Raw genomic sequence first — 72,089 nt, forward strand, 5'->3', positions numbered from 1 at the left:
CCAGCAGATTCTGAGTTGAAGCAAGTCATCCTGAAAGAAGCCCATGACACCGTTTACTCCATTCATCCCGGAGGGACCAAGATGTATCAAGATTTGAAGGAACAATTTTGGTGGCATGGAATGAAGAGAGAAATTGGAAGCTACATCACCAAGTGTGATATCTGTCAAAGAGTCAAGGCGGAACATCAGCGACCCGCAGGATTGCTGCAGCCACTTCAGATTCCGGAATGGAAGTGGGATTCTGTAGGAATGGACTTTATCACTGGATTGCCCAAATCAAGCAGAGGAAATGATTCTATTTGGCTAGTGGTCGATAGATTAACCAAGGTAGCCCATTTCATCCCCGTCAAGACCACATACCAAGGCCCAAAGCTAGCTGAGTTATACATCTCCAGAATAGTCGCCCTGCACGGAACCCCGAAGTCAATTGTGTCAGATAGAGGATCCCAATTCACCTCAAGATTCTGGCAGAAACTACATGAAGGACTAGGAAACTGGCTGAATTTCAGCACCGCTTATCACCCGCAGACCGATGGACAGACTGAAAGAGTCAACCAGATACTCGAAGACATGTTGAGAGCCTATGTACTGGAATATGGATCTAAGTGGGAAGACTGTCTGCCTTACGCAGAATTCTCGTACCACAACAGTTATCAAGCCAGCTTACAAATGGCCCCCTTTGAAGCACTGTATGGAAGGAAGTGCCGTACCCCTCTGAATTGGTCGGAAGTCGGAGAGAGCCAAGTCTTTGGACCAGATGTTCTCTGCGAAGCTGAACAAAAGGTGCACAAGATCCGCGAATACCTCAAGACTGCGCAGTCAAGACAAAAGAGTTACGCCGACAAGAGACGCCGAGAGATGACCTTCGAGATCGGAGATTTTGTCTATATTAAAGTATCCCCCTTAAAGAAATGCAGAGATTCCAGCTCAAAGGAAAGCTTGCACCCCGATATGTCGGACCCTTAAAAGTTATGAGTCGCCGAGGAGAAGTATCTTATCAACTGGAACTACCGGAAGAAATGTCGGTTGTGCACGACGTGTTTCACATCCCATTACTCCGAAAGTGTTTGGAAGTGCCCGAGAAGACCAAGGTTTTCAAGAACATTGATCACAGATCGGTGGATATCAACAAGGGATTGACGTACCGCGAAGTGGCTATTCGCATCCTGGAAGAAGCTTTCAGAACCACTCTCACCAGGAGTATCAAGTTCCTGAAGATTCAATGGAGCAACCATACCGAAGACGAAGCCACTTGGGAGCGAGAAGACTATATGAAGAAGGAATACCCAGATCTCTTTAGTACCTAATTTTCTTTATGATCTCGGGACGAGATCTTTTGTAAGGGGGAAGGGTTTGTAACATCCCAAATTTCAAATCAATGAAGGAGAAGAATTTCAATTACTCAAAATTTAGAACCAACAAAAACTTTTATTAACACTTGTGCCATGCTTAGTGCTCATACTCAATTCCTTGTGTGACTGCCATGATGAATGTTTAGAACCTTGTACAATGTGCAACAACCTAAAACCCTAACCTTGATCCTTTGAAGATCACAAAGAAAATCAAAAAGGAAGAAAAGAAATAAAATGGAAAAAATCACAAAACCCTCACATATGGTTTATGCCATTTTTGCAAATCTTCAACCTAGACCATTTTGGCTTGCACCACTGGTTGGAGAATGTTACTAAACACTTATTAACGCTTTTGGAATCAAAGAAACTCAAATCAAATCAAATTTGAAATCAAATTGTGCTCACATGCACTAATGGTCAAAACTGCCATTTTTAGCCTGATGCCTACTTTGAGCCTCTGTATTAGGAGATTTTCAAAACCAAACAAATCCAACTCTTTGCACCTCATCCAAGACCACATCAAGGTGAACAGCTTTGGTAAAGCACACCCCTGCAAATTCTTGCTACATCCAAAGTTATACTCAAGCAAAGTTGGAACTTTTTAACAGATTCTAGTTAGTGCCAAATTTGAAAGTTTGCAAACCAATTTAATTTTGAACACCACCACCATAATTGTGTGTCTTTGATCATTTGAATCAAGTCCACCGGAGATCATCCAAAATTTTGAAAATTCATTTCATGCAGCCATATTGTCAAACACCTTGTGAGCAAAATCAAACCAAATCCAAACTTCACTATTTCAAATAGTGTTTGGCAAAATTTTGGTTCCACTTGCTCAACCCTGTCCCCTGGTCCCCTCTAACACCAAATGCCACTGCTGCCCAACCCTAGAAAGGGCTAGACATGGCAATGCCCTGCCATGCCGGCCATGCTCACCATGCAAATGCTATCTCTCCCTCCTTTCCTCTCTAGGCTTGCCCACCATGCCATCCAGCTTCACCTTGCTCCCCAGGACCAGCCTAGACTAGCCATTGTCGGAGAAGAAGGCCACAGAGACCAGCACGCGCCGCGCCCACGACGCCCTATGTCGCCAAGACGTGCATGGCCACGTCGACGCGTGCACGACGGAGCGCGCCACGGGCACGCGTCGCCTCGACGCCTCGCGCCTCCCCAGGACCCCCTCTTCCGCCCTGAGACTCGCCACGGTACCAGGAACACGTTGGACATCAACTTGTCCCCGACCAGCGCCCGCCGTTGCCGGAGATGAAACAAAATTCCGCCACGGACACGCAGCACTCTGCACGCGCCCGACCAAGTTAGGCACCGCCCAGCCGCGTCGTTGCCGCCAGGAGGACCGCCTGGACACGCTGAACAGCGTCGCGCCCTCGCCTAGCTCGCTAGCTCGTTGCAGCCACGTCGCCATGCTCAACCTCGCCGCAGCCCACGGCCTTGCTCCGCCGCTATAAAAAGGGAGCTCCCCTCGCTCAACTCACCACACCAACGCACTCTCCTCTCCTCTCTGACCCTCCTCGTTCACTCGCCCCTCGACATTAGCCACCACCGCCGCCCAATTGCCTCATCGCTGCCCGTGACCACCGCAGAAGCCGCCGTCGATTACATACCATAGTCGTCTTACAAATAGAGATCACATGATCCAATATTACACAAATAGTCGATCTAATGATCAACGAACATATTACATGGCGGAAGCGTAACGGAAGTGGACTATCTAATCCACTGGCCAACGTCTGACGTTAGAAGATTCCCTAGTTGTCGTAGACGTCTTGTTGTCCGTCCTCCTGGTACTGCTGCTCTTCTTCATAGTCTGGCCATTTGAATAGCCAGGGACACAGCCGTGAGTACTTTAAAGTACTCGCAAACTAATACTGGTGTAAGTACTTATCAATTCTAGTAAGGGTGCTAAGCTCTATTTATTTTGCATAAAGCCAATTTTAGTTCACAAGTATTTGATAAAAGACTCTTCATGTGCTAACTAACTCAAGTGGGAACATTAGTGTCATTCCCACAACTCGGTTGTGATTCAATTCAAATCACCATTCACTTCATCAACATTTTCGAGAAATATCTGACACCGGAAACTGTATGGCCTTTCCAATCGTCCGTAACCGTGGACACGGCTATTCGAATAGGTTTACACTCTGCAGAGGTTGCACACTTGGGCCACAACATTTGATTTCATCCGTCGGGGATAACCCCAAATCATCGTAACTCAGTATGCGGATCATCAACCATAACCTTTCACTTACATACCCTAGTATAGGTACCTCTCCCCATGAGCTTGGCCTCCCAGTGAAGACCAACTGTCAACCTGGGAACTGCACAGGGCTTGGGCCGTACATTCACCTCATTTCACATCATTTCTCATACAACGGAGGCAGCCTCGGCATAACCCCTATGATGCTTGTTCAGTGGAAACCCATACTAAGATGTATAAACTTCCAGTTAAGCCCTACCCATAATCAGGTATTGTGGGGGTACTCAAAAATTGGAAAGGTATCGCATCCAAACCCATATCAGTTTTAGTAAAAATTCACCATGTCATTCAGGTCATATTCACCTTCAAAGATCTTTCAATAGAATGACTCATCATTCCAAAGTTTTCAAAATCATTTCAAATCACATGTTCCCATCTAGAGTAGTCAATTTTAGTTGTTAGCACTAGCACTAGTAATGAGGGGTGCTATCTTGCTTGGCCATCTTTGAGGCTAACTTTGCTACTCTAGTAACATTCTAAACTTAGACCAAAGTTAACTATAAAAGTAACTTCTTTAATAAACCAAGTAAAAACTTGTAAGGTAAAAACTTGGGATGGGATCATGGTAAGTAAGGTAAGAGTATTGGTGCCTTGCTCAAATAGAGCTTTGCACTTGCAAGAATATTAGCTTGCCTTGAGTGGGGTATTGATCAAAGTTCTCTTCCTCCTCTTATTGGTAGAAGCCTTCCTCCTCTTGGTATTCTCCGGTACTAGCGTCTAAAAACGAATACGAGATACAATCACCCAACAAGGTTCAAGAGCTATACTAAGAACACCATGGCTTCACACAAACTATTCTATTATCATGGCACACATAACATATTAGTTGCATTTGGTTTTCTTTCTTGAATAAAAATAATTTCCTCTCATTACATATGTAAATGATAGTTTCTATTTAGTTCTTTGAGGAAATAATTTCCTCTCATTGAATCTTCTTAAGATTTAATTTCCTCCAACAATCATGTATGAATCTATGTTGACCAAAGTCAACCATTCATCATCATGGTTTGGGAAAATAATTTAAATGAGGTAAGGTACCTCATACAATTTAACACTACCACTTATGATTTAATATCTCCAAGTAATTTCATGTGAAAGTATTTAGACCAGGGTCACAACTTCATATGAAATACTTGGGACAAGATTTAAATGAGAGCAAGTCTCTCATACAATTTACTTAATAGTTTTGGACAATATCATTTGACTAGAATAGCCATATAGTCCTTTATTTACTTTAGGCCATGATCACTCAAAGTAACCCTGCCATATTTTTGCATAAACAATTAGAGTAAGTGAAATGTGAGATATGAGAGTTGAAATCAACTCAAAAGCATTTTCGGTTGATTTTTGATAATTGTTTGAATTATGAAAATCTTATGACTTGTTATTTTTGTCACATTAATTATACAAAATATTTTGGTGTGAAACCAGTGTGGTTGGATAGAGCCTTTCATAAGCTTTCCAACAATATAAAATTTGTTGAATTTGGTGCAGTAGATTTGAAACCATTTGAATTTGAATTGGACACCAGTTTGCATTTTAAAAGATTTGATTTAAACCAATTTTGAATTAACAGGCCACGCGGGAAAAGCTAAACGGGCCGGCCCAGCTTCGCTCTGCGCTCAGCGGGCCGTCTGACTGGTGGGACCCAGGTGTCAGTGGGATTTAAACACCGAATCGGTACGGGATGATGTGGGCCGTTGGATTAAAAGGCGATCGAGCGGCTCTGGGTCGTCATCGTCTCCGACGAGACCCTACCCTGGTCGCGGCGGTGGTGGGGGTCGACGGCTAACCTGGGCTCCGGCGAGGCTCGGCGAGGGTGCGCGGCGGCGTTGTCGAGGACGAGGAAGCGAGCGGTGGTCGCGGGGGAAGCTGGGGGGGCGCCAATCGTCGTCGTCGCGGAGGTACTGGCGCGGCGGTCTCCGACCAAATTGTTGTGGCGGAGGTTGTAATCGGCGAAGGGAGGTGGTCAGGGAGGCACAGGAGGAAGAGGGGAAGGCAATGGCGTGCTCAGATGAGGAAGGGGAGGCTCCTTTTTTATAGGAGCGCGAGGTGGCCGTGGGGTGCTGGCGAGGTCGACCGCGGCGCGGCGATTCCGGTGAGCAAGGGGGACAGGCGAGAGCAGCGCTAGGTAGGCGAGGTCGAGGCGATGCTAGGGAGCATGCTGGCGAGGTAGGGGACGGTCGGGTGAGCGCTTGCGCGTGCAATGCCGTGCGGCACGGCGGCGGAGAAGCGGTGAGGTTGTCGACTGATGACCCACAAGTATAGGGGGTGTATCGTAGTATCTTCGATAAGTAAGAATGTCGATCCCAACGAGGAGCAGAAGGTGTTGACAAGCAGTTTCGATGAAGGATTCACTGTAAATGCTCACAGACAAGTATTCGGGGGTTTTGATGTAACGGATGAATAAAGTACGAGTAAGTAAAATGCGAGAGAAATAATTGCAGCGAGTGGCCCAATCCTTTTTAGCACAAAGGACAAGCCGGTTTGTTTACTTATAATGACCAAACGTTCTCGAGGACACACGGGATTTTAGTCTAGTGCTTTCGCTACATACGAGCTGATTAATCTTCATTGTTTTGATAAGTGTTGTGTGGGTGAACCTATGCTAATGTACCGCCCTTCCTAGGACTAATACATACTTGTGATTATACCCCTTGCAAGCATCCGCAACTACAAGAAAGTAATTAAGATAAATCTAACCACAGCCTTAAACTGTGAGATCCTGCGATCCCTCCTGCATCGATATACCAACGGGGGTTTAGGTTTCTGTCACTCCGGCAACCCCGCAATTGGCAAACGAGTACAAGATGCATTCCCCTAGGCCCATAAATGGTGAAGTGTCGTGTAGTCGACGTTCACACGACACCACTAGAAGAATAACACCACAACTTAAATATCATAACATTGAATATTACTCAACCATAGTTCACTACTAACAATTAGACTTCACCCATGTCCTCAAGAACTAAACGAACTACTCACGAGACATCATATGGAACATGATCGGAGGTGATATGATGATGAATAACAATCTGAACATAGACCTTGGTTCAATGGTTTCACTCAATAGCATAAACAACAAGTAGAAATCGGTATCGGGAGAGTTTCCCCTATCAAACAATCAAGATCAAACCCAAATTGCTACAGCGGTGACGATGTCCAGCGGTGGAGATGGCGGTGATGATGGTGGAGATGATGATGATGGTGATGGAGATGATGTCCAGCTCGATGGCGGTGACGATGGCGTCGATTCCCCCTCCGGGAGGGAATTTCCCCGGCGGATTCCTGCCCGCCGGAGAGCTCTTTTCTCTCTGGTGTTCTCCGCCCCGCAGAGGCGGGCTGTAACCCTTCGTGAGGATTCCTCTGTGGCTTAGGTCTTCGGGACGAAGGGTTTCGCGAAGAAAAGGAGGCGAAAGAGGCCGAGGGGGCTCCACACCACATGGTGGCGCGGCCGGGCCATGGGCCGCGCCACCCTATGGTGTGGGCCCATCCCGGGTCCAGCTGGCTCCCCCTTCGTCTTCCTCCGTCATCCGGAAAAATAGGATTTTCCGTAAAACTTCCTTCCACAGTTGATCTTCCGAAATATTGCATCCCGACGGTGCTTTTTCCAGCGAGAATCCCGGCTCCGGTGCTCGATCTCCAAATAATCATGAAACATGCAAAATAGATGAAATAACATAAGTATTGTGTCCCAATATGAAATATATCAATGAATAACAGCAAATTATGATATAAAATAGTGATGCAAATTGGACGTATCAACTCCCCCCAAGCTTAGACTTCGCTTGTCCCCAAGCGAAACCGAACTCGGTAAACAGGACCACATGTTTATGGAGTGAAGAGTCGATAAATAAAATACGGACAAGAAGCATCATATTCATTCACACAAGACATTATAGTAAACAACTTCCTCATATAACTCAACTTGAAACAAGTATAAGGTAATCACAAATAAAGGTGCATAAGGAATCATAATTGGTGATGGCAAACTTTGTTCTTGGTCAGAGAACATTTAACAGATTATATTCATCTATTGAGCAGCGCTCTCATATTAAGGCTTATGGTAAACTTGCATACTCAATCATATTAATCATTGATGACTTTCAAAGCTATATTCATTCAAGGTAAAACTTGTACTAAACAAGAAAGAGTAAAGACATGATGAAGCAAATCACAATATAATAGTTTAATCACAACAACTCAAATGCTTGCTTGAGATGGAGGGAAATAGGTTTACTCGACTCAACATAAAGTAAAAGACAGGCCCTTCGCAGAGGGAAGCGAGAGATTAAATCATGTGCTAGAGCTTTTTCAGTTTTGAAATCATATGAAGAGAATAAAAGTAAAGTTTTGAGAGGTGTTTGTTGTTGTCAACGACCGGTAGCGGGTACTCTAACCCCCTTGCCAAACAGACCTCCAAAGAGCGGCTCCCATGAAGGACGTTATCTCTACCAGCAAGGTAGATCATCCCTCTTCTCTTTTGTTTACACATGTAATTTAGTTTATTTTAAGGATGACACTCCCCCCAACCTTTGCTTACACAAGCCATGGCTAACCGAATCCTCGGGTGCCTTCCAACAATCTCATACCATGGAGGAGTGTCTATTGCAAAATTAAGTTGCTTACTGATGAATCAGGGCAAAACATGTGAAGAGAATTATTAATGAAAGTTGATTAATTGGGGCTGGGAACCCCGTTGCCAGCTCTTATTGCAAAATTATAGGATAAGTGGATGAAGCCACTAGTCCTTTAGTGGAGGCTGCCTAACAAGACTGAAAGATAAAACACCACATACTTCCTCATGAGCTATAAAACATTGACACAAATAAGAGGTAATAAGTTTTGAATTGTTTAAAGGTAGCACATGAAGTATTTACTTGGAATGGCGAGACAATACCATGTGGTAGGTAGGTATGGTGGACACAAATGGCATAGGTTTGGGTTCAGGTTTGGATGCACGAGAAGTATTCCCTCTCAGTACAGGTCTTTGGCTAGCAAGGTTAATTAGCAAGCATAAGAGTTGAGGGAAACAAACAAATATACATGTGATAGAAACAATCATGCATCTTACTTGTAAGCACAAACAGTTTTAACTTTTAGAATACTAAGCTAAGAACTGATAAGAAAGATAATAACATCTTCTACATTTGTTTCCTCTATTCTTCTTAAACTCAAAGTGTTGTTGCTATTGACCATTGCTAAGTTTGCCAAAACCAAATAGATTAACTCAATGCTCCCAAAGTGGTACCAATACTAAAATCAAGATCAATCATATAGTAGAAATTGCAAACTAAAATAAGGTGTGCAATATGTAAATGATAAGACTTCTCATTAATATTCCATAACGATAACTCACACCAAGGGATACATAGACAAACTAAAGGAGAGATACTTCCACACTGCAACCCATCTCATACGATAACTTCCCTACTCATGATATGACACTACTTGATAGTAAAAAGTAAAAGGTAATGATAATGTGATACCGCGGCACTCCCCCAAGCTTGGAACAAACCAAGGGGATGCCAATACCGATGATGGATTACTCCTTTGGTGATGGTGGTGATGAATTCCCGTCTTCAGACTTCCAAGATAGAGGCTCTCCATCAACAAATGACATCTTGGTCTCGGGAATCCTGAAACTAGCAGCACGGCTTATATGTTTAAACCTGTTTTCATACTCACAGTTCTGATTATGAATGTCATAGAGTTGAGCTTGGAGTTTGTTGGTGGTGTCGTGAAGTGAGAGGATGTCGCCCCATAGCTTTGCAGTTTCCTTCTCGTGTTCGGCAATGAGTTCAGACACAATCTTGTGAAAGATATCCACTTCACGCTCGGCCATCTTCTTGTAATTGAAGACCTCTTGTTCTAGCTTCTCCATCCTGTCTTCCAAGCTTCCTTCTCCTTTGGGACCCTGAACATCTTTGATCTGCAGTTTTCCCTCGACGAGCATCAACTCCTTTGGGTGCATCCTCAGCTCCTCCATGTACAAGTTGCCAACATCCTTGCGGAGCTGTCCTTCGGAGTTCCGATGAAGACATGATGGCTCTAGATCTAAAACAAATCTGGCGAAACGCTCGAAACAAAACACGTCGAGAAACGATATACGGACCTCCGGGGTCGGGGATTTTATAATAAAATTTTCGAACAAACGGAAAGTACCGGATCGAACCGAGTCGGAAAGGGCGACGAGGCGGCGGACCATAGGTCGGCGCGGGCCGGGCCGCGCCGGCCGTGGTGGCACGCCTCGTGCGTCCTTTCCACTCCGTTTCGAACTCGTAATTTTTCATATTTTCCAAAAACAACAAAAATAATGTTCGGAAAGTAAATCGCGAACTTTTCATTACCGATCGTTACCTATTCAAAGTCGAGTTCGGCGGATGTCAATTTGTCCTTTGATGAAAGCCTCCGGTGTTTCCACTTGAATAATATCAACATCAACATTATAAGAATCACCCGAGATATAATGCTTGAGTCTTTGTCCATTCACCACTTGCGTAGCATTGCCTTGGAGAGAGCTAATTTTAATTGCTCTCGAACGATACACCTCCTCAACAACATATGGTCCTTCCCATTTCGAGAGTAATTTCCCGCAAAGAATCCGAGACGAGACCGATACAATAGGACTTTATCCCCAATATTAAACTCTCTTTTGATGATCCTTCTATCATGCCATTTTTTAACTTTTTCTTTAAAGAGTTTAGCATTTTCATAAGCTTCACTTCTCCATTCATCTAGAGAACTTAATTGTAGCAACCTCTTATCACCGGCAAGTTTAGGATCTTTATTTAATTCTCTAACGACTCGATAAGCTTTGTGTTCTAGTTCTAAAGGTAAATGACAAGCTTTTCCGTAAACCATTTTATAAGGTGACATTCCCATGGGGTTTTTATAAGCAGTTCTATAAGCCCATAGTGCGTCTTTCAATTTACTAGCCCAATTCTTTCTAGATTTATTAACGGTTTTATGCAAGATAGATTTAATTTCTCTATTTGATAGTTCTACTTGACCACTACTTTGAGGGTGATAAGCGGAAGCAATTCTATGATTAATACCATACTTAGCAAGAGTTTTTCTAAAACCTCCATGAATAAAATGAGAACCTCCATCGGTCATAATATATCTAGGTACTCCAAATCTAGGAAAAATAACATCTAAAAGCATTTTTAAAGAGGTCTCACCATCAGCACTTTTTGTAGGTATGGCTTCCACCCATTTAGTAACATAATCAACAGCAACAAGTATATGAGTGTTACCTTTTGAAGAGGGAAAAGGTCCCATGAAGTCAAATCCCCAACAATCAAACGGTTCAATAACAAGAGTATAATTCATAGGCATTTCATTGCGTCCGGAGATATTACCAACCCTTTGACATTCATCACAAGATAAAATAAACTTCCTTGCATCTTTGAAGAGAGTTGGCCAATAAAAACCTGATTGTAGAACCTTTTGCGCGGTTCTATCTCCGGCGTGATGTCCTCCATAAGCACTCGCCATGACATTTACTCAATATCTCTTGTTGTTCATATTCGGGAACACACCTTCGCATAATACCATCCACTCCTTCTTTATATAAGTGTGGGTCATCCCAGAAATAATGCCTCAAGTCATAAAAGAATTTCCTCCTCTGCTGAGGTGAAAAGGTTGGAGGCAAGTACTTGGAAACAATAAAGTTAGCATAATCAGCATACCAAGGACTGTCTCGCGAGCTCACCTTTATTACAGCCAATTGTTCATTTGGAAAACTATCATTAACGAGAACGGGATCATAAGCAATATTTTCCAATCTAGACAAATTATCGAGCAACAGGATTATCGGCACCTTTCCTATCTACAATATGTAAATCAAATTCTTGCAAAAGAAGTACCCATCTAATAAGCCTCGGCTTAGCATCTTTCTTTGTCATAAGGTATCTAATTGCAGCATGATCAGTATGAATTGTAACTTTTGAATCAACAATATAAGATCTAAATTTATCACAAGCAAAGACTACGACTAACAATTCTTTTTCGGTAGTAGCATAATTTCTTTGAGCAGCATCAAGAGTCTTGCTAGCATAATGAATAACATTTAATTTTTTATCTACTCGCTGTCCAAGAACAGCGCCTATAGACAAAATCACTAGCATCACACATAATTTCAAAAGGTAAATTCCAATCGGGAGGTTCAACTATAGGAGCAGTTGTTAAGGCTTTCTTTAGAGTTTCAAAAGCTTCCTTACAATCATCATCAAAAACAAAAGGTACATCTTTTTGAAGAAGATTAGTAAGAGGCTTTGAAATCTTGGAGAAATCTTTAATAAATCTCCTATAAAACCCAAGCATGACCAAGAACACTACGAATACCTTTAACATCCCTTGGATAGGGCATCTTCTCAATAGCTTCAACTTTAGCTCTATCAACTTCAATACCTCTCTCGGAAATTTTATGTCCCAATACAATTCCTTCATTAACCATAAAGTGGCATTTCTCCCAATTAAGAACAAGGTTAGTTTCTTCACATCTCCGCAAAACTTTATCAAGGTTTCGCAAGCAACTATCAAAAGAATTCCCATAGACAGAAAAATCATCCATGAATACTTCCACAATACTCTCACAAAAGCCATGAAAAATAGCAGACATGCATCTTTGAAAAGTAGCGGGAGCATTACATAAACCAAAAGGCATACGCCTATAAGCATAAGTTCCATAGGGACAAGTAAAAGTGGTTTTCTCTTGATCTTTAGCTTTAACGACAATTTGTGAAAACCCAGAATAACCATCAAGAAAGCAAAAATGAGTATTTTTAGATAACCTTTCTAGCATTTGATCAATAAATGGTAAAGGGTAATGATCTTTCTTAGTAACTTTATTAACTTTTCGATAATCAATGCACATTCTATACCCTACAACTACTCTTTGAGGTATGAGCTCATCATTATCATTAGGCACAACGAGTCATTCCTCCTTTCTTAGGAACACAATGCACAGGACTAACCCATCTACTATCAGCAATAGGATATATAATACCAGCTTCAAGAAGTCGTAATACCTCATTTCTTACCACATCCTTCATCTTAGGAATTAGACGACGTCGAGGTTCAACAACGAGGCTTCGCATCATCTTCCATATTAATGGCGTGTTGGCAAATAGAGGGAGAAATCCCCTTCAAGTCATCAAGAGTATAGCCAATAGCACCTCGGTGTTTCTTCAATATTTGCAATAATCTTTCTTCTTCAAACTCTGTAAGCTTAGAACTAATAATAACAGGATATATTTTCTTATCATCAATATGAGCATATTTAAGATTATCAAGCAAAGGCTTTAAATCAAAAACAGGATCTTCCTTTGGTGGCGGTGTTGTACCCAAGTCTTCCACTAGGTAAATCATGCTTGAGAATGGGTTGGCGAAGGAAAATCTCCTCAAGCTCATCTCTTTCTTTCCTAAAAACTTCACTCTCGCTATCCTCTAAATGTTGCTGCAAAGGATTATTAGGAACAAGAACAATAGATGCACATTGCTCCATTTTAAAATCATTACTAGGCAAATCAGCTTTATAAGGAGTTTTAGTAAATTTGGAGAAGTTAAACTCATAAGATTCACCAGCAAATTTAGTCAAAATTTTCTCTTTCTTGCAATCTATAATAGCTCCACAAGTATTTAGAAAAGGTCTACCAAAAATGATAGGACAATAATCACTAGCAGCAGAACCAAGTACCAAAAAGTCGAGCAGGATATTTAATCTTACCACATAGAACTTCCACATCTCGAACAATACCAATTGGAGAAATAGTTTCTCTATTAGCCAGCTGAATAACCACATCAATATCTTCAAGTTCACAAGAATCAATTTCGTGCATAATCTCCGTGTAAAGCTCATAAGGTATAGCACTAACACTTGCACCAATATCACATAAACCATAATAGCAATGATCACCAATTCTAACGAGATAGCATAGGAACACTAGCTTGTTTGGGTTTATTAGGATGTGAAACAATATTAGAAGCATCTTCACAGAAAATAATATGACCATCCTCCACATTTTCAGTCACAAGATCTTTAACTATGGCAACGACGAGGTTCAACTTTTATTTGTTCTTCAGGTTCTCTAGGTTTCTTTTCACTTTTATGAACCGCACTATTTATAACAGAGTACTCCCTCATTTTAGCAGGAAAAGGAGTTTTTTCAATATAAGCTTCAGGAATAACACGATCAGCAGTTTCAACTACAACACATTTATTAATAGATGAATCAATTTTATCTTTGTACGGTTCATGATACTTATCAAAATTCTTCTTAGGCAATTCATAATGAGAGGCAAAAGCTTTATAAAGGTTTGCAGCAACTTGAGAATCAAGACCATATGTAGCACTCATATTACGAAATGTATCGAGTATCCATAAAAGCTTCAATGCATTTATAATCATAAATTATACCCGATTCTCTATCTTTGTCGTTCTCCCAACCTTCGGTATTTTCTTGGATCCGATCAAGAAGGTCCCTTTTAAACTCTTCTTTGTTGCGCGTAAATGATCCAGAACAAGAAGTATCCGAGCAAGGTCTTGTCTTGAAAAGAAAGTCTTGCATAGAAATTATCAATAATAACATTACCAGGAAGCTCATGAATGGGGCATTTGAGCATTAAAGACTTCAATCTCCCCCAAGCTTGGGCAATACTCTCTCCATCATGAGGCCAGAAATTATATATGCGGTTCCGATCTTTGTGAATTTCACTTGGAGGATAAAATTTGGAATAAAATAAAGGCACAATGTCCTCCCAATCAAGAGAATCACCATTCTTCAGACAATTTATACCAATGCGCCGCTTTACCGGACAGCGATATAGAGAATAGCTTCTTCCTAACTTCATTCATAGCAATACCTGCACATTTGAATAACCCGCATAATTCATGCAAAAACAGGTAAATGATCACCGGGATGGACAGTTCCATCCCCTTCATAGCGGTTATCCATAACATGTTCAATAATTTTCGTAGGTATTTTATATGGTATTACTTCCTCACCTGGCGCCTCATCCACTACCGTTGCGGTAGTAGTAGATTTCCCAAATAGAAATTGAAGAGAAGATCTCTCCATAATGACTTATAGCAGCGAGGCAGAAATAAAATCAGCACAAACGAGTAAAGGTTTTCCTTACCAATTCCGCTTACCAATAGCGCTTCACTCCCGAGCAACGGCGCCGGAAAATAGTCTTGATGACCCACAAGTATAGGGGGTGTATCGTAGTATCTTCGATAAGTAAGAATGTCGATCCCAACGAGGAGCAGAAGGTGTTGACAAGCAGTTTCGATGAAGGATTCACCTGTAAATGCTCACGAGACAAGTATTCGGGGGTTTTGATGTAACGGATGAATAAAGTACGAGTAAGTAAAATGCGAGAGAAATAATTGCAGCGAGTGGCCCAATCCTTTTTAGCACAAAGGACAAGCCGGTTTGTTTACTTATAATGACCAAACGTTCTCGAGGACACACGGGATTTTAGTCTAGTGCTTTCGCTACATACAGTTGATTAATCTTCATTGTTTTGATAAGTGTTGTGTGGGTGAACCTATGCTAATGTACCGCCCTTCCTAGGACTAATACATACTTGTGATTATACCCCTTGCAAGCATCCGCAACTACAAGAAAGTAATTAAGATAAATCTAACCACAGCCTTAAACTGCGAGATCCTCGCGATCCCTCCTCGCATCGATATACCAACGGGGGTTTAGGTTTCGTCACTCCGGCAACCCCGCAATTGGCAAACGAGTACAAGATGCATTCCCCTAGGCCCATAAATGGTGAAGTGTCGTGTAGTCGACGTTCACACGACACCACTAGAAGAATAACACCACAACTTAAATATCATAACATTGAATATTACTCAACCATAGTTCACTACTAACAATTAGACTTCACCCATGTCCTCAAGAACTAAACGAACTACTCACGAGACATCATATGGAACATGATCAGAGGTGATATGATGATGAATAACAATCTGAACATAGACCTTGGTTCAATGGTTTCACTCAATAGCATAAACAACAAGTAGAAATCAGTATCGGGAGAGTTTCCCCTATCAAACAATCAAGATCAAACCCAAATTGCTACAGCGGTGACGATGTCCAGCGGTGGAGATGGCGGTGATGATGGTGGAGATGATGATGATGGTGATGGAGATGATGTCCAGCTCGATGGCGGTGACGATGGCGTCGATTTCCCCCTCCGGGAGGGAATTTCCCCGGCGGATTCCTGCCCGCCGGAGAGCTCTTTTCTCTCCGGTGTTCTCCGCCCCGCGAGGCGGGCTGTAACCCTTCGTGAGGATTCCTCTGTGGCTTAGGTCTTCGGGACGAAGGGTTTCGCGAAGAAAAGGAGGCGAAAGAGGCCGAGGGGGCTCCACACCACATGGTGGCGCGGCCGGAGCCATGGGCCGCGCCACCCTATGGTGTGGGCCCACCCCGGGTCCAGCTGGCTCCCCCTTCTGGCTTCCTCCGTCATCTGGAAAAATAGGATTTTTTGGTAAAACTTCCTTCCACAGTTGATCTTCCGAAATATTGCATCCAGACGGTGCTTTTTCCAGCAGAATCCTGGCTCCGGTGCTCGATCTCCAAATAATCATGAAACATGCAAAATAGATGAAATAACATAAGTATTGTGTCCCAATATGAAATATATCAATGAATAACAGCAAATTATGATATAAAATAGTGATGCAAATTGGACGTATCATCGACGGCGACAGCCTGCGCGAGGGCACGGGTGCGTGTCCAGCGGGTTTGCGGTGCGGCGGTGAAGCTCAACAGGTAGAGAGGGGGGCCAGGGGTGGCGTCGTTCGTCGGGGCGACGGGTGCACTGCGCGCGTCCGTGGGCGCGCTCACGACGTCCTCGGCATGGCCCTGGGCGCCATGGGCGCGACGCGTGCCGTCGCTGTGGCCTTCTCCTCCGGCAACGGCGGCTACCAGTGGACGCAGGGGACCAAGGGGGAGCAGAGGGACAAGGTCTCCAGGGCTAGAGAGGGGAGGAGCTAGGGTTGGCAAGGGCTAGATGCTCCATGGCCGGCATGGCATGGCTATGCCATGTTTGGCCTCCATCTAAGGTTGCTATGCTCGGGTTGGCTGTAGAGGGGACCAGGGAACCAGGTGGAGGCAAGTGGTGGGCAAGAAATAGGCCAACACTATTTAGAATAGTGTTTTTGAGATTGATGCCTATTTGCAATTTCAAGTTTTTGTCCAAATTTGATCTATGCAATGAAATTTTAAAATTGGGAGAGGAATGGATTGGACTTTATTCTGATGATCCACAACAAACAATGGTGGTGGTGGAATTTAAAAAATAAAAGAAATGCAAAAGTTGCAAAGTGGGAGAATGTTGAAATTGTTAAAAAGTCTCAACTTTGATTGAGCATAGTTTTTGATCCAAGATGAATTTGATATGGTGGTCTTTACCAAAGTTGTTCACCTTCATGTGTACTTGGATGAGGTGCAAAGAATTGGAATTGTTTGGTTTGAAAAACTTCAAATCCAGGGTCTCAAAGTAGTGACCAGACAGAATTTGGCAGATTTGACCATCATTGCATGTGATCAAAATTTGAGTTCAAATTTGATTTGATTTGAGTTCTTTGATTCCAAAAGTTGTAATAAGTGCTTAGTAACATAATACAACTAATGGTGAAAGCCAAATTGGTCTAGGTCAAAGATTTGTAAAAATGGCATAAACCATATGTGAGGGTTTTGTGAATTTCTAACTTTGATTCTTTTTTTTCTTTGCTTCACTTAGGCATGTGTAAGGTTTATTTAGTGTTAGATGGAGTTGGGTAAAGGGTTCAAACCATTTGAGGAAAGTGTGGGTGCATAGGCCAAGAATTGATATTATGGCTAAGTGCCACATATGCCTCTATGCATATGTTTATTTTATTTTTGTTTCTCACTTGGATTTGTGGGTAAGTACTAGGTTAAGTTAGTTGAGGTATTTCAAATCATCTCCACAAAGTAGAAAAGCCTAGGTCAAAGTTTTACTAAAAATAGTCCTAGGCACATAGGCCCTTTTTCTCATTTAGTATCATCTCTTTTTAATTTGTTTTTAAAGGATGGTGATAAGAGGGGTGAGGTTTAGGGTTTAGTGGGGGTTTACAAAGGTTCACCATCATTTAGAGAAGTAAGGATGGTAGGGGTCAAGATTTACATATTAGGGTTATATGCCCACATATGTATTTTTATTTTATGTTAGTTTCTTCATATTTGATCCACTTTGGTTTTTGAGGGGGTTAGGGTTTTAGGGTTTTGGAAATATGTTCAAGGTAACAAACAAACAATCATGGAGATACACAAGCATTAGGTATGAGCACTATGCCTAGTACCCTATGTAAGAAAAGTTTTTGTTTGTTCTCATTTTTGGAAAAAGGAAATTCATTTTCTCTTTGTTTTAAAATTTGGGATGTTACAAACCCTTCCCCCTTAAACAAATCTCGTCCCGAGATTTTAAGAAAAGTTAGGTTCCTAAGAGAGATTGAGCAATTGGATTAACAGGAAAACATACTTGGCATGGCATGAGGTGCTTCCTGGGCTTCGGTGGCATTCATGTGGTTGAGACGGCCATTGTTGTTGTTCTGGTTCCTTCTTGCAGCAAAGCGGCGCTGGTTCTGAGCAGGTGCAGCGGTATTGGCGGCAATCTTGGCTAACCTTTTGGGGCACTCATTGGAGTAGTGTCCCACCATTCCACATTCGTAACAAGTTATGATCGCCTTGTCCTTGGTGGTGACGGGGATGGCATTGCTTCCAGTCCTCGGACCAGTGTTGTTGTTGGTGTTGTTCCCATTGTTGTTGTTGCTGTTGGGGTTGTTGTTGTTGTTATGACTGTTGTTGTTGTTGCCTCCGGGCTTCGGGGGTCCTCCATTATTGTTAGAGTAGTTTGGGCGGTAGTTCTGGGCAGGTGGCCTATTGTTTCTTGGGGTGAATCCTCCAGTTGAGTTGTTGCGGTACTTCTGGGCATTGTTGGACCCATTCTGGTTCATCATCCGGCGTTTGCGGTTCTCATTGGCTTGGTGAAGCTTCCCTTCCATCTGGATGGCGGAGTCCACCAGGGCTTCTAGGTCAGCAAAGGGAATGTTGACCAGTACCGTTTGCATCTCGTCATGCAGTCCGTTCAGAAATCTCTCCTTCCGCTTCTCGTTGGTGTCGGTTTCGTCCGGGGCGTACCTTGACAGAGTGAGGAATCTGTCGCGGTATTCTACCACGGACATCCTTCCTTGTTTGGCTTCGCGGAACTCGTCTCTCATCTTCTTGATCAGTCCTTGGGGCACATGGTATTTGCTAAACTTGGTCTTGAAGTCCTCCTAGGTCATCATCTGTCCCGCATTCATTGTGCGGGCGCTGGTCCACCAGGCTCTGGCGGGTCCTGACAGGTAGTGGGTGGCGAACAGTACTTTCTCTGTGGCTTCAACTCCCGCCACTTCCAGGTTGTTCTCCATTGTATGGAGCCAGTCATCTGCGTCCAGTGGTTCTTCGGTCTTGCTGAAAATGGGTGGGTTGGTGTTCTGAAAGTTCTTCAACTTTGATCCAGGGTGGTCGTGGTTTCCATGGCCTTGGTTGTTCTGAGCGATATGTTGCAGTGCGGCAATGTTGGCTTGGCGTTCAGCTCTCTCGGCTTCTCGTTCTGCCATCATCATCTCCAACATCTGCATCATGGCGTCTTGGTTGGTGCTGCGGGTTGGTGGGGCCATCTGAACATTGAGGTAGATGCTAAGATAAGAGGGAAATTTCTATGGTTTGTTTGGTTTAAAGTTCAAGAAGTTTCAAAAGTTCAAAACTTGAAAACTTGAGTAGTGTTGCGGGGGTAAAAACCAACAACACTTTTTCATTCATACCAAACATCACACATTACAAATCTAACACACCGTTGGTTTGAAGAACCATTCATTCGCTCTACGATACAAGGGGATCCTGATACAACTCACACCTACTCAAGTGCTTTAGTGATACTACTCTTTAGGGTGGGTTCCTCATCTTCAGGGGTAATGTGCTTGGCGAAAGGCGAAGGCGTTGTCCAACTCCTTGCGGGTTTTGTACAGCATGAAGTCCAGGTGTGCTACATAGTGGTTCATCTCCGTGTGCGGGGGCATGGTCATCGGTCTTCCCATGGGGTCATGTCTTGGGTAGTAGATGAAGCGAGTGTTCTTGATCTTGTTCTCATTTTGTCCACACAGACGGGCAATGGCTTCTTGCATAGCTCTGACTATCCCTTCCTTCCAAGTGTTTCCCGTTACCGAAAACCAAAAGGTTTCCCATATTGGGGCTCCAGGCTTTCTTCGCAGGTCTGCGGTAACTTCCCACCGAGGTGGTCCTCCTAAGTGATTATTGAGGGGTATTCCGAAGAACTCGGGATATGGGCGTCCTAGATATTCCACTAGTTGCAAATCCTTCTCGAACATTAGGTTTCCTCCGTGGCCAAGCTGATAGGACTTGCAGGTGTACTCCATCTGTGAACAATTAGGATGAGTAAGTTAAAGAAGTAGTCAAGTGTGTAAAGTTTTATGTAGTTCTACAAGGAAAAAGTAGAGCATGAATTTCTCATTTTGAAAAAGATCTCAAGGATAAGAGTGAGAATAAGTTTCTCACAAATATTCACTTCTTTGCAGACGTCCATTCTAACTAGGGTCTCCTAAGGTAAAACAATGGCTCTGATACCAACTTGTCAACACCCGGATTTTTAAGTCCAGATGCCTATTATGCCATTCATCGCAATCCCAGGAATATTGTTGTTGCGAGACATAACAGTCGAATATCATAAGTCATCATTCATTACATACCATAGTCGTCTTACAAATAGAGATCACATGATCCAATATTACACAAATAGTCGATCTAATGATCACGAACATATTACATGGCAGAAGCGTAACGGAAGTGGACTATCTAATCCACAGGCCAACGTCTGACGTCAGAAGATTCCCTAGTTGTCGTAGACGTCTTGTTGTCCGTCCTCCTGGTACTGCTGCTCTTCTTCATAGTCTGGCCATTTGAATAGCTAGGGACACAGCCGTGAGTACTTTAAAGTACTCGCAAACTAATACTTGTGTAAGTACTTATAAATTCTAGTAAGGGTGCTAAGCTCTAGTTTATTTTGCATGAAGCCAATTTTAGTTCACAAGTATTTGATAAAAGACTCTTCATGTGCTAACTAACTCAAGTGGGAACATTCGTGTCATTCCCACAACTCGGTTGTGATTCAATTCAACTCACCATTCACTTCATCAACATTTTCAAGAAATATCTGACACCGGAAACTGTATGGCCTTTCCAATCGTCCGTAACCGTGGACACGGCTATTCGAATAGGTTTACACTCTGCAGAGGTTGCACACTTGGGCCACAACATTTGATTTCATCCGTCGGGGATAACCCCGAATCATCGTAACTCGATACGCGGATCATCAACCATAACCTTTCACTTACATACCCTAGTATAGGTACCTCTCCCCATGAGCTTGGCCTCCCAGTGAAGACCAACTGTCAACCTGGGAACTGCACAGGGCTTGGGCCGTACATTCACCTCATTTCACATCATTTCTCATACAACGGAGGCAGCCTCGGCATAACCCCTATGATGCTTGTTCATAGGAAACCCATACTAAGATGTATAAACTTCCAGTTAAGCCCTACCCATAATCAGGTATTGTGGGGGTACTCAAAAATTGGAAAGGTATCGCATCCAAACCCATATCAGTTTTAGTCAAAATTCACCATGTCATTCACGAGTCATATTCACCTTCAAAGATCTTTCAATAGAATGACTTCATCATTCCAAAGTCTTCAAAATTCATTTCAAACTCACATGTTCCCATCTAGAGTAGTCAATTTTAGTTGTTAGCACTAGCACTAGTAATGAGGGGTGCTAGATTAGCTTGGCCATCTTTGAGGCTAACTTTGCTACTCTAGCTAACATTCTAAACTTAGACCAAAGTTAACTATAAAAGTAACTTCTTTAAATAAACCAAGTAAAAGCTTGTAAGGTAAAAACTTGGGATGGGATCATGGTAAACGTAAGGTAAGAGTGATTGGTGCCTTGCTCAAATGAGAGCTTTGCACTTGCAAGAATATTAGCTTGCCTTGAGTGGGTGTAGTGATCAAAGTTCTCTACCTCCTCTTCGTGGTAGAAGCCTTCCTCCTCTTGGTATTCTTCGGTACTAGCGTCTAAAAACGAATACGAGATAGCAATCACCCAACAAGGTTCAAGAGCTATACTAAGCACACCAATGGCTTCACACAAACTGTTCTATTATCATGGCACACACTAACATATTAGTTTGCATTTGGTTTTCTTTCTTGAAGATAAAAATAATTTCCTCTCATTACATATGTAAATGATAGTTTCTATTTAGTTCTTTGAGGAAATAATTTCCTCTCATTGAATCTTCTTAAGATTTAATCTTCTCCAACACATCATTTATGAATCTATTGTTGACCAAAGTCAACCATTCATCATCATGGTTTGGGAAAATAATTTAAATGTGGTAAAGTACCTCATACAATTTAACACTACCACTTATGATTTAATATCTCCAAGTAATTTCATGTGAAAGTATTTATACCAGGGTCACAACTTCATATGAAAGTACTTGGGACAAGATTTAAATGAGAGCAAGTCTCTCATACCATTTTACTTAATAGTTTTGGACAATATCATTTGACTAGAATAGCCATATAGTCCTTTATTTACTTTAGGCCATGATCACTCAAAGTAACCCTGCCATATTTTTGCATAAACAATTATAGTAAGTGAAATGTGGGCTATGAGAGTTGAAATCAACTCAAAAGCATTTTTGGTTGATTTTTGATAATTGTTTGAAGTTTGAAAAGCTTCGGACTTGTTATTTTTGTCACATTAATTATACAAAATATTTTGGTGTGAAACCAGTGTGGTTGGATAGAGCCTTTCATATGCTTTCCAACAATATAAAATTTGTTGAATTTGGTGCAGTATATTTGAAACCATTTGAATTTGAATTGGACACCAGTTTGCATTTTAAAAGATTTGATTTAAACCAATTTTGAATTAACAGGCCACGCGGGAAAAGCTAAACGGGCCGGCCCAGCTTCGCGTCTCATGCGCTCGCGGGCCGTCCGACGGTGGGACCCACGTGTCGGCGGGATCTTAAACACCGAATCGGTACGGGATGATGTGGGCCGTTGGATTAAAAGGCGATCGAGCGGCTGCGCGGTCGTCGCCTACGTCCGACGAGACCCTACGCCGGTCGCGGCGGTGGTGGGGGTCGGCGGCTAACCCGGGCTCCGGCGAGGCTCGGCGAGGGTGCGCGGCGGAGTTGTCGAGGACGAGGAAGCGAGCGATGGTCGCGGGGGAAGCTGGGGTGGCGCCAATCGTCGTCGTCGCGGAGGTACTGGCGCGGCGGTCTCCGACCAAATTGTGGCGGCGGAGGTTGTAATCGGCGAAGGGAGGTGGTCAGGGAGGCTCATGAGGAAGAGGGGAAGGCAATGGCGTGCTCAGATGAGGAAGGGGAGGCTCCTTTTTATAGGAGCGCGAGGTGGCCGTGGGGTGCTGGCGAGGTCGACCGCGGCGCGGCGATTCCGGTGAGCAAGGGGGACAGGCGAGAGCGGCGCTAGGTAGGCGAGGTCGAGGCGATGCTAGGGAGCATGCTGGCGAGGTAGGGGATGGTCGGGTGAGCGCTTGCGCGTGCAATGCCGTGCGGCACGGCGGCGGAGAAGCGGTGAGGTTGTCGACGGCGACAGCCTGCGCGAGGGCACGGGCGCGTGTCCAGCGGGTTTGCGGTGCGGTGGTGAAGCTCAACGGGTAGAGAGGGGGGCCAGGGGTGGCGTCGTTCGTCGGGGCGACGGGTGCACTACGCGCGTCCGTGGGCGCTCTCACGACGTCCTCGGCATAGCCCTGGGCGCCATGGGCGCGACGCGTGCCGTCGCTGTGGCCTTCTCCTCCGGCAATGGCGGCTACCAGTGGACGCAGGGGACCAAGGGGGAGTAGAGGGACAAGGTCTCCAGGGCTAGAGAGGGGAGGAGCTAGGGTTGGCAAGGGCTAGATGCTCCATGGCCGGCATGGCATGGCTATGCCATGTTTGGCCTCCATCTAGGGTTGCTATGCTCGGGTTGGGTGTAGAGGGGACCAGGGAACCAGGTGGAGGCAAGTGGTGGGCAAGAAATAGGCCAACACTATTTAGAATAGTGTTTTTGAGATTGATGCCTATTTGTAATTTCAAGTTTTTGTCCAATTTGATCTATGCAATGAAATTTGAAAATTGGGAGAGGAATGGACTGGACTTGCTTCTGATGATCCACAACACACAAGGGTGGTGGTGGAATTTAAAAAATAAAAGAAATGCAAAAGTTGCAAAGTGGGAGAATGTTGAAATTGTTAAAAGGTCTCAACTTTGATTGAGCATAGTTTTTGATCCAAGATGAATTTGATATGGTGGTCTTTACAAAATTTGTTCACCTTCATGTGTACTTGGATGAGGTGCAAAGAATTGGAATTGTTTGGTTTGAAAAACTTCAAATCCATGGGCTCGAAGTAGTGACCAGACTCAATTTGGCAGATTTGACCATCATTGCATGTGATCAAAATTTGAGTTCAAATTTGATTTGATTTGAGTTTCTTTGATTCCAAAAGTTGTAATAAGTGTTTAGTAACATAATACAACTAATGGTGAAAGCCAAATTGGTCTAGGTCAAAGATTTGTAAAAATGGCATAAACCATATGTGAGGGTTTTGTGAATTTCTAACTTTTATTCTTTTCTTTTTCTTTGCTTCACTTAGGCATGTGTAAGGTTATTTAGTGTTAGATGGAGTTGGATAAAGGGTTCAAACCATTTGAGGAAAGTGTGGGTGCATAGGTCAAGAATTGATATTATGGCTAAGTGCCACATATGCCTCTATGCATATGTTTATTTTATTTTTGTTTCTCACTTGGATTTGTGGGTAAGTACTAGGTTAAGTTGGTTGAGGTATTTCAAATCATCTCCACAATGTAGAAAAGCCTAGGTAAAAGTTTTACTAAAAATAGTCATAGGCACATAGGCCCTTTTTATCATTTAGTATCATCTCTTTTTAATTTGTTTTTAAAGGATGGTGATAAGAGGGGTGAGGTTTAGGGTTTAGTGGGGTTTACAAAGGTTCACCATCATTTAGAGAAGTAAGGATGGTAGGGGTCGATATTTACATATTAGGGTTATATGCCCACATATGTATTTTTTTTTTATGTTAGTTTCTTCATATTTGATCCACTTTGGTTTTTGAGGGGGTTAGGGTTTTAGGGTTTTGGAAATATGTTCAAGGTAACAAACAAACAATCATGGAGATACACAAGCATTAGGTATGAGCACTATGCCTAGTACCCTATGTAAGAAAAGTTTTTGTTGGTTCTCATTTTTGGAAAAAGGAAATTTATTTTCTCTTTGTTTTAAAATTTGGGATGTTACAACGACCATCGCCGGAGCACCGGTGAGCTCGCCAACCCCCCACCTGCGCCGCGCCAGTGAGCTCATCTCGCCGTTGACGACGATGAATGAGATCTGTTGGATCTAGTTCTAATCGTGCGTCCCAGAGCCGCCCGTACCCTTTCGCGTTTGAAGAGAGGCTGACAGGTGGAGCCATCTCGTCAGATAGCCCACGCGTGCGAGACGCGTGGTGGGCTGGTTTTCTCTGTTTAAACCGATTCGGCCCGTTAACTTTCCCGCGCTGGCCCACGAATTCAAATTCGTTTAAATCGATTTATTTCAAATTGCTTACTGGTGCTTTGTTAAAATTTGAATAGAATCAAATTGGCTAAACCAAATTTGATGAATTTCATATGGTTGGAAAGCTTGTGAAAAGATCTATCCAACCCCACTGGTCTCATCATGAGATTCTTTGTAGAATTAATGTGACAAAAATAACAAGGCAGAGCCTTTTCAAACTTCAAACTTTATTTAAAATTCAACCAAAAATGCTTTTGAGTTGATTCAAACTCTCATAAATCACATTTCACATACTCTACATGTTTACGTAAAAATACCACATGGTTACTTTGTATGATCATGGGCTAGAATAGAAATGGCTCTATGGCTATTTCTAGCTCATTTGATTTCTCAAAATTTGTTTATTAAATCTTATGAGAGGTTTCTCTCATTTAAATCTTCTCTTAAGTAACTCAACATGAGTTAGTGACCATGGTCTACCAACTCTCATATTGAATTACTTGATGATATTAAAGTATGGTTAAGGTAGTGTTAAATTGCATGAGGTACTCTAGCTACCTCATTTAAATCATTTTCCCAAATGATAATTATGAATTATTGACCTTGGTCAACATGGATTCATACATTATTTATTTGAGGAGATTAAATCTTAACAAGATTCAAAGAGAGGAAGTTATTTCCCCAAGAACTAAAGAGAAACCCTAATTCAATGTTGAGAGTGGATTCTAGCTCTTAAGCTTGTTTGGTGATTGTTACCTCGTATCCGTTTTTAGACGCTAGTACCGAGGAGTACTAGGAGGAGGAAGTCTACTTCCAGGAAGAGGAAGAACACTCTAATCAGTACAGCAATCAAGGCAAGCTAATATTTTTGCAAGTGCAAAGCTCTACTAGAGCAAGGCACCATTCCACTTTACTTTATGTTCAATGCTCAAATCCCAAGTTTTTACCTTGCAAGCTTTTACTTTGTTTATCAAAGCTTCCTTTTATAGTTAACTTTGGTCTGAGTATAGAGTAGAGCAAGAGTATCAAACTTAGCCTAAAAGCTCATAATTTAAGTAGCACCCCTCATGACTAGTTGCTAGTGCTAACAAATAAAATTGACTACTCTAGATGGGAACTTGTGAAGTGAAATGACTTTGAAAACCTTGGAATGATGATTCATTCTATTGAAAGATTTTGAAGGTGAATGTGACTTGTGAATGAATGGTGAATTTGATAAAAACTGATGGTTGGGTTTGGATGCGATACCTTTCCAATTACATAGTACCCCCACAATACCTGATTATGGGTAGGGCTTAACTGGTAGTTTATGCATCTTAGTATGGGTTCCCTCTAAACAAGCATCATAGGGGTTATGCCGAGGCTGCCTCCGTTGAAAGTGAAATGATGTGAAATGAGGTGAATGTACGGCCCAAGCCCTGTGCAGCTCCCAGGCCGACGGTTTGTCTTCACCGGGAGGCCAAGCTCATGGGGAGAGGTACCTATACTAGGGTATGTAAGTGAAAGGTTATGGTTGATGATCCGCATACCGAGTTACGATTATTCAGGGCTATCCTCGACGGATGAAATCAAATGTTGTGGCACAAGTGTGCAACCTCTGCAGAGTGTAAACCTATTCGAATAGCCGTGTCCACGGTTACGGACGATTGGAAAGGCCATATTGTACCGTTGTCAGATGTTTTCTTGAAAAGGATTGATGATTTGAATGGTGACTTGACTTGAATCACAACTGAGTTGTGGGAATGACACTAATGTTCTCACTTGAGTTAGTTAGCAGTTGAAGAGTCTTTTACTAAATGCTTGTGAACTAAAATTGGCTTTATGCAAATAAACCTAGAGCTTAGCACCCTATTAATAAAATTGATGGTACTTACACTAGTATTTGTTTGCGAGTACTTTAAAGTACTCACGGCTGTGTCCCTGGCTATTCAAATGGACAGACTATGAAGAGGAGCCGCAGTATCAAGACGACGGGCAGCAGGACGTCTACGACAACTAGGAGTATCTTCTAACGTCAAGCGTTGGCCTGTGGATTAGATAGTCCACTACTACTACGCTTCCGCTATGTAATGTGTTCGTTGATCATTAGATCAACCATTTGTGTAATATTGGATCATGTGATCTATATTTGTAAGACGACTATGGTTTGTAATGCATGATGACTTATGATATCAACTGTTATGTCTCGCAACAACAATCTTCCTGGGATTGCGATGTATGGCATAATAGGCATCTGGACTTAAAAAATCCGGGTGTTGACACACGAGGAGGGCAAGCTGAAGCGGGCAAAGATGCGAGTTGGATTGCATATCCAAGGAAGCATCCCCATATCTCTTCACATGCAGGCTGAGGTGACCAAATGGTTCCTTCATTCTTTGAATTCACGTTATATATTGTTAACTCCGCAAGGGTGTCCCACTTCACTTAATTACATGTTCTCTTTCGCAGGAAGTCAGAACAGGAGTGAAGCCAAACGTCTTTAGCTTGATTCGAAAGATGAAGCAAAGGCGCACACCGCATCCAGAGACGGGGTCCACGTGGGTCAACGAGCAAGCCAAGACCCAGTGTACGGCGTATGTCTCGAAGTTCAAGCAGAAGCACGGCGAGACCTCCCAGCCAGAGGCCGAGGACTTTGACGTTGAGGTGGTGGTGCTTGCGGGAGAAGGCATGAAGCATGGCCGCCTATGGCTTGGTCACGGGTGCGTCGACCCAGCGACTGTTCCATCTCTCCGCCAGATCCGTCGTGGTCGTCAGAGCGGCCAGTCTCAGGTTTCTTTACGTGTATGTTCTTCCTCGGTCCTCTACGTTTCTTTACATGCTTTCCATTGAAATGCTAATGACATCGCGACAACACAACGTAGGTGGAGATGGCAGCAAGGGAACAGGAGGCCCAGGAGCGGCATGCGCATCTGGAGCAGCAGGTTACGGACTACCAGCAGTAGCATGTGCAGATGATGCAGCTGATGCAGCAGCACCAGCAGCATCCAAGCCGCTCTGTCTTCTTCACCAGGGAGTCGTCCTACTCCTCCTTTATCCTTGTTGTGGGTAAGTGGTTAACTCCATATCTCCATCTTATTTTCACTTGTCTTATTGACTAATCATGCCATCATATGCAGGGGCCTCCGCAGATGATGCCGAACATGCCGCTCATCCAGGCACCGCCCACTCAGAGCCCGTTGACACCTTTCACCGTCAACAACACGAACATCATCCGGAACCTAATCCCCGGTGGGTCCTCCTACACTTGTGCCCAACGCGCTTCTAGGTTATAGCTTGTAAACTTAACCATTCCATGTCACCATGTTCAATTCCATGTGACTATGCAAATGCTAGTACTTGTTGAAGTGTAGGCATGGAGCCATGCTTGTTCAATTCCATGTCAATATGCAAATGCTAGTACTTCTTCAATTACATATCAATATGCAAATGCTAATTTCATGTCAATATGTAAATGTAGCCATGCATATAAATGCATATCATGTCATTTCCATGTTCTTGTAGGAGAAGGACAAGGCAATGAAGGTGATGCCATGGGAAGCAATGGAGGAGGACAAGGTTGATGGCATGAGATGCATGCCATGAAATGCATTTCACTTGTTATGTATGGACTATGTAAACTTTAGCCATTATATGGCATGAATTGCTACTTTCATTTGTATGGATGGACTCTATGTATGGACCTTATGTATGGACTATGTGTGTTTGATGTATTTGTGGTGTTGTTGATGTGTTTGGTAATGATATGTTGAATATAAATGTTGTATATGCTCTAGTTTGAAATGCTCTATTTTGAATTGTAGGAAATATTGAAAAATAGCAAAAAATGCTGGGGCCTTTGTCGTGTGTATGCACATGGCAAAGGCGCCACGTGGCGTGGCGCGCAGCTGTGCTCCTGGGAGCCAGTGTGGGCATGCTGTAAAAGCCTTTGCCGTGCGCTTTGGGGCGAGGGCGCACGTCAAAGAGCGTGACACGGCAGAAGCGAGGCTCACGGCAAAGGTGACGCCGCACGACAACGCTACCTGCACGGGAGAGGCGTGGGCGCACAGCAACGCCATGGCGCACGGCAAAGGTGACGCCGCACGGCAAAGCTACCCTGCACGGCAACGTTTTCCTGCCGCACGGTAACGCTTGCATGCTCGGTAGTGATCTGGGCGCACGGCAGAGAGCGAGGCGCACGGCAAAGCCTTTGCCGTGCAACATAGGCGAGCCGCACAGCAAAGAGCTCGTTGCCGTCGAAATCTTTGCCGTGCGAGCTTTACCGTGCGGCGTCACACGGCAAAGACTTTACCGTGCATATGAGGCTCTTTGCCGTGTAATTCGTTGCACGGCAAAGTGTTGTTTCCCCGTAGCAAGGGCCATCATAGAATCTTCAGGCTACAAGCAAGGGCTGTTATGTAAGGTGGAAGATGGAGTACGCTCATCTCCACAGGATTTTCTAACAGTGTGGAGAGTTGTGCTAGATTTTCTAAGTGGAGAGTCGTGGCAAGTGGAGTAGACAAGCTCATTTCCACATGATTTTTCCCTGGAAATACAATGTTTAGTAATGGTGGGGTGGAAAAGCTTCATGCTATTTGGACAATTCTGCTTCTTGTTTTTCAAGCGTGGTGTTTCAGGCCCGAAGTCTTCTTTTCAGGACTGGCCTGTTGGGGCTGCGAGATATTGAGGCTGCATCTTGAATCTTCTTCTTCTACCTCACAGACCATGCCAACACGCCAACCCGCACATGCACAAGGCTGCTAGCTAACAAACTCCAACGTGACTAACTCAACTAACTGATCCACTACTGGCTTGCATCTATACACACGATCTCACCTATATGTGTGCATTGTCGCAGCCTAGTAGATTGGACACGACTACATGATCTAATAATTCAGATATAATACTAATAACAATATTAGTTCCAACAATCACCTCCCTAATCTTGTTATTATTTATTTCCCTCTTCAAGCCCATGGACGTGGCCGGATGTCGTGGGTGCAACACCAAGACAGCCGCCAATGCCATCTTTGTCGCGCTGCCACCATCGCGCTGGCCTCGACGAGAGACGCACCTCCTACGCCTTCACCACGAGCGCGCTGCCGTGCCACGCTCGTAGCCGCATGTTCGCCACCGATGACGCAACTCGCCGGTGACTCGCCTTCTTGTTCGCCACCGGTGCCGCAGCTCGCCGGTGACCGCCTCCATGTTCGCCACTGGTGCCGCAACTCGCCGGTGACTCGCCTCCATGTTCACAACCGTGCTGCAACCTGCCAGTGTCTCTCCTCCATGTTTTCGGCGGTGACGCACCTTGTCAATGACTCGGACATGGATGATGAACTCTTCATGGAAATAGCCTCGGCACCTTGGCCATCACCTCCTTGCCGCTGGTGACGCAACTTACCAGGCAGCATACCTTCCTCCATCGCTCGCGACACAGCTTGACGATGATGAATACTCGGACCTTGATCGCACGAGGCTCTGATACCAAATGTTGGGGCTGCGAGATGTTGGAGCTGCACCTCGCTGCCTCATATTCTTCTTCTACCTCACAGACCAGGCCAACACGCACATGCACAAGGTTGCTAGCTAACAAACTCCAACGTGACTAACTCAACTAACTGACCCACTATTGACTTGCATCTACACACACGATCTCAGCTATATGTGCGCACTGCCAATAGCCTAGTAGATTAGACACGACTCATGATCTAATAATTCAGATTTAATACTAATAACAAGATTAGTTCCAACATAGCTGAGGGGTTGAAATTGGTAAAAGTCAATGAGAAGCAACTACTAGGCGATAGAATGACTAGATAAAAGTTTGTCAAACCTGGTATGAAATTGGTTTTTTCTATAGCAAAAAATTCAGTTTCTGAAAATACGGCCCGAGATTTGTCAAAGCATTGTCAAAACTCTTAAAATTTGAGCTAATTATGCAAATTCTGGTAAATTTTGTTCTATGTTATATTTTTCTGGTGGTAACGGTAAATTAAATTTTCATTGAAATTTTGGAAATCTCGTCCGAGAAAAAAAAAGTCTGATCGGTACCAGCGTTTAGATGGCTTAGATGGCGGCGAGTTGAATAAAACTTCCTAGGCCTCTATCTTATCAACTAGATTTAGATGTGCGCCTTGGCGCACGATCCCGTGAATTTCGCACATATTTACAGTTTGTATAATAAAGATAAAATCTAGGTGGATAGATGATAATATGATTTTTAGGTTTTACAAAAGAAAGTTGGTAGAATAAATTTAGAATAAAACACAAAAATCACTAATGGATTAGCAAACAGATTTAGAGGTCCACCTTCAAGCGCGGTTCCCGACGTTCGCACTTGTGAACATTTTGTAACCCCTAACATCTATAAATAGTTGGCACTATATTAAACAACAATAGAAATAAATGGTAAGAAATCAAAAATGAAGAATGAACAACTACCCGTTTCATTTTTTGCAACACAAGACCATGGCTACAACCTCTTGATAGATATTGATAAATGTGGTGATATACATAGTGAGAAATCAACACTATTTCAGTTGAGCTAAAAAATATATCATATTTAGTTTAATATGTTTTTCCTTCTTTTTTCTTTCAAGGATGATCAAGTTACAGGGCAGACTTTTGTAAACAAGTTTATTCTCTCGAAAGGAACACGTTGCATCCCATTACAAGGACCTGCTGGGTGCTGACTAAATCGCAGTTAGAGCGTGTGTGTTGCATCGTTAGTAACCAAGCAGTTCGCCAAGTTTCCTATACACACCCGAATCGGACATGACCCAGCTCACAAAAGAATAAGGAAAAAATTTGGACAAGCCTCTCGACCTCTCCAGTCTCCTCCCCACCGCTCCCTGAGTAGTTGGCACTTGGCAGCTCTCTCCCCGCCGCTGCCTCTCCCGACCACATCAGGCCACCCTTCCCCTTCGTCCCCATCGCCAGCGCGAGACTTGCACGGCCCTGCTCTTCTCCGCTTGTCCTCATTGAATCTGGTTGCTGAAGTGCCCATGTGGGCGCCCAAGCTCGGCATGCTCGTGGCCGACAGCAGTAGGCGCCAACGTCGACGAACGCGGAGGCGCGAGACTCATCTCCAACAGATCAGCGTCCGCAGCCATCGCACATCGGAGGGCTCCACAGAGCCGGACTCCTCCTCCCCCGAGACATGCAGATAAATCGGAAAGGGCGCCAAGGAAGCCGGCGAGGACACCCTGCTCCGGCATGTTGGCTGTGTCGCACGCCTCGCGAGTGGATCGTCGACGCCCTCCTCACCTTATTGGGTAACGGAACTTATCTTCTGCATGAGTCTTAGAACTGAAATCTGGTTTATATTCAAAGCCCATAACCTGAACAACAAATTTACTGGTTTCTAAATTGTTGTTTAATCTTTTGCTAGTTCCAGAAACATATTGGCTTTCTGATAGTCTCCACTCTTTTATTTGTTTATTAAGTCTGTACTTCCGCATGTCTTCTTTTGTTGCACAAACTTGTAGGATTCGCCTAGCATGGCATGAACACATCATTCTAAAGGGTAGTTAGGAAATGCAGTGCCAGTTGAAACTTTCTCCTAACGTTATTGGGTCTCATCAAATTAGAAGCATGCTAGTGAGATTAATAGGATTTAATAGGAAAACCAGTAGAAGCACCATGTAAGATTATATATGTTCTAGATCAGAAACGATGTTGTACACATAAAAGAAAATTTGTTCGGGCCCTGAATTTCACTGGTAGGTTGGGGTCGCATCCTTGCATACCCGTTTGCCCACACATAATACATTGAAGTCATGTATATATCTCTTATATGTTCATTCTATGTTTGTTGGATGATACATGAGGATCTGATGCCTTTCTTGTCCATAAAACTTTCAAAATTACAGATGAAGTTCTTTCTTCCTAAAAAAACAAGGTGACTATGACATGCTTCATCAGACTAAGGGTCAAATCAGAACAATGGAGCTGGTCAGTGGTGCAATGGCTAGCTGCCAAGGTATAAAGTTTGATGCTGAGGTATGGTATGTCACATTTGTCCACTAAAATTTAAAATAGAATTATACATGATTCTAACCCTAAATCAGTGTACTTTCCTTGAAGGTGTCACACCGAATACAGATACTCAACTTCCTGGGACTTTTTCTGCGGGAGTGTGCAACAAAGGTATTACTGAAATCCTAAATCATAGTACTTTCCTTGAAGGTGTCACACCATGGTCATCGGTTTTAAGAAACATGTCAAATAGCAAGACCTCATTTTTTTTTGAAACTTTATCAGCAGGAGAGGCTCCTACTGCTTCATTTTATTAAAAAATGGCTAAAAGCCTTTTACATCATATATACAACACACCCCTGATCGGGGATACAGGTTTTAAGGCACTGGGATGCCCTAAGGGTTCTGGTAAGAAAGATTTTAACTTAAGGGAGATCTTGGTTAACAGGTCTTTGATTATCCCCTGGTGGCTCTCCTTGGCGCGGCATGTGAGGGTGTTGAGGTCTTGGGACGGGAGAGCTGTCTTTGCCATGATCACATGCTAGGTGCTTCCCCATCGAAGTAAGCCCTGTTCCTCACTTTCCAAATGTTCCAAGCACCAAGGATAAGCACCTCAGATGGTTAATTCAAAAAATATTTGGAAGTACCAGTGAGAATCAATACATTTAAACATAAGGAGAACTCGCCAAATTGTGCAGTTTGGCAAGAAGTCCCTCGCCAAATAAATTTAGCACACATGTATGTATTTTATAGAAAATTGAATAGGTCATAAATGAGCGTAACATCAACCTGATCACATATTCAGCTAAGATTTCATAAATACAATGGTGCTATATTATGTTGTAGAAATATAGGGGTTCTCAAGTATGTTTCTAAACTGGTCTCACTAAAGGCTAGACTTAACTTCTATCATTCTTTTTGTTCTTCTCCACATTAACCCATTAACCGATCTGCACAGTGATGACGGAGTGGCCAAAATAAAAATGAGTGCTAGATAGTAGATAGCATCATGTCATGTTTCTCCGAGCTGCAAAAAAATTAAAAGAAATTTTGTGAGAACGGTCTATCAAAAATCAGAGCACATAATTATATAAGATTCTAGAAAACATTTTGATGAAATCAGAAATAGAAGATTAAATCTTTGTTTCGCTTGGACGAATTAACGAAAAGAAAACCCATAGCATAATTAAAATGAAGCACAATATATTCATGTGGATGACATCCAAAGAAATAATGTGGTGCTTAGTAGGACCAAATAATAGCTATTATCTCTCAAAATAATTAGCTGAATATAATGGCTAAAAAGATAAGAGACCAGAGGTTGGATTATTAAGAAAGCTCAATGGTGGATGCAAGCACCACTCACAACGACAACATAACATTTAAGTAGGTAATGGTACAAGCTTAAGAAACCCTACCATGCATTAGTGATAGAAAGATACAATGTAGCAGCAATTATCGCGACCCTAGGCCAAATAGCAGAAACTATATATAACTTGAATTGATCGAGTGAAGCCTTATCTTATCTATTCTTAAAATATCACCAAAAATACTAAGTCAATATTTTACTGGAAAACTGCCAACACTATTTTACCTTAGTACATAAACAGACCTCCTAAGAATTGATAACTTTGTAGTCCAAAGCATGCGAATGACACAAGAGTAACACCGATGGCCAACTCGTAATCTATAACACAATACTCCTACGCAGAATTGGAATTAGGCTGGAACAAGTAGTATACATATTTAGGCTCAAAACCCAAGTAGTATACATTTAGAGAAACCAAATAAAACACAACACAATGGCAAGAAAAGCATAGATTGCATGTCAGTTTGTGGCACTCAATGTTTTCAGTCGCTCTTTGCATGCGGTAGATGATAATAAAATAATTTTAAAAAGGTAGCCCTAACAGTTACAAATAGGAAGGGGCATTACAGAAGCAACGCTGCCTGTCAGCGGGACTGCATACTAAAACTCAGATAGATACAGTTACATGCATTTACACTGTTCCGTCCACCCAAACTGCCCAAACTCAAATAGCCACAACACCTGCATTTACATGTAAAAAAGTTATCAAACTTGAATACAAATACTTCTTATCCTGAGCTCGGCAACGCATTTTCGAACCAAAATACAAAACCTGAATGCAGATACTTCAAACAATACTATGATGCATCTACTATATACATAACCATAATAAATAAATAGAACATTATTTCAAAAATAATATTATCTGAGAATGCGCCTATGATGGTTCCTTTGATTGGAGCGGCAATCTCATTACATCCCATATATAGGGGTGAACTTCTCCACCTTGCAACTTGTAAATATAGGACACTACAAACAAGAAATATAAAACAAAGTGCATTAGAACAAAAAAAGTACAATTAGCTCAAATAGATGCATATGCGTGAGTTAATACCGAGTTAATACCCCTGCCAGGTAATGCTGGTTGTTTCAGGAAAGGGCACACCTTAATCTAAATTAATAATTCCAACGAAAAGAGGTTTTATTGTGCACTGCAGTAAATATAAAAGTAATCCATTCCCGACTAAGCCTTTGAACATGATAGCTTATTCCTGACCAGCGAATAGAAAATAACCTTTCTCTATAGAGCCATAATTTATCCCGAAACATGAAAACCACATATTAGATAGCATGCACACTTCTAAATGTTGCAGAAACTTAAAGTCTGCAAATATAAAAAATACAATTCAACTCTTATGTGAACATATCGCCAAACAGAACATCAGTTTGTGAAGATTATTAAATGTATTCTTGTGAGTTTTGAGCATGTAAGTGTCTGTAGCATGTAATTGGTAAAATCATTAGCCGGCACAAAGGAGCACCTGAACCAAAAAAAACATTAGATACCAACCAATAAGAAATTCTTCCACTAAATACACCTGAACCAGAATGACAAAGGGTAAAATTAGTGGACATGAACCATACCAAATTTTTCTATAGAAATCAGCTAGCAGGGTGGGAAGAGAGGCACGCCTTGGTCATGGCCGGCTGAATCGGCTCGGCTTCAAACCAGCAAGAGAATCATGGGAACCAATCTCGACCACAAAGAAATGTGTTGCAGTTACCTAGATATCATACCGTTTTTTACATAAATCAATCACAAAGAAAAGTGATGCATATATATTTCAGAGTCAATATTGAACACATAAGTACTTTGCAGATATCTAGATATCATACCTTCCTTTTGAACAAACCACCAACAGCACAAAATAAAAGTCAGGCTTCTCCTTGGACATCTAAGTAAAGACATGTACATATATATCAGGTACATGAGAGTTTGGTGCTCTAATTGCAAGAGATGCTGAAAGATATCCATGCACAAATAATTAGAGTTGTAGGCTTGCAATATTTGAAACACATGTAAACTAACCTCAGGAAAACACATTTAGTAGTAGCCTAAGAAAGACAAAACATGCTAAGCACCCAGGCATAACAATTGTCATGAAAACTCATGAAAATACAAGATATCTAGGAATGTTCAAAAGAAAGTGTTCATCTACGGATGCAGCTGAGAGCAGAATTGAACCCAAGAAAGCAACGGAAGACAATTAAACATCTATCATCACAACAAAGGAGTGATGAATAAGATTCTTACTATCAATTTGTGGACATCAGACTTATCAGCCTTCTGAACGATCATCTAAAATGATCAAAGAACTAAATTAAGAGAGATGTAGGCAAGTGGAGAATACGTAATGACCTACTGCCAACATCTGCAACTTCAAGTACAAATGTTGCTCAATAATAAATAGGCCACACAAAGCATAATGTTCTGTCATTTTTAGTAGAACTATGTTTACTATCGTATGAATTTAGAACAGCCAGAGGATAATATTGATGCCTCACTACAGTCTAATAATTAGTCATCATGACAATCTAAAGCCTATATTCTGATTTCCAGGTTAAGACTGGGCAAAGCAAAATGAAACACGAGTACACGAAAAATGGTTCAGTGTAAAAAGGTAAGTATTATATTACTAAGCAGAGCTGCTCCTCATGCATAAGCTTAATTGGATCATTTTTTGATAAAATTTACCTCAAAAGATAGAAATAAAATTGGAATAGGATCCATGATACATAGATATGAAAGAAACCAATGTAAGGAGATCACAATGCCATCGCGTGTCACCCGCAACCTCCGAAAACCAAATGGGAACATAGCAGCTAGCACCCTGCAAAAACTGAGATGTGAGTTGACTACCTAAAAAACTCGAATCATACAACAACAGTTATAGCACTAAATCTGTTCGATGTAACTAATTCAATCAGCTGGTAGTTTTTAATTATCAAGCACAGCCATTGGATGCTTAGTTTAAAGTAAACTCATCCTGGAAGCAGTGCATGACCAAGAGACATATTGCTGGATTTTCATATTTCTAGAAGCAATGTTGACCATAGAAATAGGGTCCATATTGCTGGATTCCTGAAATAGTGGCCGCGGCATATGATTACGACTTCTTGGAGGATCGCCTAATGGTGAAAATGCAGCATGCACCACACCAACTTAACACCATTAGGAGATTCAGCACCTGGATTTCCAGATCTATATCACATACATACAACAATCCCTGCATACACCCACCATCGTATTAAAATTTAAGGCCAAACAATTTTATAAATTAGTATATCCGTACCAGACCTAATTATAAGCTAATACATATGGAAAGTTTAGTAAACCCAACATCTAAATTCATAGTTAAGTGCTCCCATTGAAGCAAACATCATTGAAATCGTAAAATTTTCTTGGCAATAGCAAGACAACCAAGCAAAGCTGCAGGGATAAGGGCATCGAGAGTGAACTAAGAGAGAGACCTGAGATCAAGTTTAGGCTCTGCCTCCTCAACATGAGGATGAAGGTGCCGAAAAGAGTGCTGAGGCGATGCGAGATCGACGGGGAGAGGCTCCTCCTGTTGAACAACATTGAAGGTCTCGTCGGCGACGACGAAACGCCATGGAGGGTTCCAAGATAAAGGGGATCCACGTAAGGGGGAGAGGAGAAAGAGAGGAACCTAATGCTGGTGGTGTGACCAGCCCACCTCCGGCGGCTGGAGCACATGATCCTCCTCGCCATCGCCATTGCCGTCCGCCAGGCCACCTCCGGCGGCTGGTGCGCGAGCTCCTCCTCGCAGCAGTCACCACTCCTTCTCCCTCCTAGGCTCACCTCTTCCTCTCGGCTCCTTGGTGGCGCTGGTTCCCTTTGCCTCTCAGTCATAGAGAAGACCGGCGGAGGAGAAGGAGGGGATTGGGGGAGAGGTGGGGCGGGGATTGGGGGAGAGGTGGGGCGGGGATTGGGGAGAGACGATGGCAGCAGATTGGGGGCGGGCGCGAGCGTGAGGGGGCAGGAGTGGATGGCGGCTAGGGTTTTCTGGTGGGAGCTCGTTTTTATATGGTGAAGCGAAAAAAAATGACGGTCAAGATTTACCATCCGGTAAGATCCAACGGACACGAGGCTCAAATCGCTGTGAGTTCCCCTATAGGGGGCATCATATATACCTTTAGATGTGTGTGCCCCGGGTGGAGATGAGGAGCTCGAAGGATTCTTTAAGGCTGGTCTTTTAGACTGCTCAGAGCAATTCCAATAGTATAGCCAACTGCTGGCTATAACAAGATGTCATATCATTTGTAATCATCATATAGCTAACATGTATAATAGTTGGCTATAAGAATGAAGCATTTTATTAACATATGGCCCACCTTTCACTCTCACAAAGTGCCTAGGAGCACGTGCAAGAGCTGGCTATTGCATAGTAGCCCACCTCCATTCTCTCTCCTCTTCTCTCTCCTCCAACTCATCTAAAATATATTATTTAATGTCTTATAGTCAGCAGACTGGACTCTATTGTACTTGCTCTCATAGTGGGAGTAACATAGCTAGTAACATCACACATCTCAATGCATTTTGGTGACATGGCATGCTAATAAATGAAGAAAGAGAGTGAGGTGGTAACTAGCTATGTTACCATAACATCACACACCTCAAGGAAAGATGAGTCTACAACATAATAAATGATACAATGCATGACACCACATATAAGTTGCTACCCACTATGAAGGTAATAATCTAGACTAGTAACATAGACATATGTTACTAGTTTAAGTTACTCTCCACTATGACCAGCCTTAGATCGGCGAGTTTGTGCGCTTAAATGATATATGTGAAGCCAGAGGCATTAATATCACTTTGGCAGCTTCGGAGCTCTCTTAGTATCAATGTCAACATCTTTCGTATAGCCACCAGACACTAGCCAGAATTCACAAAGAAAACATCTCGTAGCAACGCACAAGCATTCAACTAGTGATAGTAACATATTAATAGTTACTAATAATATTGGTCTTCTATGCACGTGCACAATTACTAGGTGGATGATAAATTAGATCGCTGACATCATTTTTTTAGCACAACGTCCAGCCACTTTATTAAATCATAACAAGTTTGGGGATACACGCGCCCTCAGGGGATCAACAAGCTAGACATATTGGCCTCCTCGCATGGATGACACTAGACGAGCTAACTCATGAGTCTCATTATTAGACCTACGATTCTCGTGAACGACGATTGCTTCAGCAAAGGCCGCCACACCGATCTTTACCTGATATGGTATACTTGCTAATCACTAGTAGAAACAAGGGCTTTCATTCTGTCTTGGAAAGATCTTTTGCACCGGATTTGGCACGAACTGGTGCTAAATGGGTCATCAGCACCGGTCCGTGCGGTCTGGACGTCCAGGGGGCATTAGCACCGGTTCGTGTGGGACCTTTAGCACCGGTTCGTAACACGAATCGGTGCTAAAAGTTTTTCTGGTCCCCACGCACCTCCACCCCCCCTGGATCGCCTTTTTTAAAACTGTAAAATAGAAAAGAAAGTGATAGAAAATTTTAAAAATAAAATCTTTTGAGATTCCTGTATGTTACACAACCTACTATTAGGGAAAATTAACAAATTTGAATTTCAATTTCTTTTAGATTCTTAAAATTCCAAATGAAAATATGAAAGCAGCAAGATTTTAGTTTTTTCTAGAAATTTAGGATTTTATATATTTTTTATTTTTCAAAATTAAATTAATAATTGCATCATGCATAAAGATTACACTCTGAAAATTATAAGTTTTTCAAAATTTCAGGTTTTAGGTTTGGCAAAAAAATTTAAAAATTGAAAATAATTAAAAATAATACAAATTATAAAGTTAATGTTTATTTATTTAGTCTAGATTATTATTATATCATTACTTTTGTTTATTAAAAGAATTATTTGAAATTCGAACAATAAAGAAATATGACATCTACCGATATGTTAATAGGATTGATATGATACTACTATCACATACATGCGCGTTTGAGATAATTTCTGGCAGAACTTTCTTAAGCCTGTTCGCCAAAACCTTTGATGCAATCTTATAGATTACATTGCATAAACTAATAGGACGAAACTGACCCAACTCCTCTCGCTTCAGCAGCTTTTGAATTAATACTATAAATATTTTGTTAAAGGCTATCGGGTCATCAACACCATTTAGAACCCTTAAAACAACACTAGAGGTTTCCTCTCCTCATAGACCCCAATGGCGCTGAAAGAAGTGTGCTGGTAAATCATCTGGCCTAGGGGTTTTGTCGGAAACATCTGAAAGAGGGCTTCCTTAACTTCACTTGCCTTGATAGAAGCGACCATGCCCTCATTCATATGTGAAGTGACATGTTGAGACATCGCATCTAGGACAACATCTATGTCCTCTTTCCCTTCTGACTTGTAAAGATCACGGTAAAAATCATTAGTCAAGACGGCCATCTCAGTCAAGTCGCCATTCTGTTTCCTCAAGCTGTTGATATTATTTCTCTTCTTTCTTTAACTAACTCTTAAGCTTCATTTCACCTGTCTAGGTGTTGTGAAAAGCCTCTGAAAGTCACAGGTCTTAGAGCAGGTCTAACAGACCCCGTAAAAGGGGCAAACCCGTATAATAACCGCCGATTTGAGGGTTTCGGCTCTACCCGGCCGTCTAGCACGCCCCGTAAAAACGGCCCCCGCATCGTTTTTTGCTGTTTTCGAGTACGGGGCGGGTCGTCGCCCCCTACTTGTGCGGAGTGGGAGCGGGGATAGTGGGCAAAACCAGTATCCCAATTCCGAAAGCGCGCGCGGACATTTCAGTTCCCCCCACCCATTTTCCCCCGTGCGCCGCCGCCGCCACCCGCGCGCCGCCGCCGGAATCCGTCAGATCCGCGCCCCTCCGCCGTCCGCCGAGCCGCGTCGAGCTGCGTCGACGCCCGCCGCACCTCCGCCGCACCCCGCCGAAGTTCCGCGTCCCTCCGCGCGCGCCGCCCGCCCTCCCGCCGTGGTCTTCTCCGCCGTTTGTCGCCGGTGAGTATTCCGCCGCGTTCTTCTTCGTTGCCGCCGGTAAATTGGTCGGATTTGGGGCTGATGTATGGTACACCGTGGTAGATGGCTTCGGAGGATGTGCACATGGCGGATTTGGACGCGACGTCGACCGATTGGTCGTCGTCGGATTCCGACGATTCGGACATCGACGAGTTACTCAACGACGACGAGACGGAGATGATGCTGCTCCTGTTCGGCTTGAAGCAAACGGAGGACCGCATGAAGCTGCTCGGATCGGCGGAAAGGATCCGTGATGGGGCGTATGTGCATTCCGCGGAACCGCGCGCTCGGCCACGAACAGACTGATGCAAGATTATTTCGCCGAGGTACCGACCTATCCTCCCCGCCTCTTCCGTAGACGGTACCGAATGCGTAGGTCTTTGTTCGAGAGAATCGTCAAAGATTGCGAGGCAAATTGCAATTATTTCAAGCAAAGAAGAAATGCTGCCCAAGTCATGGGATTTAGCCCATATCAAAAAAATTCTGCCGCCATGAGGGTTATTGCATACGGTATACCAGCAGATTATACCGATGAGTACCTTCGCATTGGTGTGCAAACAACCACGGATTGCGTGCGTATGTTTGCCAAGATGGTGATCAAGTTGTATGGAGAGAAGTATCTCCGAGCTCCAAATGAGGATGATACAAAAAGGCTCATGGAGATCAATGAAAAGAGGGGGTGGCCGGGGATGCTTGGTAGTTTGGATTGCATGCATTGGACATGGAAAAATTGTCCAAAAGCATGGCATGGAATGTATTGTGGCAAAAGCCGTGATGCTACCATTGTTCTTGAAGCTATGGCCTCTCAAGACTTATGGATTTGGCATGCTTTTTTTGGATTGCCGGGGACACTCAACGACATCAACATCTTGAATAGATCCCCTTTGTTTGCAAGACTAGTTAAGGGTGAAGCTCCACCTTGTAACTACAAAGTTATGAACAATGAGTACACCATGGGGTACTATCTCACAGATGGTATTTACCCTAACTATGCAACCCTTGTCAAGTCCATAAAAGAGAAAAAGGACAGGGCTTTGACAAGAAAGGAAGCTTGCTTCACCAGAAATCAAGAGGCATGCCGCAAAGATATTGAGAGAGCTTTTGGTGTCTTGCAAGCAAGGTTTGCAATTGTCCGGGGTCCTGCTAGGTTTTGGGACAAGGAAACTCTTGTTGATGTCATGACATGTTGTGTGATTCTTCACAACATGATCATTGAAGATGAAAGAGGTTTAAACTTGCCATGTTTCTATGACAATGTTGGCACCCGAGTGCAGCCCGAGAGGAACGCTGATCGGATTGAAACTTTTCTTGCAGCTCATCGAGGTATTGAAAATGCCGAGACTCATCACCAGCTCACCCAAGATTTGATTGATCACCATTGGCAGTTGCATGGCCAATGATTTATTACATTCATTTCCCATTGTTGTATGTGTGAAACATTCATTTTCTATTTGTTGTATGTGTGAAACATTTGTTATTTGTTTAATTCTTCCATTAGAACATTTGTTGACATTTCCGAAAAACATTATTGTAATAATTATGACGATTATTGTGTGATGTAAAACATTTATTTTATCTGAATGGTGTGTTGGTTCTAATATGCAATTTGTCAAAAAACCCTGTTTTCAGGGGTTGAAAACTCGGACGAGCTAGCAGACCCCGTATCCCCACCCCTATTTTACGGGGTCTGCTAGCTCGTCCGAGTTTTCGGCCGATGAAAAGTAAATACAGGGCCCTCTACTCGCATTTTAAGGGGCGAAAAAATACGGGACCTGTTAGACATGCTCTTATGGAAGCGCAGGATTAGGCCCAAACTTGCCACTGGCGGATAGCCGGCCTGGCACGGAGTCGCCATGTATCCCGCCACTTTCCCCAAATCTAAGCCACATTTCCCGCCACGCCACTCCCTGCTCTGCTCTCCCCTCCCCTCGTCTCCCATGGCGGCGCCGTCGGCAGCCATGCGCAAGAAGCTGCAGCGCAAGTTCCGGCTGCGGGGCTTCACCCTCAAGGTCGACGCCCTCGAGGAGGCCGCCGCCTTCCTCGACCGCTTCCCCGACGCCGAGGACGACGCGCTCGACCTCCTCCTCGACGAGCTCGACAAAGAGCCGCGTAACTACTCCCCCCCACCCCCACCCCATTTTGGCTTTATTTTACGGTTGGTTGTGACCCTGTGCGCGTCTACTCGTTGATTTGTGGGTGCGCGCAGTGAAATCATCTATACTGGATCGGGACGCTGTCCGGCGTGTGGTGTCCCTGCTCGTCGAGGCGGAGGAGGCGGTCGACGCGGCGTCTCCGGCGGCCACCAGCGCCCGGTCGGCACTGCGGGTGGTTGACTCGTTCGTCGTGCCCCGCTTCCACTACGACCCAATCAAGAAAGTGTTCTACGAGTATGTACACCTCCACTTCCTTTTAGATCTGGAGAGACTTGAGAATTTGGTCTTTCTTTTGACCTTTTCGTGTTGAACTGAACCATGGTTGAATGTTGCGACAAGGGTATTTATTCACCACTTGACTCGCCTAAATCTTGAATGGATATTGACGAGGGATTGCTAATTTCCAGAGTGAATGCATAGTTTCACTGGAGCTTGCCTTTTTCGTTCTTCTAAATTAACTGTTTTTTTCTGAATGTTTGAAATAGATGTGTCAAACGTGCCTTACTTCTTTCTGGAATGATATTCTGCTTAAGTGTAGTTCGTCAATTGTAATAAAAAGGGCCGTGAGCATCATTTTGATCCATACGCGAGGGGTTTCAACCTCCTTTTTGATTTTTTTTTTGTATAGTTCGTCAGTTTGTTAGCCCAGCCATCTTGTAATCAATTCGTTTCTTTTTAAGAGCTGCAATATAATTCAGTACGACACATATGTTTACCTTTGATGCTTAACTAGAACACATGCCTGGGTAAAAAATCTTGTCTGTATGTTCTAAGAATGGCTTAACCATTTATCTCACGGAAAAGCGGGAATCATCGATTATAATGGTCTTTTTGATCTTATGTTTGTTGATGCTATATGCTCGATTATGATGTGTATATAGGCATACTGGAAGATTATCCATCCATGGAGAAGCTGGAGATAAAGCTGCCCTTTACAGGGACAGATATCAAGTGCTGCTTCAGAGGCTCGCTCGTGATAAATATTTCTCGAGGCCAGCTTTTGAGACTGTTATGACTGAAAGTGATAGTTGTGAGGTATTTCTCTTAATTTATGTTGTGTTTCTACTCCCAATAACTCTATTCCAACACTTTGGGATTTCTCCCCCCTTCAATTTTTTTCTTAGTTTTTTGTTTATGAAATGATATTCAATTTTCCTTTTCATGTAGATAACTTCTATACAATCTTTAATTGGGTGCACTGGACGGAGATGGATTATGGGAGTCATATCACAATTGGAGGAACGCCAATTTTACTTGGAAGATCTTACTGGAGCAGTGCCAATTGACTTAGCAAATGCAATATCCTTAAAACTGTTACCATGTTAACTACATATGAATATATGAAAATAAATATTAATGTATTTGCTGTGCTAAAATTGGAAATGTTTCTCAACTTTAAAGTTTGTTTGTTCACAGTTTCCAGGTTAATGAAAAGAAATCCTTCCATTTTACAAGTGCTTACTAATTAGTACTAATCATATTTGCATCAGTGACCCATATGTCATTTGAGCATTTTGTTTGAACTATATGGATTTATGCTTATCCAGAGAAGCACATCTCTTTCCTTAACATATAACACAAAATCACTTCAGGTTTCTTTGTTGAAAACACTGTAATTGTAGCAGAAGGGGAACTGCTTTCGAATGGCATTTTCCAGGTCTGGATTCTCATGTACCAGAAAATTATTAGTTTTCTTTTTGTATTATCCTCTTGAATATGTTTTTTTTCCCAATCATCTACAGGTCAATACATGTGGGTTTCCTCCCTTAGAGGACAGAGAGGCATCACTTTCACTCCTTATGGGACTTGATTTCTTTGGTGGAGGTGTCATACCAACTGAAGAAACAGTAAGTCTGTAATTGCGTTCTACATGTTAGTAATAGGTCTTGCCGAAAACGTCTTTACTGATGATATTTGTTACCTTTGTATTAAACAGCTAAGACTATCGTCACTAGAAAATAAGGCTGTGAATGACATGTTCGTCATACTTTCTGATGTTTGGCTGGACAATCCTGAGGTATTTATGTTTGGTATTATTTCCTTGCTTTATGCAACTTTTTTGTCTAGTCATACTCTCAGGATGTGCATATGTGTTACCTCGTAGAGTAGACTATGGAGAAGTTAGGCGTTGTCCTTGATGGCTATGAAAGTGTGGAAGTGGTTCCTTCTCTGTTTGTTTTAATGGGAAATTTCTGCTCTCAGCCCTGCAATCTGGCATTTAGTTCATTTGAAGAACTCAGGTGTGACTATCGTGTTTCATGAGAGATGATCAAAATTTGTGCTAGGCATTTTGTATTCCAATCGAAGGCAATACCTTAATCATGTAGCTTTGTTTAGATTGCAGTTTGGGAAGCTTGGTGAGATGATCGCAGCTCGAACTAGGTTAAAGGAACATAGTCGTTTCTTATTCATTCCTGGTCCTGACGATGCAGGTACTTCCAATACTAAATGATATGCTTTTATCTGATAACTCATATCTGCATGTAGGGTTTCCTACAGTATGCGATTCGTATCGTTCAGTAATGAATTAAATCTCACTTGGCCTATTTTTTATATTCACTTATTATTATTATCCATCTATCCCAAATTAATTGACTCAGTTTTATATAGATACACATGTATCTAGACACTAAAACGTGTCTAGATACATGCGTATTTATACAGAGTTGAGTCAATTAAATTAGAATGGAGGGAGTATTATTTTCTTGCTAGTTTAAACCAAGGAACGGCTTCTGTAATAGCATATGGAAATGAGGTTGTTGGCCATAAATACTGCCAGCTTACTTTCCATAGTAGCAGATATTTCCTTGTTTCTCGTATACATCATTCTTCTTACATGGTAGTAAATTTGCAGGACCTTCGAAAGCTCTCCCAAGGTGTGCACTCCCGAAATATCTAATTGAAGAACTTCAGAAGCACATCCCAAATGCTATATTTGTAAGCAACCCTTGCAGGTTCGACACGAAAGCAATGCCTTGTATCATTATCTAAAAATTCCATATGTTAAACATTTATTGATAGGGATATATAAATATATAATCACCCATGCAAAGACAGGGATCTATTTTTTGGGGGTTCAAATTATAAAACAAGTATGTAGCTGATTAAAATCAATAACACCTTGAACAGGGATGGGTGATGCTACTGTTTTCTTTGTGCTGTAAATTCTGTGCTACATGTGACTCTGATTCCAAATTCTAGTCTTTTTGGACATTGATATGATCTCCATGGCGACCTTTGACGATCAATTCTATGAAAGTATGTTACACATCATGAAAGTATATTTCATGATGGATTAATATCAATTCAATACTGTGTATGTTCGTAATTATTTCTACACGGATGGTCAAATTTAAACATATTGACTGCCATGATTCTAAAAAGACCCACTGGGAGGTTCATCCAATTGTCTTCACTGTGACTTGGTTCAGTTTTAGCATAAAGGTTACCATTTGTGTGCTGTAGTTATTGCGACGATCCATACAGCAAGCATCTGTACAAAATTGCATGATCATGATGCACAATGACAATACGTACATAAAGACGCTTAACATGCATGCCCATACTGGCCTACCGATGTGCATACTATGGAACCATGTTTTTTAGTAGGCATCTAACATCATAATGCATGTTGCACGCAATATTTTGTTTGTAGTAGAGCTCTCTCTGTACCAGACACCATCTTCATTTGGTCTATTTTTCCAAATGTGCCTGATTTATCTTCACGGTTATTCATTGAGGCACTGACATTTCGTTTAAGTCCTGGAAAATGCTTCATGCACTTGTTACCCACTGAAACTACTATGTAGCGATAGATAATCAAGGAACATATACCAATCTATGGCATCATTCCATACTAACTTATCATGATGAAGACAAGATTAACTTCCAGACCTACCAATTATCATACGTTCTATCTCCAATAAAATAATTGATTTTCCAGGGTGAAGTTTTATACACAAGAAATCGTGTTTTTTCGGCAAGATCTCCTTTACAGGATGCGGCGGTCATGTCTGATTCCACCAACAACGGAAGAAACAAGCGACCCATTTGAACATGCAAGTTAATTAACTTCTATTAATTATTTTAGTCAGAATGTATGCTGCTGACTGTTCGTAAACTAACCAATCCTTTTTGTTCAGCTAGTAGCAACTATCACCCACCAGAGTCATCTGTGTCCATTGCCTCTTACAGTCCAACCTATCATATGGAACTATGATCATTGCCTTCGGCTGTATCCAACTCCTCACACGGTATGTAATTGCACATACTTTATGCACACCTTGAAATGTTTTCTGACTGTTATCTCACGAATATGCTTCGGTGCCAATTCATTTGTTCAACATGCACAAAAGCATAACTATACTTATGTAACTATCATCGATCCACAACACTATCAACAAAAGTTTGGCAGGTCTTGTGCTAATACTTGTTTAAATCTTCTTCAGATAGTATTGGGTGACAAGAGTGAGCAGAAGGCCTTCAAATATACAGGAATCACTTGTTTCAATCCTGGTTCTTTTGCCAATGACAGCACTTTCGCAGCATACCGTCCTTGCACTAAGGAGGTTGAGCTTTCTGCATTAGAAAGCTAATGCGGAAAGCGAGGCAAATGGAACCTGGAACGTGTAACACCCAACTTGGGGTCCAAACCTTTGATGAGCTGCCTATCGCCACTGTATATCAGCCATCAGGATTGATATATGACTTTAGACATTTAAATTAAGGAGGCATCATGCAAGCATTAACAAGGAAGACATAGCGATGGCATGCATGGATGGAGTCAGTGCTATGTCTCTGGTGGAACTGATGCTGACATCTCGTGGTAGGGGTCACAGATTTGTAGAATCTGATTGCTGTGGACCTTGTGGTCTTGGTGTAACAATGATTTTCGTATGTCTTTTTCCAGCTATGCTTTGCTGAAGTCGCAGAGCGGATCTCAGTCTTGTAATCTGTACATGTAACTGTTTCCATTATTTGAAACCAAGTTAATAGAATTGTGCTTTCAGTTATTGTCCAGAATTATTACTCTGTAAAGAATGCATTGCCCAGGTTTGTTAACTTGAACCTGATTAATTATACAAGAATGCACAGGAAATTTGGTTGACATTTTTGTGGGGAGAAAATGTGTTCTACTTACAAGTTGGGCTCTACTTAATTCTACCGACTTGGTGTGTTGGTGATGTAGTTGATGACCAAGACATCTCAAAGTAACCAAGGCGATCAAATTTTGAAAGAAGAAATCATGCTTTAGCTTTTGGATCGGGCGTGTTTATGCTGAATTCCATCTTTCTGAACACAGGTTATCAGTGTGTTTCCAGGTTTTCGAGCACTGTAGTATGGTACACCACAGGTTTTCAGTTTTCACGAAGGAAAACCCCCGGGGGATGGGTCGCGCGTCATCCTCTGGCTCCATCGTTCGTCCATGTGCTTCATCTCAAATAAAGGATTACCATCCGCGAGAGTGTTGATTACTTTCACATGTAAAACGGTATATATTTTTTTGAGGTAAAAGACAGTTATTTTACATAAATTAAAATAGATCAAATTATTTGGAAGATCATATACATCATACATAGCCATAATTTTCCCCGCATAAAAAAACGTTGCCTTAATTGTAGGTCCTTTTTTTTTAGTTTTGGTGCAGCACTCGACATGATTCCATTCATTAGTCCATTATATAGTCCTTCCTCCTTCGCCCAGATGGGGCCATGGAGGAGCATCTTTATTACTCCTTTTGTCGCATAAAACATGTCAAAAGTTTATCTAAATTCAGACGTATCTAGATATTATTTAGTGACTAGATACATTAAAATTTAGATAATTTTTTGACATATTTCATGGGACGGAGGTAGTATTTAAGTTCAGGTGCTCGTTTGATTTATGTATGCCTCATGGACTTGTTTATTCAGGGTGAATTTTCTTATTATTTCTTGTTGCATTCCACGATCAAGGAAGGCCGTTGCATTTGTAATTTTGGATCAACTCGACGCAGTGGGAACCTTTGCGTACGATCTCTCGTTGCTAGGTTTGATTGAATCTTCACGCGAGATAGCTGCTCAAATGGAACTTGTAGGGGCTCCCACGACGGGTGGGTGAAGTGCAAGGATTATGGTTGCCCTGTCCCCACTGGTTATTGGTCCCAAATGTATGCACGCACACTACTCCACCCAAACGAGACCTTAGGGCATCTCCAACGCGGCGATCCATCCCGCGCCCGCGCGTCCGGATGGATCGAAACGGACAAAACCGTGGCCTAGCGCGCGGACCCATCCAAAAAACAGATGGCCGCGGCGTCCGGGACGACCCAAACCCGGCCCAAATCTGAGACGAGTTTGCATGGCCGCGGACGCCGATGGCTGGCCGCTCGCGTCCGCCCTTGTCCACCCCTGGCCCGCGTGTCATAGACATAAATAATTTTTTTAATTAAAAAGTACCCATTACATTTTTTTTAGTCTACAACTTCTATCGTAATACGTACGGGGCCGGCGGCCTCGCCGGCAACTCCTCGCCGGCTCGCCGACGGGGCCGTGGATTTCACTCGACGCGGGCGGCCTGTACGCGTGAGGATTCCACTCCAGCTTACGAGTTGGGTGGCGCGGCGGAGGCCTTCATCCTCCTCCTTTCCGTCCGCGCGCCTCGGGCACGCTCGCGCTCCGCCTCCTGCGGCGGCACCATCCGCTTCCCGCATAGCTCCAGCTCCTGCAGGGCGGCGCGTTCCACAGTGGTGCGCGCCTCCAGGCGGACGCGGCCGGCGGCCTGGGCCTCATGGTTCTCGTTCCGCCGGCGCATGCGCTCTTGTCGGCCGCGCTCCGCCGATGCAGCAGCTTCCCGGGCGCGCCGCTCGGGCGAGGGCATCTGGATGAGGTGGCGGGCTGCTCGCATAGCGAGCAACTCGTTCTTCTAGCTGAGGAGGTCGCCTAATCGGTGGCGGCCGGCCCGGCAGGTGGCCTAGTGCTCCTTCGTCACACGCGTGAGGTCGGCGAGACGCTCCTCGATGGCAGCGTTGATGTTCGCCGACGCGAGGTCCTCCTCGTCGATGGGCTCCACCTCCGCGGCGGCCGCCCCCTCCTCCGCGGCCTCGTACCAGCCGTTCGCGGTCTCGTGCCAGCCGTCCGCGGCCGCCTCCACCATCTCCGCGTCCCCTTCCTTCTTCGCCGCCGCCTCGGCAGCGACGCGGTGCGCCTCGTCGTCGGCGACCCACCGCGAGTCCGCGCGCTCCTCCTCCGTCCGCGGGAACCTGGCCCGGGCGGCGAGGGAGAGCTTGGCCCACGTGGCCTGCAGGGTGCACGTCATGGCGATGGAGAGGGCGCCGGAGAAGGTGGAGGGGGAGAGGACGACAGAGCGGGTGTGATGCGGTCTGTGACCGCCGCCGTCTTTTATAGCCGGCGGCCTGGCGGGAAACTTGGGCGCGAACACGCGCCAATGGCCTTTTCGCGCGCGCGGGAACCTTGGCGCGCGCGGGAACTTTCCCGCGCGTTCCACCGCCCACCATTGTTGTCCCGTCGAGGCTTGCCATGGCGCAGCGCCGCGCAAGGAAGACGAACCACGTGGCGTCTTTTTGGGTCGCCGCGTTGGGCGCAGCGTGCGACCCAAACGGACACGCGGACGCGGTCCGCTGTCTGCGTGTCCGCTCGGCCACCCAAACGGCCAAAAACGGACGGCCCAGCGCGTCCGCTTGGGTCGCTCGATTGGAGATACCTTTAGGCACCAAATGAAGGACCTCTAACTTAAGGCCTCTTTGGATTTGTTCATTGAAGGACAAAACAAACAAAGATTGGCAGAAACATCAGTGCGGAACAAAAGATTGAAAAGCACAGAAAAATTACAGCGACAGCCGACGATAATAGTCGTTTCATAGAACGCACAAATAATAAAATAAGCGACTTTGTGGCATATACATATTTTTGCCGAGCTACATGCATATACCTATTTTTTATCATCCCCTTGGATGCACTTTGTGGCAGCCGTATTTCCTTTTCATAATAATAAAGGTTGATTGATTACTAGTAAAATATGCTCTGTACCGTGCTCCGACCACCTACCTACCCCTTGCACAGTTGCACCACTTAGTTGTTGGACAAAACTCTGTATGCACCATTGTTTTCGGATGTAGTATATAACAAGAACGCACCGATCGAGCACCAAAGATTGCCCAGCGCGCGACCAGCACACGCATGCGGTAGCACAATGCACGGGAATCGGACGGCCGGCGTGCTCCTCTTCTTCGCCGCCCTTCTCCTCGCAGCGTCTGCCTCTGTGGCCGTCGATGGCCGGTTCCTCATCAGCCACGCCGCGGCGGGGGGGACGAGGGCTAGCGCTCGTCTCCACAGGACGTCGGCGACGCTGACGAGGCGGCTGGAGGACGAGGTGGCGCCGGAGCTGAGCTGGGCAGCCGGCCTCCTGAGGGGCGATCAGATTGGATACAACGCCATAAAGCACGCGGACAAGCCGGCGTGCTATCCTAACTGCGCTCGTCCAGGACAACCCTACCACCGGGGGTGCGAGAATACATACAGTTGCCCGACAAGCTCGTCTTAATGACACCCGGTCGATCGAGTACGTTGTATGCCATCCGAAGCTAGCACTGTCAGATTCATATGCAGCTTCTCGGATTCTGAATAAACTTGAGTATATGTTGAAATATTGGGCCTACACTTAGTGGCCCATACTAGATTTCAGATTTTCCTATAAATCTCAAAGCCCACATAGTGGCAGCCTTGTGAGTTTGAGCCCAAGTTGGTGGCAGCTCACTAGGGAGTGGCAAGAGGTGGGAAGTTTAGTCCCACATGAAAAGTTGGGAGGAAGTTAGACCACCTTATAAGGTGGGTTGTTCCACCACTAGTAAGTGAGTGAGAATAGGAGTGCTACACGCGCGCTCCTCCTCCTCGCTCGCTCGTCTCGTCTCGACTCGACTCGACTCGACTCGACTCGACACGACACGTCACGTCACGACACGACACGACACGACACGCGCTCGTGGTGAGTGGATTGAGCCTCGAGCCGAGACGGACGCGTCGCAGTTAGTCGGTTCGGGTCGCTCCCGGATCGTGGGCTATCTGTAACCGACTCGAAACGTTCGTGCGACGTGGGCGTGGCCCACGTTGCCTAGGGTTTCCCGAGCCTATATAATCTCCTGCCCGGCTACCGCGAGAACACATCCAATACACGAGTTAGGGTTTCCACCTCTCTCGCTTGCGCCGCCATCGTAGCCTACTCCATCCCGCTAGCCGACGTGCATCGGCGAACGGGAGAGCAGGTCTCCGGAACCGCTCGTCCTTGCGATCCCGTACGGGAGAGGGCGAGCTAGGTTTTTGGGAAGCGCTCCGCGCGATCGCTCAAGCTCTTCATCACGGGTCGTCTTCCGTCCAAGTCGGGCGGTGCTGCCTACCGTCGTCTACAACGCCATCTACTTCGACCCGTCGTCCCCGTCGTCAACAACGTTGTCATCAACAACGTTACCGCTGCGACATCGTCCGCTACACCTCCACCGCCACCTCCACCGGATCGGTACGTGCGACATATCTCGATCCGTTTAGCGATGGAAGTTGTACTCGTTTGCTCTGCCTACCGTTCATGTTGATCACTGCATCTAGTATGTTCGAGTTTCACATGTTAGTAGTTACTTGTCGTCATGCTTAATATTCTGGAATTAATCATGGAAATTGTTCCTAATTATCCAACAATCCAAAAACCTAATTGTAGGCAATTTCCCGAGTTAACAATGGCTGGTTTCTGTTGATGCACCGAGGCCGGATAAGTTTACCGGTGTGCACTTTAAGAGATGGCAGTATAAGGCCATGCTCTGGCTTACTCATCTGAAAGTATTCGAGGTTACTGATGGTTTACCTGAAGGAACTATATCTGACCAAGATCAGAACAAGTTCAAGGAAAACAATAATCTCTTCGTCGGATGCGTTCTAAGTATTCTTGCTGATCGTCTGTGTGATGTGTACATGCACATAACAGATGGTAAAGAGCTACGGGATGCACTCGAATGCTAAGTTCGGTGCAACCGATGCGAGCGATGAACTGTACATCATGGAGAGCTTCCATGACATCGGGATGGTTAACAACCGTTACGTAGTCGAACAAGCTCATGAGATACGGTGCATTGCGAAAGAGCTTGAACTCCTTAAGTGTGCCTTACCCGACAAGTTTGTGGCTGGATGCATCATCGCTAAGTTGCCCCCTTCATGGAGGAACTTTGCCACAACTCTCAAACACAAGAGACAGGAGATATCGGTTGAAAATCTGATAGCATCTCTTGATGTTGAGGAGAAAGCTCGGGCTAAGGATAATACCGAGAAAGGAGAGGGTCGAGTCTAGCGCCAACATGGTGCGAAGAAACCCTACAGCAAGAGCAAAGGGAATAACAAGCCCTCCTTCAATAAGCCTATGAAGACTACAACCTTCAAGAAGAAGAAGATGATAAACAAAGCAGATCTGAGCTGCTTTACGTGTGGAGAGACTGGCCACTTTTCTAAGGACTGTCCAGAGAGGGCAGACCGCAAGAAAAAGGCGAGGCAAGTCAACACGGTGACCGCTAGCAATGCTGATGGGTCGCCCGGGATTCTTCCGTCTTGATGGGGAATGGGTCACATGCTTCTGTTCGTGGTGTTGGCACGGTAGATCTGAAGTTCACTTCGGGGAAGATCGTGCAGCTGAGGAACGTGCAGCATGTCCCTACTATGAACAAGAATCTCGTTAGCGGCTCCCTTCTATGCGAGAGATGGGTTTAAGGTTGTTTTAGAGTCGAATAAAGTAGTTGTTTCCAAGTTTGGACAATTTATTGGTAAAGGCTATGAGTGCGGAGGCTTGTTCCGCTTTTCGCTTTCTGATTTCAGTAATAAGTCTGTGAACCATATTTGTGGCAATGTTAGTGATGATACCAGTGTTTGGCATTCTCGTTTATGTCACATTAATTTTGGTTTAATGTCTCGGCTATCCAGTTTAAGTTTAATTCCGAATTTCACCATTGCCAAAGGTTCTAAGTGCCATAGTTGTGTGCAATCAAAGCAACCTCGGAAGCCTCACAAGGCGGCCGAGGAGAGAAACCCGGCACCTCTAGAACTCATACATTCCGATCTATGCGAGATGAATGGTGTGTTGACAAAAGGTGGAAAGAGATATTTCATGACATTGATTGATGATGCGACTAGATTTTGCTATGTGTATTTGTTGCGAACTAAAGATGAAGCTTTAGACTACTTTAAAATTTATAAGGCCGAAGTTGAAAATCAACTAGAGAGAAAGATCAAGCGTCTTAGGTCGGATCGTGGTGGCGAATATTTTCCTAAAATCTTTGATGAATTCCGTGAGGAACATGGCATTATTCATGAGAGGACGCCTCCCTATTCACCCCAATCAAACGGGGTTGCCGAGAGGAAAAACCGCACGTCGGCTCGACTTGGTGAATTCCATGTTAGCCACTGCTGGTTTATCAAAGGCATGGTGGGGGAGGCTTTATTGACTTCATGTCATGTCCTGAATAGAGTTCCTAACAAGAATAAAGATAAAACCCCTTACGAGGAGTGGATCGGGAGAAAACCATCACTTTCGTATTTGCGCACATGGGGATGTTTGGCGAAAGTCAATATTCCAATTACTAAGAAGCGCAAACTCGGACCAAAGACGAGTGGATTGTATCTTTCTAGGTTATGCTCCGCGGAGTGTAGGATATAGATTTTTAGTAGTTCAATCCGAAGTACCCGATATGCATGTTGATACTATTATGGAATCTCGTGATGCAACATTTTTTGAGAATATGTTTCCTATGAAAGATATGCATAGCATTGCTAGAATTTCTACCGAGATAATTCCCGAGTCTAGTACATCTAATGAGTACTTTGAACAATCACATGAGAATGTTACTCGAGAAGGATGACAATGAAGCTCCTAAACGGAGCAAGAGACGAAGGATTGAAAAATCCTTTGGTAATGATTTCATTGTGTACCTTGTGGATGATACTCCCACGTCCATTGCGAGAGGCATATGCATCTCCGGATGCGGATGACTCGGAAAGAAGCTGTTCATAACGAGATGGACTCGATTCTTTCTAATGGAACTTGGGAGCTATCGGAAACGACCCCATGGATGCAAGCCTCGTGGGCTGCAAATGGGTGTTCAAGAAGAAGCTAAGACCCGATGGTACTATTGAGAAGTACAAGGCGCGGCTTGTAGCTAAAGGCTACACACGGAGAGAAGGCGAAGATTACTTCGACACCTATTCACCTGTCGCTAGACTTACCACCATTCGAGTACTACCGTCCATGGCTGCCTCCTATGGTCTTATCGTTCATCAAATGGACGTAAAGACAGCTTTTCTTAATGGAGAGTTGGAAGAGGAAATCTATATGGATCAGCTCGATGGGTTCGTAGTAAAAGGTGAAGAAAGAAAGGTGTGCAAGTTGCTGAAATCTTTATATGGCCTCGAAACAAGCACCTAAGCAATGGCATGAGAAGTTTGACAGAACTTTGACTTCGTAGGCTTTGTTGTCAATGAGGGCTGACAAGTGCGTTTACTATCGCCATGGTGGGGGCGAAGGTGTTATACTATGTTTGTATGTGGATGATATTCTGATATTTGGTACAAACATGAAAGTAATACACGAGGTCAAGTCTTTCTTGTCAAAGTGCTTTGATATGAAAGATCTGGGAGAAGCTGATGTGATTCTGAACATCAAGCTTATTAAGAACGAGAGTGGGATTACTCTAACACAATCCCATTATGTTGAGAATATCTTGAGCCGGTTCGGCTATATTGATAGCAAGTCTTCTCCAACACCTTATGATCCCAGAGTGTGACGTTACGCAAGAACCGGGAGGATTGCCGTAGATCAACCGAGATACTCTCGGATTGTTGGCTCACTCATGTACTTAGCGAGCGCGACTAGACCGGACATCTCTTTTGCTCGTTAGCAAGTTGAGTAGGTTCATGTCAAACCCGGGTACTGATCATTGGCATGCACTTGATAGGGTCATGCGCTACCTATGTGGTACAATGAGTTATGGGATTCACTATTCGGGGCACCCAGCTGTGCTTGAAGGATATAGTGATTCGAATTGGATCTCAGATGTAGCTGATCTGTACGCCACAAGTGGGTATGTATTTACCTTTGGAGGTGGCGCAGTATCTTGGAGATCTTGCAAGCAAACCATATTGACGAGATCAACTATGGAAGCAGAACTTACTGCTTTAGACACAACCACCTGTTGAATCGAGAATGGTTGCGTGAGCTCTTGATGGACTTGCTCGTGGTTGAAAAACCTGTTCCGGCAATCCTTTTGAATTGTGACAATCAAACTGTAATTGTCAAAGTGAACAATTCTAAGGATAACGCGAAGTCATCAAGACACGTCAAGAGACGTTTGAAGTCCGTCGGGAAATTGCGAAACTCCGGAGTAATAAGCTGTTACATATATTCAAACGGACAAAAACACGGCGAGATCCCTTTACAAAGGGACTATCACGTAATGTGATAGAAAGTGCATCGAGGGAGATGGGTTTGAGACCCGTTGATGTTACACCATAGTGGTAACCCAACCTTTGTGATCGGAGATCCCGTGAATTAGGACACAGGAAGAACAAACTAGTGGTTTAATTGAGGAGAGTATTCTGTAACCCTCTCTATGTGAAGATGCACAACTCTCGATTCTGTAAGGCAGAGTTGGCAACAAGCCTTAATGTGTTTATGTTGGCTATTTTAGCAAAGATGCTGTCCTCATGAGCATTCTTGAAATAACACACCTATATGAGTCCGATTGTTAAACGTCGCAATCTATGAGATTTGGGTGATCTCTAGTAAACTCAAGAAGAGACCACGAAGTATGACGCATATGCTTCACCCGCGGGGTAGGCTACTGGCAGCCATGTACTGGTCATGACTTTGAGTGAAACCCTGTTCACGCAAAACTTGCAATTCAAGGCTTAGTCCATTGTTCAAGTGTGAATGGACGTAGCTTAAGGTACTAGGCGGAAGTTCAACTTAACAGTCTCCGCTGAAACACTGGTATATAAACAAGCAGCGAGTATTGGTAAATCTCTAAATGGGGATTTGAGATCTGGTGGGGGATTGTTGAAATATTGGGCCTACACTTAGTGGCCCATACTAGATTTCAGATTTTCCTATAAATCTCAAAGCCCACATAGTGGCAGCCTTGTGAGTTTGAGCCCAAGTTGGTGGCAGCTCACTAGGGAGTGGCAAGAGGTGGGAAGTTTAGTCCCACATGGAAAGTTGGGAGGAAGTTAGACCACCTTATAAGGTGGGTTGTTCCACCACTAGTAAGTGAGTGAGAATAGGAGTGCTACACGCGCGCTCCTCCTCCTCCTCGCTCGCTCGTCTCGACTCGACTCGACTCGACTCGACTCGACACGTCACGTCACGACGCGCGCCGCGCTCGTGGTGAGTGGATTGAGCCTCGAGCCGAGACTTTCCTTACTTTTTGCAGCTCGGGAAAACGAACGAGTCCTAGACGGACGCGTCGCGGTTAGTCGGTTCGGGTCGCTCCCGGATCGTGGGCTATCCGTAACCGACTCGAAACGTTCGTGCGACGTGGGCGTGGCCCACGTTGCCTAGGGTTTCCCGAGCCTATATAATCTCCCTGCCCGGCTACCGCGGAAACACATCCAATACACGAGTTAGGGTTTCCACCTCTCTGCTTGCGCCGCCATCGTAGCCTACTCCATCCCGCTAGCCGACGTGCATCGGCGAACGGGAGAGCAGGTCTCCGGAACCGCTCGTCCTTGCGATCCCGTACGGGAGAGGGCGAATTAGGTTTTTGGGAAGCGCTCGCGCGACCGCTCAAGCTCTTCATCACGGGTCGTCTTCCGTCCAAGTCGGGCGGTGCTGCCTACCGTCGTCTACAACGCCATCTACTTCGACCCGTCGTCCCCGTCGTCAACAACGTTGTCATCAACAACGTTACCGCTGCGACATCGTCCGCTACACCTCCACCGCCACCTCCACCAGATCGGTACGTGCGACATATCTCGATCTGTTTAGCGATGGAAGTTGTACTGTTTGCTCTGCTACTGTTCATGTTGATCACTGCATCTAGTATGTTCGAGTTTCACATGTTAGTAGTTACTGTCGTCATGCTTAATATTCTGGAATTAATCATGGAAATTGTTCCTAATTATCCAACAGTATATTCCTCACACCTTCACTAACTGGTGCTTGAGTTTCGGTGCATATTACCCCTCAAAATGGCAGATTCGGTTGAGTTTTGCCAAAACGGTTACTACAAAGTACACGATTCGATGTGTTTTAAACTTAATTAAAGACTAATGAAATGTCCATGAATTGCCATGGGATCCATGGTGTTTCCTACTTTCCTCCTTGTACAAGTAGACGGCGTAGGCCAGTATCTCACCCGGGAAAGGTGTGTTCATCTAATCCCGCACCACAGATACACATAAATCTTAACCGTGGATTGCTTGTTCCCGCCAAGATCATCGCCTTCCTTTGCCTGTCACATGGTGCCGATTCAATTTTCTCGGCCACATCTTCTTTGGCTTTCTTCTATATGATTGATAGGTGTATTCTCGAAAAAATCACCTTCCTTAGCATGTCACACGGTGCCGATTCAATTTTCTCAGCCACATCTAGGAGCCCTACAAAGTCATCTATCGTTTGCCAAGCCCTTCAACACATCCTACATAGTTCCTCACCGAAAGTATACTGGTGCGATATAGATGATGCAACGCTGATCAAAATGAACTGCGACCACTTGTTGGGCACTCCTTCATGTTCACTCACAGTCACGGCGTTGGCATTGCTTCACTAGAGGTACAGGAGGAGCACTCGGTCGCGCCGCCAGATCACGTCGCTCACTCCTCTTCCGCATGCATTGGTCCTCTGGCTCGTCTTCTGACAAATCCGACTGGAATTTAGCAATGGATGAAGACTCAATGACAACCACGTAGCATCGACGCCGGAGGATTACTCGTTGCTATTTGCTCGAGGAGCATGAACTGTTGGAGGTGTCCATCACGAATGCGAGCAACGACTTTGCCATGGTGAAGGGAAATGCCGTAGCTGCCATCGAAAATGCATGCTCCGGCAAGGGCAACGAGATATCCTTTGATGACGAGTACGCACCTTTAAGCTATTTATTTAAGAGTAAATTCTATTTTTTACCTATAGTTTGCCATTTATGACAGTAATTACCTCATTTAGTAGAAATTCTTCTGGCTTATCCCATTTAGCAAAATGGTTGCCAACTCTTACCCCATTTAGTGAAACTTTTGCCAGTTTTTACCCAATTTAAACTTAAGCATGGTTCTGCCATCCATTAATGAAATACACTGACTCATGTAGTCTGCTTATAAGGCAACTGAAGAGCTCGCCGGTGTCATCGCTTGCATTGACAATGGCCACACCATAGCAGTGTTCTCCCATCCATTGACTAAATATTTGGACTCATGTACTGTTTTTGTGTGACAAGCTCATGTGTTGGCAGCAGGTGCTGCACCATCGTCTTATGTCGTCTAAACACAACTAAATATTGACTAGTTAGCTACCTAGCTAGACCACGTTAACAATAGGGTTTACTTTTTTTTTTTCGAGAGCACGTGGAAAGCGTGCCTTATCTTTATAGAAGAGAGAGCAACAATTACAAGATAGGAACTGATACAGACGACATCAGTTCCTAGACACACTCACACTTTTCTCCTCCTCCCCAACCTACTAAAGCCTACTCTCGCGCTATCTGTGATCTCCCTCCTCTCCTAGCTATCTCCCACAGCTGGAACTCCTCTCTAATAGCCTCCAAAACCTGCATGGGGTTCTTCTGCTCTCGAGCATTCCCGAACACTCGCACGTTCCGCTGCTTCCATAGGGTCCAAGCAGTGATGATGACCATGGAGTCGAACCTCTTCCTATCAAGCTTCCACACTCTTTTCCTGGCCTCCGTCCACCACTTTTCCAAGTTCGACTCCAAACCCGGCTCCTGTATGTTAAGAGTAGCACTGCGTAGCACCTCGAACCAGACCTGTCTCGCATATGGGCACTGTGTGAGTATGTGATCCACCTTATCCTCCTCCTGTAGACATGTGAAACATGGGTCTGGATTCTCCTGGAGGCCAAACCTCGCTCTCCGATCAGAGGTCCAAAGCCTATACCTGAGGGCTAACCATGCAAAGATCTTGCATTTCGCCGGCGCAAAGGACTTCCAGACGGGAGAGCACATACTCCAACTTGTGCTCCCCATGCAAAGCATCTCATACGTGCTCTTGGAGGAATACTCTCCCGATGCCGAACCTTTCCATGAAATGAGGTCCGACCTCGATGCGTCCCCCTCCACTGTATCCACCGCTTCCCACAGCCGGATGCACTGCGCTCCTCCCATCACAGATAGCTCTTCTGTAATGTCATTCAGCCACTGATTGTTCTCCATAGCCTCCGCCACCGATCTCGTGTTTTTGCGCCTCGTCTGGACTTTAGCGCACACCTCAGGTGCAAGCTCTTCTGCCGTGAAACCATTGATCCACCGGTCGCGCCAAAAAAGGGTTTTGCGGCCATCTCCAATGCTAAAGCTCGATAGGCTCCTAAAAACCTCTTCAGCCTCCTTATCTCTTAAGCCCGGCAAGCCTTGCCAAGGTCTATCGGGATCCGTCCTCCTCAACCAGCACCATCTCACCCGCAGGGCCAACCCCTGTAACCTGAGGCACTTGATGCCTAGCCCTCCCACGTACTTAGGTTTACAGATGCTTTCCCAAGCCACCAGACACTGGCCTCCATTCATTGTATCTTTGCCCGCCCAAAAGAAAGCTCTCATCCATCTGTTTATCTCCTCTAAGAGCCAGGCCGGGGCCTCGGCCACCACCATTTGGTGCACCGTCCTTGCTGAGACAACTGAGTTGACTAGGACCAGCCTCCCTTCTTTCTTTATGAGGCCTCGTTGCCAAGCAGGCACACACTTGACCACTTTGTCCAGCAAGGGTTGCCACTCCGCTTTTGTGAGAGGCCTTAGGGCTAACTACAGCCCCAGATACTTTATGGGGAACTGGGCCAGCTCACAGCCCAGGATCGATGTAACCTCCTCCTCCTGCTCCATGCTCCCTCTAATGAGTGTTGCCGTGGTTTTTGCGAAGTTAACCTTTAGACCAGACGCCTCTCCAAATATTTGCAGGATGTGCTTGACAACCCACAACTCATGTCTCTCCGGTTTAAAGAAGAGCACCACATCATCCGCATAAATGGATATTCTCTGCAGCGGCGAGATGCTCGCAAGATTGGAGAACATGTCCCCCTCCACCGCCTTCTTTATGATGGCCGACAGCACCTCCATTGCAGCCACAAACAGCATAGGCGAGGTGGGATCTCACTGTCTCAGACCTCTCCTATGGGCTATGCGCTCTCCTGGCACCCCATTTACCATCACTCTCGTGTTCGCTGTGTATAGGAGTACGGCTATCCACTTAAGGAACATATCTCCGAATCCCATTCTCCTCAGCACCTCGAACAGGAAGCTCCACGACAGCAAGTCAAAAGCACGTGACCAAGTCCGAGTTTGAGTAGAACTCCCGTATTCCTCCCGGCGTTTATCTTCCTGGCCACTTGTCTCACAAGCACAAAGTTATCATGCAAGACTCCTATTCTTCACGAATGCCGATTGATTCATACTCACGAGCTCTCCCAACCTCCCTCTAAGCCTCGGTTCGCCGACATCTTGGAGAACAGCTTAGAGAAGCTATGGACCAAGCTGATAGGTCTGAAGTCCTTAACCTCCATCGCATCTTGCCGCTTAGGAATCAAGGTGATCATCGCTCGGTTCAATCTTCCAAAACCTCGCCCATCTCCCACTCCGAGTTTCAACAGGCCGGCCATAATGTCGTGCTTGATTACCGGCCATGCCCGCAGGTAAAAGGCGCCGGTGAATCCATCCGGCCCTGGGGCTCTATCCGAAGGTAACTCCCTAATTGTGCTCCAAACTTCCTCCTCCGAGAAGATGCGATCCAGCTCATGTAAGTCCTTGGTGGGGATGTCCAGGCCCTGGAGCTCAATACCATGCTCTCTATTGTGTATTGCTCCTAGTAGCTCTGTGTATGCCTCCGTGAAAACTTCATTTTTACGCTCCTTCTGCGTTACTAACATCTCTCCCACCCTCACCGTCGCAATGTGGTTTTTTGTCCTCCTCCCATTGGCCACCGCATAGAACAGCTTAGAGTTAGCGTCTCCTTCTCTCAGCCAACGCAACCTCGATCTTTGCCTAGCAATCGTCCGCTCAAGGGAAGCTAACCCTAGGACCGATTGCTTAAGCGCCTTCCTGAGACAGGCCTCCGCCGGGGACAGCAGGCCTCGCCTCTTGTGCCACATCAAACCTCAAGATCAAGGTGTTCGCCATAGCGATCTTTAAGCTTCACATTGCCAACCTTTCCTTTGTCCCCAAGACCGTAGGAACTCCGCCGCAGTTGCGGAAGAGGGCGTCTAACCGCTTGAAGGGATCAACGATCCTCGGATCACATCTCCAAGCCTCCTTGAAGTAGCCTCATCAAAACCCTCCAACTTGAGCCAGAAGGCCTCAAATTTGAACCGCCGTTTGGGCTTGCAAGGCCGCACTAAGCCCTGGTGCAGAGGGGCATGATCGGAGATCGAGGACGATAGCGCTTGCAGAAAAGCGTCCGGGTGTAGTAGGTCCCAATCCACTGAAGACCAGTGCACGGTCTATGCGTGTGAGCGTAGGGCTCTCTCTCTCGTTACTCCAAGTGTACATACGCCCATGCAGGTATAGATCCTTGCAGCTCATGCTCATGCACGAATTGTCGGAATCTCGCCAATCATGTTCCGGTCGAGTCTCTCATTGTTCTTGTCCTCCGCATGTAGAATCATATTGAAATCTCCTAGCATCAGCCAAGGTCCAGGACACGGGGATCTCCTCATCGCCAGCTCCCTCATGAACTCAATCTTGTCCTCCGTCTGATTGAGGGCCCATACACGGTAGTTAGCCACCATCTATTGTTGTCACGAGAAATTACTTCCGCCGTGATCGCATGTGTGTCTAGGCTAGTCCTATCCACCTCCAGGACCAAAGAGTCCCACGCAAGTAAGATCCCTCCTCTAGTATCCTCCGTCGGCACATAGACATAACCATCAAAAGATGGCCCTAAGCATTGCATAACAATAAAGTCATCAATTACATCCATTTTAGTCTCCTGCAAACACACTACACTAACTCTCATGGTTGCTACGAACTCCCGTATGGCACTCCTCTTGGCTGGATCGTTCAGACCTCGAACGTTCCAGCACAATAACTCTAGGAAGCTATCCATAAGAAAACTACTAGACGCTCCACTCCGCATCGGCGCATCAATGCGCCGCCACCGCCACCCGGCAGTACTCCCGAGTCGTGAAGGCTCGTGCGGCAGCTCCTTCCCAAAGATGGACGCCAACACTCGCAGGTGCGAGTCGCGGACCGGAGAGTCGAAGAAACCCTCGAACCTCACCAAGTCCTCCTCACGTGGCCGAAAGGTTCTCCGGGCAGATCCCCAAGCGCCTTCAACAGCGACATTCTCAGCCGCCGAGGCCTTCTTGACCCGCGTGGTGGCGCTAGTCGCCACTGTCCTCCTAGTCACTCTCTTGGGTGTGAAAGGCTCCGCCTCCGCCCTCAGCTTCGAGGCTCTCTCGACCTCGTGTAACAGTGGAGGAGCAAGCGTCTTTAGGATCGATACACAGAAACGCTTGATCCGCTCCATCTCTTGTCGCTCCAGCTCCAACGCTTCTCTTTGTCGCTGCTCCTGATTTCCCACATCGACCTCCTCTTCTCTCATGTGCTCTTTCTCACGCGGGACAAGTTGCATTGCACTATTGGGTCCAGTGAAGGATGTGCTCTGTGAGTCCTCCAGCTCTGTGAAGTTAAGCACCCGGTCCACCAAGGCCTCCTGGGCCTGAGCCATAGCGTGATTCCTCTGAGGTATCTCCACTGAGACAGCAAAATATTCTTCCTCGCCCTGTCCTTTTCTCGCCACGTCTTGGCTCTCCACCGAGCCAGTCACCCCCTTGTCTGTGCACTGGTCCGCCCCAGCCCATACGCTGGACCCCACCGAAGACATCCCTGGGGACAAGTCTCTCGCCGGCCCAATCGGATCAACAAGTGTTGCCTTGGCGCGTTCCTCGGGATCCAGCTCCGTCCCAGGTAAAGTTTCTACAGCATCCTGCCAAACCACTTTATCCAGGCCGGGTACCACCTCTGTACCAAACTCCTGTGCACCCTTGTCCACTACTGCCGCTCCTTCCTCTCTATCCTGCATGTCCCCCATCTCCTTGGTCAAACAAAACGGCTGCACCACCACCTCCACTCCTCCTGTACCTTTCCCCAACGGTCGATAGTTGGCCATCTCCTCCGGCTGCAGACGAGAGATGGGCACGTCCTGACCCGCTGCACCCAAGCCAGGACGACCACTTTCAGCAGGCCTCTTTTGACTGAACGCTACCCCACCTGCGACCAGTGGGGCCGGCCTAGCCATGCATGGCAGCCCCCAAGCGAGAGGCGCTGGTGCTGCCACGTCGTCGTCCCCTACCTCTCGCTGGAAGGAGCCGCTCCCATGCACGCGCGCCGCGAAACCTCCAGGACCTCGCCGGCGATCCGGCACTCCTCTCCTCCACGGCACATCGCGCAACCTCCAGCTAGGCCCTTCTCCTCCTGGCCCTCTCGGCCCATCCCCAAGGAACCCTCCGTTTCCAGCTTCTCTCCGCCCCGAGTCAGACCTCGAGCCCGGCGGCACCTCTTCCTCGACGCGCACGACGTGCACCAAGATCTTGTACTTGAAGGAGAATGCCCTAGAGGCAATAATAAAGTTGTTATTATTTATATCTTTATGTTTATGATAAATGTTTATATATCATGCTATAATTGTATTAACCGAAACATTAGTACATGTGTGATATGTAGACAACAAGAAGTCCCTAGTATGCCTCTTAAACTAGCTTGTTGATTAATGGATGATTAGTTTCATAATCATGAACATTGGATGTTATTAATAACAAGGTTATATCATTGTATGAATGATGTAATGGACACACCCAATTAAGCGTAGCATAAGATCTCGTCATTGAGTTATTTGCTATAAGCTTTCGATACATAGTTACCTAGTCCTTATGACCATGAGATCATGTAAATCACTTATACCGGAAAGGTACTTTGATTACATCAAACGCCACTTGCGTAAATGGGTGGTTATAAAGGTGGGATTAAGTATCCGGAAAGTATGAGTTGAGGCATATGGATCAACAAGTGGGATTTGTCCATCCCGATGACGGATAGATATACTCTGGGCCCTCTCGGTGGAATGTCGTCTAATGTCTTGCAAGCATATGAATAAGTTCATAAGAGACCACATACCACGGTACGAGTAAAGAGTACTTGTCGAGAGACGAGGTTTAACAAGGTATAGAGTGATACCGAAGATCAAACCTCGGACAAGTAAAATATCGCGTGACAAAGGGAATTGGTATCGTATGTGAATGGTTCATTCGATCACTAAAGTCATCGTTGAATATGTGGGAGCCATTATGGATCTCCGGATCCCGCTATTGGTTATTGGTCGGAGTGAGTACTCAACCATGTCCGCATAGTTCACGAACCGTAGGGTGACACACTTAAAGTTGGATGTTGAAATGGTAGAACTTGAATATGGAATGGAGTTCGAATATTTGTTCGGAGTCCCGGATGAGATCCCGGACATCACGAGGAGTTCCGGAATGGTCCGGAGAATAAGATTCATATATAGGAAGTCATATTCCAAGTTTGGAAATGATCCGGTGCATTTATGGCAGGTTCTAGAAGGTTCTAGAAAAGTCCGGAAGAAATCACCATGGAAAGTAGAGTCCCGGAGGGACTCCACCTTGCATGACCAGCCAACCCTAAAGGGAGGAGTCCAAGGTGGACTCCCCTAGGGTGGCCGGCCAACCCACCTCAAGGAAAGGTGGGAGTCCCACCTTGGGTAGGACTCCCTCCTTGAGTAGGTTTCCCACATATGGGAGGTTTTAGTGTTGGGGTCTTATTCGAAGACTTGGACTAGAACTCTTGGTGCTTCCACCTATATAATGAGGGGCATAGGAGAGGGGGCTGATCACTTCAAGCCTCAGCCTTGGCCGCACCCCTTAGAGGGCCGGCGCCCAACCCCCTCTCTCCCCAAACCCTAGCGGTCTCTCTCCTCCACCACATCCCGCACGCTTAAGCGAAGCTCCGCCGGATTTCTCCACCACCACCGACACCACGCCGTCGTGCTGTCGGATTCAAGAGGAGCTACTACTTCCGCTGCCCGCTGGAACGGGGAGGTGGACGTCGTCTTCATCAACAACCGAACGTGTGACCGAGTACGGAGGTGCTGCCCGTTCGTGGCGCCGGAAGCGATCGTGATCAAGATCTTCTACGCGCTTTTGCAAGCGGCAAGTGAACGTCTACCGCAGCAACAAGAGCCTCATCTTGTAGGCTTTGGAATCTCTTCAAGGGTGAGACTCGATACCATCTTCTAGATTGCATCTTGGCTTGGATTGCGTGTTCGCGGTAGGAATTTTTTTTGTTTTCTATGCAATGTTATCCAACAGTGGTATCAGAGCCGTGTCTATGCATAGATGGTTGCACGAGTAGAACACAATGGTTTGTGGGCGTTGATGCTCTTGTTATCTTTAGTTTGAGTACTTTGCATCTTCGTGGCATAGTGGGATGAAGCGGCTCGGACTAACTTTACATGACCGCGTTCATGAGACTTGTTCCTCGTTCGACATGCAACTTGTATTGCATAAGAGGCTTTGCGGGTGTCTGTCTCTCCTACTATAGCGAAGATTCAATTTACTCTTCTATTGACAACATTAGTATCACCGTTGTGGTTCATGTTCGTAGGTAGATTAGATCTCTCTCGAAAACCCTAAACCACGTAAAATATGCAAACCAAATTAGAGACGTCTAACTTGTTTTTGCAGGGTTTGGTGATGTGATATGGCCATAATGTGATGATGAATATGTATGAGATGATCATTATTGTATTGTGGCAACCGGCAGGAGCCTTATGGTTGTCTTTAATTTTCATGTTGAGTAGTATTTCAAAGTAGTTGTAATAGTTGCTACATGAGGTGAACAACCATGAAGACGGCGCCATGGACCTTGACGCTACGCCGACGATGATGGAGATCATGCCCGTTGATGATGGAGATCATGTCCGTGCTTTGGAGATGAAGATCAAAGGCGCAAAGACAAAAGGGCCATATCATATCACATATGAATTGCATGTGATGTTAATCCTTTATGCATCTTATTTTGCTTAGATCGCGACGGTAGCATTATAAGATGATCCCTCACATTAATATCAAGATAATAAAGTGTTCTCCCTCGTATGCACCGTTGTACAGTTCGTCGTTTCGAAGCATCTCGTGATGATCGGATGTGATAGACTCAACGTTCACATACAATGGGTGTAAGCCATGTTGCACACGCGGAATACTTGGGTTTGCTTGACGAGCCTAGCATGTACAGACATGGCCTCGGGACAACGGAAACCGAAAGGTTGAACACGAGTCATATGGATGATATGATCAACATGTTGATGTTCACCATTGAAGCTACACCATCTCACGTGATGATCGGTTTTGGTGTAGTGGATGTGGATCGTGTACCACTGAACAACTATGAGGGATGTTGTATTAAGTGGGAGTTCATTAGTAATTAGACTAAAACATGAACTAATTATCATGAACATAGTCTGAGTAGTATTTTGAATTAATTTTGTAGTATTGGTATCCGTTTTTCTATCTTGCGCTAGTCTTGTAATTGAGATTGAAATACTGTTAAAATCTGACAATAAACTTTACGGACTGGTACCGTATTGTTAAAGAATCAAGAAATGATTAAGTCCTATTGCAAACTTTTAGTAAACCTCACATTGTTGATTCAAAGAAGTATGGTTTCAATTAGTACCTAAAGTTATCTTGTCTCCGTGAAACTTGAAGTTCAAATCTGTTTGAAAAGTAAGGAGCTGAAAATTTAGTTTTCAGAAATAATCAAGGTATGAGATATATGTGATATCTAAGACCTTATTGCAAGATGATAGAATATAAATTTGGTGAGACTACATAAACTCATAAGTTTTATGGGAATGTATGAAGGTTGAAGACGCCAGGCGTCACAATCCTCCAACTTTTGGGGCACTAATAATATTCGCATATCCATGAAGTTATCATCCTTAGTATGCACCGTTGCTAAGACTCGTCGTTTCGAAGCATCACGTGATGATCGGGTGTGATAGATTCTACGTGTGCATACAACGGGTGCAAGCCAGATTTGCACATACGAATACCAAGGTTAAAACTTTACGAGCCTTACATGTACAGACATGGTCTCGGAAAGTCGTCATGATATGATGGATAAAATTATGAGTGAAATTGTTCATCATATTACAAAGTTACTAATAGTGAAATCTGAAACACTTGTCATATGATGATCAACTTAAAGTAAGAACCTCAAGGTTATTGGTATTTGACCAACAAACCTAGAAGTTATTGATGTTGAAGTGTTTTTCTGAATAATGTGGAAAGCTAAAAGAGAAACTACAAAAAGATTATTGGCAGAAAGAAAGAAAAGACTAGAAAGTCTAGCTCAGGTGTATATAAATGATATACATGTTATGGTTGTATTCCTAGTTAGGTCACACAATGAAATTCTTGGGTATTAGTACCATATTGGTTGGTATGAAATGTCATACAAAACAACGCAATACAAGAATACAATGGCCTAAGTGACTGATAAGGAATATGGTAATAATGCACGTCTGGAACATAATAAAGTGTTGTTATGTTTATCATTGGCATTCTACCTAGCCCTTAGAATTTATAATAAAGAACTTAATAATTGTTATTTTGCTCTGGTCAAATGAAAACAATGAGTTGTTAAAATTATGACATTGCTCCATGTACGATGGATAAGTTATTATAAATCTTAATGGTGAAACACACATACATAACACTGACGCTAAAATGCCATAAGGCAAATGATTTGAATTCCACTTATTTGTGGCACCGCCATTTAGGTCATGTTAGAAAGGAACGCATGAAGGAATTCCATGTAAATGGATTTTTGGAGTCATTTGATTTTTTGAATCGTTTGACGCTTGCAAATCTTTTCTAAAGAGAATGACTAAAATACCGTTCATAGGCCAAGAGTTGAACGAGCAACTAACTTAGTGGAAAAATACATGATGATGTATGTGATTCACTGGGCATAGTTGTGTGCGGGAGATTCTTCTACTTCATGAAAACTTCCAACAATGAATTGAGTATATATATGTGGATATATTCGATAAAGAAGAAGTTTGAAACATCTGAATGGATTCAAACAAATTTCAGCATGAAGTGTAAATCATCGTAATAGAAAATTTTGATTGGATCATTGGGAAAATATTTGAATTATGATTTTTTAGCGAACATCTAAGAGAGTTATGAAATTGTTCTACAACTCACATTTCTTGGAGTATCATAATGATGATATTTTTAGTATCCGAGAGATGTATCCAAACCTTGTTGGATTAATGATGAGATAAAATATTATGACGCCATTATATTTTTGTGGATTATGCTTTAGTGACTACCGCTTTTACACTGAATAGAGCATCATCATGATCCGTTGAAATGACACCATACGAGTTATGGCATGGGTATGAACCCCGATAGTCTTTTCTTAAATTTTGGTATGCATAGCATAAGTAAATAAGTTTACAACCAAAATCGGATAAATGTCTTTGTTGGTTATCCCGGAGATTTGATTGGGAATTCTTCCCACAAGACAAAGACAAAAGTGTTTGTCAATGTTTCTTATTTCCGAGAAATTGTTTCTAGCGAAGTATTTGAGTGGGAGGACAATAGAACTTGATAAGGTTTATGAACCTGAGCATAATGATCAGAGTAGCGCAGCATCGGAATTGGTTCCGGAAGCGGCCACGTCAATCATAGCTCCCATGACTACAAAATGTTTTAGCCATGGAGATCAAAGTACCTATTGAACTTTGTAGGTATGATTTACTTTGTGATCAAATAAATGATTCGTGGACAAAGGATTGTTTTTTGAACAATGATAAATCAACTACATACAAAGAAGTTATGATGGGCCCTAACTCCGTTAAAATGGCTATACGCCATGACATCCAAGATAGATGAATACTTTTTGAAAGTAAGTGGATCTATTAAATTGATGGACTTGGATGAAATATCCTTGAAGAAGCTCGACTTGTCGAAAAGTTGTTTACGACAAAGTTCAAAGAGTTGACTACGATAAGATTAGATCTTCCGTAGCAATGCTTATAGTCTATGTGGATTATTCTAGTAATCACTACATATTTCTTTTAGGAGATATGCTAGTAGAATGGCAAAATACATTACTTAACAGAAGTGTGTATTAAAGGTGTATACAAGATACAACCAATTGTTTTTCTAGTCCATGGAATACTAGATAGGTATACGAACTTCAATTGGATGAAGTGAGTATCGCGGAGTTGGAATCTTCACCAGATGAAATAGTCAAAGAGTTTTTGATTTCATCAGAGACAATGAAGAGGCTTGCATTTGCAAGAAATTAAGTGGGAGCGCTGAAACATATTTATAATACTTTATGTAGATGACATATAGTTGGTTATAAATGATGTAATTATATACTTGATTAAAAAGGTTTCATTGAGAAATTAATTTCAATGAAAGGATATGGACTGAAACATATCTAGTGTCAAGATCTATGAAGATAGATTGAAACACAAAATAAGTTTAAGTCAAAGTACATAGAATAGATATTGAAATAGTTCAATATAGAAATATTAAGAAAATATTCTTGTCATGTTAAAGTTTTAACAAGACTTGAGTGTATCTGACACTCAATGAGTAAAAACACATGAATGATTATAGATCACGAATAATATGTACACAATCGGATATCATGTGCTATAAAGTGTTATGAGCATATACCGAATGATTCATATGATGATCATTGGACGACAGTAAGAATATCCTTGAGTACTTTCGAAGAACTAAGGATATATATATATATATTTTTGTATGAAGAAATGACAAACAAATCGCTGTAAGGTGTTACACCGATATTGGTTTTATCACATATAAAATATAATTTCAATCTCAAATTAGACTAAGTGTTGTTTAAAAGGTAGCACAATGAGCTAGAAGTTGTCTATGCTAGATTTAGAAGAGTTCAAAATATTGTGACGGAATCTACAAAAGAAGGTAGAGTATGTCATTGTTTTGACAATGACAAAGGATGTTAAGTCAAGA

At 44.1% G+C, this 72,089-nt stretch overlaps 1 protein-coding gene and 1 long non-coding RNA gene across 2 annotated transcripts; one reads left to right on the top strand and one right to left on the bottom strand.

Annotated features, from left to right (window-relative positions):
• Positions 1–34,016: 34,016 nt before the first annotated feature.
• Positions 34,017–35,317, bottom strand: LOC124658236. Its single transcript, XR_006989085.1, has 2 exons — positions 35,208–35,317; positions 34,017–34,298 (listed from the first exon to the last, which is right to left on the bottom strand). It is a non-coding gene; the product is annotated as an uncharacterized LOC124658236 (long non-coding RNA).
• Positions 35,318–43,604: 8,287 nt separating this feature from the next.
• LOC124655986 (DNA polymerase epsilon subunit B-like) lies at positions 43,605–48,415 on the top strand. Its single transcript, XM_047194804.1, has 13 exons — positions 43,605–43,776; positions 43,874–44,054; positions 44,702–44,855; positions 44,988–45,119; positions 45,400–45,477; positions 45,563–45,667; positions 45,757–45,837; positions 45,930–46,060; positions 46,158–46,252; positions 46,675–46,774; positions 47,764–47,878; positions 47,963–48,073; positions 48,269–48,415. Exons 1-13 carry the CDS (start codon positions 43,605–43,607, stop codon positions 48,413–48,415), a joined length of 1,602 nt encoding a protein of 533 aa, XP_047050760.1.
• Positions 48,416–72,089: the final 23,674 nt, after the last annotated feature.

This window comes from Lolium rigidum, chromosome 5 (assembly GCF_022539505.1).
Source record: "Lolium rigidum isolate FL_2022 chromosome 5, APGP_CSIRO_Lrig_0.1, whole genome shotgun sequence".
In the NCBI taxonomy this organism is placed as follows: Eukaryota; Viridiplantae; Streptophyta; class Magnoliopsida; order Poales; family Poaceae; genus Lolium; species Lolium rigidum.

What these genes read in the sequence shown, in the direction of transcription:
- LOC124655986 (XM_047194804.1), top strand. Translation starts at nt 43,605, where the DNA reads ATGGCGGCGCCGTCGGCAGCCATGCGCAAGAAGCTGCAGCGCAAGTTC. An exon ending in TCCTGGTCCTGACGATGCAG is followed by an intron (nt 46,253 to 46,674) that starts GTACTTCCAATA and finishes GTAAATTTGCAG; the next exon opens with GACCTTCGAAAGCTCTCCCA. An exon ending in CAAGCGACCCATTTGAACAT is followed by an intron (nt 47,879 to 47,962) that starts GCAAGTTAATTA and finishes CTTTTTGTTCAG; the next exon opens with CTAGTAGCAACTATCACCCA.